The sequence below is a fragment of the Pieris napi genome, chromosome 7 (genome assembly GCF_905475465.1).
Source record: "Pieris napi chromosome 7, ilPieNapi1.2, whole genome shotgun sequence".
Taxonomy (NCBI): Eukaryota; Metazoa; Arthropoda; class Insecta; order Lepidoptera; family Pieridae; genus Pieris; species Pieris napi.
The window spans coordinates 3673524-3745612 of NC_062240.1; the positions used below are offsets into that span (position 1 = coordinate 3673524).

The 72089-nt window shown below is 33.2% G+C and overlaps 1 protein-coding gene across 1 annotated transcript; it reads left to right on the forward strand.

Moving 5' to 3' along the window:
* The first annotated feature begins 9252 nt into the window (after window positions 1-9252).
* Window positions 9253-36814, forward strand: LOC125051095. The gene is made up of 12 exons (XM_047651247.1): window positions 9253-9811; window positions 11014-11205; window positions 19149-19295; window positions 20841-21029; window positions 21890-22040; window positions 22355-22486; window positions 23293-23460; window positions 28313-28502; window positions 32437-32588; window positions 33019-33134; window positions 33901-34065; window positions 34315-36814. The coding sequence occupies exons 1-12, from the start codon at window positions 9538-9540 to the stop codon at window positions 36642-36644; spliced, it is 4206 nt and encodes a 1401-aa protein (XP_047507203.1). The 5' UTR covers window positions 9253-9537; the 3' UTR covers window positions 36645-36814.
* The last annotated feature ends 35275 nt before the right edge of the window (window positions 36815-72089 follow it).

Consider the following 72089-nt stretch of genomic DNA (forward strand, 5'->3'; position numbering starts at 1 on the left):
GCCGCACTGTTTACACGATCCTCAACAAACAACTTCGCTTAATGAAGATTCGACAATGTAATTTTATTTTTTCACTTTAAGACATAAGCTAAAACGATTGTTAGGCGATTCGATTGCGATTTTCCACCAAAATGATAATCATTTTGTTTTTTCCAATGTCTCGCTTGCCTTCCGCATCAGATTATAAGTAGGCAGGACTAGGAAATCTGAGTAATTCAAACAACTGATTAAGAACCAAGTATAATCAACCATAAGTCTTACGTTTATATATTCTTCTCTTCTTTTGGTGCTTCTCCATTATAGAGGTTGGCTGTCTGTCTCGTTTAGAGTCTTGTCCTGTGCCAGATGCAGCAACTCTTACGCAGTCGCAATACTCCGGACATTAGAGAGTGGACGGCATCTCTAATATGTCGCGAGTCCATGATTTTTTCCTTCTACCAACACGCCGTTTACTCTGGATTTTACGCAATATTACGTGGGGTGATCCAAAAGTAATGATAATCGGTTATTTGTAGAGCAAAAAACGGGATTCCAATTGCTCGAACACCCACCCCATTCGCCAGACCTGGCTCCCAGTGACTTTTACCTCTTTCCTCGGCTCCAGGAATACCTCCGAGGCAAAAAATTTGACGACGATAGCGAGGTGATGACTGCTGTAGAGGTGTTTTTCGAGGGTCAAGACAAATAATTTTTTTCAAAGGGAATTATGGGTTTAGAAAAAAGATGGACTAAATGTATTGACTTGCTAGGAGACTATGTAGATAAATAAATTTTTTTTTTACTTAAAATATCCTTATTTCATATTGATTATCATTACTTTTGGATCACCCCTCGTATTAATTGAAGGAGGTGATAGAGGTCATGGCGCAACATGTGGCAACACGCAACTTTCCATTGTTTAGAGTTAAAATAATGTCATTATTTAATAAAACTTGTGTAGACAAATAATTTGTTGCCAAGATGTAAAATCGCCAACCGGTTTTTACTTGGCGTTTCCACGTAGCTTTTAAGAGCGCGTACCTATTTAATTTTATACGCGAACTGTTTACTCATAATGGCTGTAAGGGCTATCTCGCGTACAGAATGCGTAAAAAATCTACAAAGCCCGACGTGTCCTGGGAGAAATCACTGATTTCAATCCACTTTTATGAATTTACTTAATCAAATTGAATGGGCTGCCTTTTGTGGGATTTTTCGTGAGGTCCAATGTAGGGTTCGAATTTGAAATGAGGATTCAAAGCTTTGGATTTGTAGGTGAAATTTTAGATTGGGATGTATCAATTTGATCATCAAACTCTGTTTTAATCTTATTGAAACTTTCTACGGGATTTTTTCTGTAACATCCGGGTTCAAGGTAGACGTTATGAAATACTAGCCACAATTTCTACATGGAGATTATTTTATAGAAACTTAATTAAGCTTTTATCATCGGTCGTCCATGGGCGGCATCAGGCGCGTTCGAGTCGTTATATAAAAAAATTTAAACAGTTATAAGACGCAAGTGTTGACTTTGCTATTTGATTCCATAATCAATATGGCCATCCATATACGAGCTATTCTCTATGATGAATGATATAAGTATGTTTATATCTTTCCTTAGCTATTTTGTATTCAAATGATATTCAGCGATAATGACGCGCAGCACCAAGATATTAACGTCTCTTTAATGGCAAAAAGAAATTTAAATGTTGTTTTGGGGCGGATATATTTTATCATTCAAATTAATTCGTTTTTTATGGGCTTTGGAGACGTTACGCGATTGTCGCTAATATATAACAACAGAGATTCTCTTTGATCTATTATTTCAATAGTAACTTATTTAAGTTATTTAAACCCCTATAAGTTACGATATTTGGAGTGGAGCATTATCTAAACAGTTAAACTTTATAGTAATATACATTTATCTATATCTACATACATGTATCGTAATAGATGTTTATGTTTATTTAGGCATGGACAGAAATAAGATAGAATTGGATAACCTAAAAACCTTTAATCTATATAAATAAAAGAAAGTCGTGTTTGTTACAACACTTATAACTCGAGAACGGCTGGACCGAATAAAATATCGGATAAGTTATCGAATAACAATAAATAAATAAATTAATTTTATGAATGCAAAAACCATATGGTGCCATCTGTTGACAAAACTACGCATCATTTTACGTCAAATTCGTGTCAGTTCAAGAAATTCCGATCTTGAGGTGAATGAGGAGATGCATAACTATGCTTTGATCCTGATCAAAAGATGTTGGATATCAGAAAGTGCTTAACATGCAGTATCGCCATATTGACGCTAGAGAGAAGATGCCTAATGTGTAAAACTGCCATTCTTCTTTCGCAATGGCAAGCAATAAAACATTTCTGTATTTGCAAAAAAGTTGTATTAATGTAATAATTAACATTAATGAAATCCTAAAATAAGTTAAATTAAAGTAACAACGATAATATAAGGTTGTAGGGCGGAACGAAGTTAGCCAGGTCAGCTAGTTTAAAATATTTGTATGTAAATTAATTATCGCTGTCAAATGGTGATGTCATGTGAAGGTTATCAACTTCACAAACTACACCTTAGTAAAAATATGTGGCTTGGCTTATAAAATCTGATATTTTATTTATCTGACAATCCAAAACCGATTATGAGCACTAAGCTCTTCGAGAAAAGGTAGGTTTGCTTTGCGCTTGTATAGTTATGGCGGAACAAAAAACATATTCATACAATCAAAACTAGCTGCGAACATAATAAATACTCTAAGAACATTAAGGTAATAAATAGAGGATTTCCGTGATAGTATGTAATATATGACTATACAATAAGAGCGTTAACAACCCAAATAAGAACTTTAGTGCGATGCATCAGTTGTGATCCGAGTGCCAATATTTATCGCAGAGCTTTATCACGGGCCACTAAATAAGCTGCAATTTGTCCGTACTAGACTATCCAAAGTTAGTAATTCTTTTTTGGGAAAAGGGATACTTTTCGTTAATAAAATCCCAGAGGCTCTTTTTCTCTGTCTTTTAATAAATTTAAGAAATGTATTAAAGAAAAGCTTAATATAAAGTTAACGATTATCTAGTTTCCCATAGTAATTTTGTATGACGATTTGATATTTTAAAAGAGTACCGAGAGATTTTTACGCCGGCTTTTTATCTCGACCTATATTCTCTGTCTTCTTTGCCGATGAGTAGGGATGTCTTCCGATACAAATTTAATGGCGTGGAATAAGTGATACCTGAAGGTATCTTATATTCCAAAATAAACATATCTTTTTTTTGTATTTATTTATGTTATCAATTAAACTTGGGTTACCAGTAAAAAAGCTTCAATTATGATGGATTTTTGTAATTGGTAAAAGGAAAAAATCATCAGATATTACGACTGCAGATGAGTTGCTGCATCTGTACAAGATACGTTTCACGAGACAACCTCCAGTCACGGAGACGCACCAAAAGACAAACTACTACTCTTTTACCTGCAATCAATTATTTCAATGTAGGCTTGGTTGAAAGTACACATTTAATAGAACAAACATTTTTCTTCTTTACATATTAAATTTAAATAATTGTCATATTTAAATACTTTTATTTTGTGTACTATTAAAGTTTAAATGTCCCACATTCAATCAAAACACTATTCACGATTTCACAATATTTATCTATGAGTTCAAACTCTGTGTTAATCCTTTGGACTTGAAATTATTGAATTTTTTCTTAGAAAAAATGAAAAGGCCAATGTAAAATTTCCGGTATTTGAAGTTGACTTCAAATACAGTTGACAGACTAATACTGATCTGAGGCCGATATTTCTAACTATGATTCCTCTATACTTCAGCATGTAAGACCTACATTTATACGTATTTAATAAAATTGCTAATTTATTAGCCACACCTAAGAACGTGGTTAGGGTATGTTTACACTGAATAGTTGTTTTAGTAAGTACATTCTGCTATTGAATTCTCTAAATTGCTTAAACAATGTTGTTGTATGCATAGACTAACGACGCAAATTTTAATAGTAATAGATTTGACGTAATGGTAAACATTGTATTTGCATAAAACACATTAATTTTTAAACTGCAAAATAAGTTTTCTTAGACAAATAATAAAAAAAATTGTTCAATGTAATTTTATACGACAAATCACTCGTTGAATATCTACTCTTAAGTGGCATCACCGTTCAGGTGCCTGCCTTTCAATCTTCAATAGATTGCACTCCTGAGAATGCTCCTTAAAAACTATCCAACCTGATTCCGGCATTCCCATTCAAACTACGCTCGTTTATAAGTACGCTGAAGTCGTTGTTTGTTGACATCCCAAGTGCCGCACTACACGATTTGGATCGTCATTTCTTGTGAAACAGCAAAGGAGTGGATACTGGATATCCTTGCCCTCTTCAATCTTTCTTAGAGTATAAAATATGTTCATTCAAGCGGTGGCTAAATAGGCATCCTCGAGAGACCTGCCGTCGGATAGGCCGGCTCACTTAGCAACATTAGGTAGGATTGTGACCATACGTCCAATTCTGTACAAAAAAAACGACGGTTTGCACTCCGGGAGTGCCGGCAGAAGTGAAAACTTGAATATTAACGTTATGCTTTTTTGATATCTTGGAATGGTTAGGGAATAATTTTGAACGAATTGCTTTAATTATCAGTATAAAAGTACTATCATTTATGTGGTAGAATACAATATTTATTTATTGCGCTATCGTACACAAACATGACAATTTATATTACATTAAACACGCCACGCCAGCTATCTACTCTCCATCCGTCTTACGAAACCTACACAAAATAATTAAAATTAGTATTAAATAATTCAATTAGGAAAATTCACCATTTTTTCGCGTCAGTCTGACCAAATCGTGAATAATAAAGCTTTAGACGTTTCACAAACTTAAAGAAGTGTTCACTTCAAAAATTAGTTAACACGAAAATAAGTAAGAAAGATAAAGAACAAGAGATTGGAATTGCCTCTCAATACTTCTTATAGATTAGTCAAGGGTTACATAAACTCCTTCCATCTTCGTTGGTGTGACGGATGAGCAACTCATAGAGATCCATGCGTCGGGTTGTCTCTCTCCCTAAAATATGTCAAAGGGGCCGATGCTGGCCATGCGTCACTCGTGGACGGGTGCTATTTGTGGTGACTGGTCGGACTTGAATTCGTGTATGCGGTGATGTTAGTTATTTCGACTATGTATTTGCGTGTTGTTCCCACGAGAATGTAAGTGCGTGCTCCAATTTCACCATGCCTCCCGCTGATAGAGGACAAATCTTTGTTTTTAATTTATTTTATTATTATTAACTAACTATTAATTACTTAAGATGTGGAACATGGTGTAAAATGGTTGCTGCTCCTAACTTGGTGATTAAAAAGAGTGGCGGAGAGTTTATTGCCAGTTCTTCCCTTCCGTTCTACGCCCTTGATTTGAGAACTGGCAATAAATGTAAATTTAGAAGCATTTAATGTATATTTCTTTTTTGACGTTTATAAGTGTACATTGGGTTACATATATGAATAATTGATTTTGATTGATTGATGGTAACTCAGCCATGTATTTAAGAGTAACTTACTAATTGCGCAATGCGCTAGCTTTAAATTTATTGAATTTATGATAATAAAACATAACTTATTTTTGTCTAAACTTGATGAAGACATGAGATCCACGTTGACATTAATCCAGATATTACATCGAGAGAGATCTATATCGAGATTAAATATCTACAAACATCTCGTAGTGCATCCCAGAATATGTTCGCCAATGTGTATTCACCGCAACAGTGAAGCGTGTCTGTTTGTCTTTTTGTCATCGATATCTCGGGAATTGAGCAGCTGCGTTTGATCGTCGTTTTGTGCGTGTATTTTAGTTCAGCTAAGTTCACTCACTCGAACTATGATAAACATTCCCAGAATTTAATAAAAATAATTATAACAAATGCGAAATTTATAAATAACAATTATTTATAAAGAACAATAAAGATTATTAAGTGAGTTTTCCCTTCCGTTGCTTAGTGGTGAATGTACAAGATAAACCCTGAATCGGACCAAGAGCAAGCAATAATAAATAAGAAAGTCTAAAAAAAATTAAAATTTAAGAGACGCAAACATTTGATCAGGCTGCATTTTAATTTTATCTAATTAACTGGTAAGTGGCATTGATACTTAGATATTTAAATTTTGTCAAATAAACTAGAATTTACTAACTTTAATTAGGTATTGAATTAATTCAATAAAGATATTCTTAAATGAACAGAAAAACTCTTTGGCTATTTAATTATTCTTATTGTTTAATGTTCACCGGGAAATTTACCTTTTATATTTTTCTCTTAGCTGTATAAAGAGGGTGCAATTATTAATTTTTATCCTTACACGAGACAAGAAAAATCACGGCTACGTTCATGCTTAGGTTCATTATTTTTAACTACGCTGTTGTTATTATGTCAGTGTATATTAATTATCCTCTAACCGGGTCGACACAGACATCTGACAGTGACAACGAGGAAATCTAATGTGAGACTGACCACAAATAAAACAAAAAAGTTTATATTCTTTTTTAGATTATGAATATTATTACCACAGTTTACATAAAATTATAATATTATATAGAACTAGCTGACCCGGCAAACGTTTGTTTTGTCATGTATATTATTTGTAGGAAACATTTTTATAGTTCAATAAAATAGCTATATACAATAATAAAAAATAGGGGTTGATCGTGGAGGGGTGCAAATTTAGGGTTGTATGTATTTTAAACTGGCACAATATAAAAAAAAATCGTCCAAAAAATATAAATAAAATGTTAGGGGTGGACAACCCTTATCACTTAGGGGTATGAAAAATAGATAGTAGCGGATTCTCAGACGTACTGAAATAAATAAAATAAAAAAATATAAAATTTGATAAAAATCGGTTGAGCCGTTTCAGAGGGGTTTAACCACAAACACCGCAACACGAGAATTGTATATATTAGATTATAATATGAAATTTTATGTTACCCTTATTGCCTTATTGTAGGATGATGTAAAATATCACTGTTTGTGTTATTATTTATCTCCATCCAAATTTCTTAATAAGTTAATACGTGATCAAAGAGCCAAAAATGGGTTTTATTAACGATTAGCAGAATATTTACAGAAAGTTTACATAACTCCGTGTTCTGTAAGGCCACAGATAAAACAGTTGTTGTGCTTCTTTTTTCAATATTATATAAAAAACCAAACGATTTTATTTTATCAAATCTGTGGGATCACACTGTATTGTTCTAGGATGGAAGTAAATGTGAAATGACACGTTTATTGCTATGTCATCTGTCTCTATCAAAATTTTCTGAGAACTATCTAGTTCATACATATTTATGTGAGTGAGCAGTGTTGGCCTAGTGGCTTCAGCGTGCGACACTCATACCTGACGTTGTAGGTTCGATCTCCGGCTGAACACCAATTTCTTTTTATGTGCGCATTTAACATTTGCTCGAACGGTGAAGGAAAAAGTCAGGAAACCGACATGTCTCAGACCCAAAAAGTCGACGGCGTTTGTCAGGCACTGGAGGCCGATCACCTACTTGCCTATGAGATTTAAAAATGATCATGAAACAGATTCAGAAATCTGAGGCCAAGACCTAAAGAGGTTGTAGCGCCACTGATTTTTTTAAATACGTGAGTAAAGTGCCAAATATAGTTTTCAACCACGAATAATGGAAGAATTCTCGACATTCGGTCTATTAGTTTTCAAAATTGCATTTATAGTGCTACGTACAAGCGTTGAAGGTAATGTGAACCAAATGCTCGGTGTAATTGTAAAAATACAGTTAATTAAATTTTTAAGTAGGTACAATTATTTTTAAGATATAAAACTTAATTACCTGACCTAATTACTCTTTGACGTTGAAAATACTTGCTCGATATAATTCTGAATTTAAAATATAAGAATATTACGAAAAGTATTGCGAATGCGGAAACTATGTTTTGCACGTCTTTATTGTGATATGTCGCATCTTGGGAAAAAAGCTACGTTGTGCCAATCTCGCAGTGAGCATTTTATATCACTGGGATAAGCAAATAAATCTCTGTTATCGCCACTTTTAAGTTTAATCGTAAGATAATGCCATTAAAAATTTAAGAGATCATTATTTCCTTTAACTCGCCGCTGTCCGGATGTTTACCGCGAGCACGTGGTTATTTTGGCCCGAAATACTTTACTCTATAATATGTGCGTGTTCCCGGTTCAACACGGTGGAACATTCTTACAACGTATCTGAAGATAATATAGTGAACTTGGTCAGTTATCTGATTTAATTTTAACAGAATTTAGTTTGTGCCTCCACACATTATTCAAAGGCCGGCAACGTAGTCACGAGCCCTCTTTTGAGTGTCCATGGGCGGCGGACACTTAACATCAGGTGAGGCTGCTGCCCATTTTTTGTTCTATTAAATATACAAGTTAATATGCCTTAAGCACTGGAACAATGCATATATTAAAAAAGTATTTTAATGTTCAAGAAACATTTAGAAACATGTATTTAACTTATTTTCTATGTATACTAATCATTTTGAACCTTTCTTAACCTAACCTTGACTAAAATATCTTTAGTTTCAGTAACTTGTACTTTAATATATATAAAGTTATTAAAGAACGCGACAGCGGTAACTACAACTTCCGTATGTGAACGAATTGAAATTTGACAAACGGAGTCATAGATCGCTTTCTATCTCTTTCCTGAATCTTTCCCAAGCTCCTCCGCTCCAAGGGAGCGTTCAAGGATTACGTCACGCAATTTTTGGAGATTATTGACCCCAAAATTTGTTTTTCTATACCCAATAAAACTGGGTGGTCACGGTGGTTACCTAAAATTTACCATTATGTGGTGTAAAGTACTGGAGAGTCGAAAATAATATTAAAAATATCACGTAATTCAATCCCTGACCCGCATCGTAACGTTTTACAAAAGGGCAAAACCAAATTTGTTACGTAATACTTAGTTCAAAATCGTTATTTCATGTCCACAAAGCTAATTTTGGAACGAGCTAAATCATTACCTTAAGAACTATTGTACAATAGTTGTTGTTTGTTTATTATAATTAATACACAAACTTGAACATTTCAGATTCTTGAAAGCTTATAAAAGCTTGTTGAGACAAGACGTAGGAGGAGAAGTTATAAGAAATTTTAAGGTAAAAATATTTCTTAGAAATATCACCGAATGAGTCGGCCATATGTTGTAGCACATTCCTATGTATTTCGGTATTAGAATCGCGCAGGGACAGTTTGGAATGAATCCAGTAACTGACGCGCGCGCGCACCGCACTCCCGAGATGCTGTCAAAACTATTATTTGTATTTAAAGTGTAGTGAAAAAGTTAGTGCACATAAGTGGCATTTTTATATGTATCAGTATTTACTTCATTTTCATTCCAAATTTTAATTAGATTCCGATTAAGCTTAGTTAAAGTGAATCGTGTTCTGTGATTGAAATCCGCAGCTGACTCACAATAAGCAATAAAATACATTTATTTTGAGAGCAATAAGAGCAACTTGAAATGGCGGAGCACACGCCGTTTATAAACCGGCATTTGTTTATTTGTATTGCCGTCTCGCTCTTGCTACCGATCGTTGACGAGGCAAAGGTGTACGAAGATGGCCGATTTCAGAACGAAGAAAAAAGATTAACCCGGGAGTACCATTTGAGACAAGGGGCGGTACGTGGGTTGATTGTAAAGCCGGGAAGACAATATGATTTGCAACCAGTTGAAATGTTTCTTGGTGTGCCGTATGCAGCACCACCTACGGGGAGCTTCCGATTTATGCCACCCGGTAAACTGTTTAACAAAGCTACTTATTTTAGAAACCCTGAACAAAACAGTACCTACTGAGCGTGTACTCTTTAATTCTCATAGTGATACTATGTTTTTCCAATCGTGATATAGTTTTTTTCAATATCTCTTATCTCTAACTTTCAATATCCGTAGCAACTAGCGTGGTTGTTACCTTAGATTCTGGGTATAAATTGCTATGATTATTGGGACAGAGATAGATTTTTTATTAAGATGCCCATTATCTAAAGCTAATTTAATGTGAAAAATAAATGTGTTTGCTCCCATAGAGGTGTGTGAATTTTCAGACCTAGTGATGAAAAAATAATACTAACATGTTGAATTGTAATCTTTGTTTGTGTTTTACGGGTCGATTACTAAGCAATAGTGCATTATGTAAAGTAAAGGTTATTGGTTAGGTAATAATTTACTTAGAAGTTTCATATTCCTTTTATAGTTTTGTAGCGTTGCTACAGAGTTTGACGTCTTGTTTGCATGTCTTTTTCTTGAACATAATTCTCGTATATATGTTTATAAAAGGATCTAAAAGGATTTACCGATTTTCATAGTTTTTTTTTGGATACTTGGTACGTGTAAATATGACACTACATTTTTAATCTTCTTCCACCAACCATCATTTTTTAATAGCGGCATTATTACTGTAATCTATAATCTTTAAATGACAAAACAACGTACCGGGTCTGCTAGTTTCGTATATATTTATTTATTTATTATAGCCTCTATTCGGACATGCCAGTATTTTTCTTTATTTTTCGTATATTGTACTTTTCTTCCACTTTTGCTTGTCCGTTTGCCAGATGGCAAAGGCCTCCTCCAACCTTCTCCATTCTGGCCTTTCTACGGCCACTCTACCCCATGTTGTTCCCGCGACTTGTATAATGTCGTCGTCCCACCTTTTTTGTGGTCTACCTCTCTTTCTCTTTCCATCTCTTGGGTACCATTGTGTGATTATTTTACTCCATTTGTCCTTTCCCCTGATCATGTGGCCTGCCCATTTCCACTTTTGTCTTCTTATTTTCAAAGTTATGTCCTGTACCTTAGTCTTTCCTCTGATGTTGCTACTCCTTACTTTGTCTTTTCTTTTGATCCCAGTCATGCTCCTTTCCATGGCATGTTGACGTATATATAAAAATGTTAATTGAATAAATTTTTAATCTAATATCTATAAACCTATATTTTCAGTCAGCGCACCACCATGGTCTGGTCTAAAGATGGCGACTCGATTTGCGCCGGTCTGCCCACAAATCCTACCGCAGATCAGAAAAGGAAATCCGCCATCTTTAGGAAGACAACACTATTTAAATAGACTGAAACCCTTCTTAAAAGAAGAATCCGAAGACTGTTTATATTTAAATATCTATGTGCCATATAGAGGTAAGTTCTTATATGAAGATTCTTAATATAAACGCACTCAACTACTAATAATTCGATCTTTTGTCCTTATCACTCTAGTGTGGTTCGCAAACTCTTTAAAATTTGCATTTGTATGTATATCTCTAAACACGCTTCGTTTTACGCGTCCCGCTGTTGTATAAGTTGAAAACTGCTTTTGTAGAAAATAAACTTGGTCAGGCTATATCAAAATATAATGTGAAACAAACACTTTGAATACTTAATATTGCACACGAAGGAGCTCACTATTTGACAGAATTTGCTTAGCAAGAAGGTGCCCAAACTATATTATCTGCACAAGTAATAAGTTAGTTAAGTTTATGTCAGAAATGTTCAGTTTGTCTAAGAAAAGTTGGTAAACTTCATTATTGAAATGAAACCTAAACAAATGCCGAGTATAAACAAAAGAGCATCGTCTAACAATTAAACGCTGACTTGTATTCAACATCTTCGTCCTAATTAAGTCCTAAGTTCTTTGAATAATTCTATGAAATGGGAATAATAAAATATTACAGTTACTATAGCTTCTGTGCATTATACTATTAAATAAATAAATAAAATCCTTGGCGCTACACGTTTATTTGATCATTTATTTTTTTATCGACAAGTTCTGAGTGAGAGAGTGATCGGCCTCCTCTCAGACATTCCGGTTTCTTCACGGTGTTTGCCTTCATCGTAGAATTATTGTGCATGCTTAAAGAAAAAATCCTTGATGATTTGCACGCTTAAGTGATTTTTCGACCATGATTTCGGGCGATTTATTTTGCTATCGGAGATACTCTTGTTGCCACCATTGATCCTTCCATATTGGACAATACAAACTTTATGACCATCCTTGAATATTTGAGATCATCAACAGAATAATCAGGGATAAGCAATTTCATACTAAGGCGAACGCGTTTTCAGCACTTCACGACTTTTCCATATTTTAAGATCGGTGTTTTGTGACCCGGACGTAATTTCGATATTCCACCCTCGATCGAAATTGCCAATCGAAAACTACGCAATCTGCATGTTACATTTTTCAATATCTCTATTGGATTTAATTAGTACCACAAATGTAGTGATAGCCGCGCCAAAATCCAGGGACTTGCGTCGCTTTTATTTTTTTTTACAATGGTAATTTTAATACTGATATGTACTGTAATGAAACATATTTTTGGATATATGTGTATTTTAGGTTAGGTTAGGTTGATTTCTTGAATTAAATATTTTGCCACGTTAGTTCGTTTTTACTGAAATAATTGGGTTGGTCGGGTCCAAACAATAGAGTCAAAGTAAAATAATAAATCTGCGTCTCCTTAAGAGACGTGTACCTACTGTCTTTTAAGACAGACTTTTCATAAAATTTATGTTATATCGACTTGTAGCATTTCTAGTCGTATTGTCTGTGATGTTCAAATTACAAGACTCAAAACTGAGTTATCACTTTTACATTTATTATTCAGTAACTTGTGTAAACACATTCTTATTTATACGTTAACTAGAATACGAACTGTACTCCGCTGCCGAAGTAACCCAAAATGAGTCTTGGCCTCCGAAACTAGTAAACACCACCTTTTGCCTATCGCGCTACGGCTTGCTAATCAAACACTTGGAGATCGCGTAGGTCCTTCTCAACGGCGTCTTTGAAGCGATATCTGGGCCTGCCGACTTGTAGGCGTTCCGAGATACTATTTTTTAAACCTCCGATCTTGTCCCATTCTCTCAAGATGACCAGTCAAACGTTAGTTAGGCTTCACCAGATATGTTAGATTCGCCTATCGATCTTGTTTTTCCTGACACTCCAGCTTTCATCCTCCCTCTTGTAGCGCTTTGAACCTTCCGCAGAAAATGGTATGGTATGGTATGTTCAACATCGAAGTCTTACGTACGACGTATGGGTCTTTAACTGTTTTGTAAATACGGAGTTTATTTATTTACACTTCGTCGCAATAAAAATAAAAGAAACACAAATAAACATACATAAAAATTATAAGGGATGCAACGGGCGGCCTTATCGCTAATAAGCGATCTCTTCCAGGCAACCCTAGTTAAAGAGAAAAACTAAAGAAACATGATTTTTTTATTTTTTTTATTTTTACATTTAAGGTACAGAAACAGACATCAGATTGGTTAAATACATACAGTTATGTGTAATAACTAAACATTATTTGTAAACCTGAAGTCCAATTAGATCTGTACACAGCATTTTCGTGGAATCTTTAGTGCTGGTTTACCAAATACTAACAATTACATACAGTATATAATATGTACATATTATATTAAGCTTTTTGACACAAAAAATAGAAAATAGAAAAATTAAATGCCAAAAAAAAAAATAAAAAAAAATTGTTGAGTACTTCTTCTGAGCAATTCGGACGTTAGGATCTTGTGAAGAACTAGAATAAGGCGACAGACTTTGAAAATGTTATTGCTTAATGCTTATAAATATTAAGTAAATAGACTAGAAGTAAACCGTTACCGAGCATATTTATGTTTTGTATTTAGGGCGCCAGTTTGGATCAAAGTCCATAATTACAAAGCTGTAAGCTCTTATTGGCATTAGCGGAGCAAATATTTATGAACACGGTTAAAAGCATTTTCGCATTTTAAACTGTTTCATAGCACTATTTAAAGAATTCACCCGAACTAAATAGAAGCGATTGATTGGCGGCTGTTTATTTGCGGAATGGGGTTAGTGGCGCCATTTTATTTTAATATAATTTTCGTATTCAATTCGATAAATAATTACTTTCTTCGTTGATGATCGTTCAGCGTTAATGAACTTTTATTAATTTAATTTTATAATACGACGTTTCAATAGTGATTTAAATAAAGTTAAATTTAATGTTCTTTTCAATCGTCGTTTGAAATGTTTCGATAACCTTGGCATTTACTCGGAATTTTATAAATTGTTAATTACGTTTTGCCTAATTGAAATTGGCTAAATCAAGTATGAAAGTTTAGTTGTATTTATTGATTACTAACCCGAAATAATAAATCTTAAGCTTTTAGTTAAATCAATTAATTGTTTAAATAAAACACTATTTTGACCGGATTGAAGTTATGTATTATTATAAATTTACAACTATTTAACATAATTTTAAATTTATCAGACAACCGAACACAATCCGCGAAAATAGAGGACACCGTGAGCCATTTTTGCCAAAACCAAAACATAAATACAGATAATGCAATCGATTAAAATATCCACGCGTTGAATTTTCAACCCCTTCATATAAAGGCCGATTTACATTATCTTAGTGTTTAGGAGAGTGCTTTAGGATAGTACTTTAGTTAAAACATGTAAACGCTACTTGCTTTAGTAAACGCTACGCTAAAGAACTTGCCTTTCAAGTTGTACTAAAGCACTCTCCTAAACACTAAGATAATGTAAATCGGCCTTTACGTATAGAAGCGCAACGGGCACAGCTAGTTATATGACTGTAAAGCGTAAATTACCAATTTGGCTCAAGGCTCAAAGCTACAAGGAGTACAAAGTTGGAGTAGGCAGGTAAAATGAATTTTTTATTAAACGTCAAAGTTCGGCTCCGTAATAGCCCAGTGGGTAACTTAAATTGCTCGTTCAAGTGAGATGGGATCTCTGCAACTTCACTAATCTGATTACCGACGGTCCGCCTGTTATATCGCTATTGTGTTTTGATTTAACGGTTTTAAGTTGAGTAACAACTACTTATTCTAAACCTTCTTCGAATATTGTAATATATATCATATTCAAAATTCAAAATCATTTATTCATTTTAGTAACACAATGTACACTTATGAACGTCAATATACAAATACATATTAAATTCTTATAATTTTACATTTACTGCCAGTTTTCAAATCAAGGGCGTTTAGCGGACGAGAAGAACTGGCAATAAACTCTCCACGACTCTTTTTAGTCACCAAGGTTTTTACTAAATGTTTGTAAGGATCTGCAGCCATTACACCATGTTCCACATGATCTTTAAGTAATTAACAATATTAATTAAAAATATATATAATAACGAAAAAAAATCAAAGATTTGTCATCTATCAGCAGTAGGCATGTTGAAAGAGGGGCACGCACTTACATTCTCATGGGAACAACACACAAACACGTCGAAATAACTAACATCACCGCATACACGAATTCATATTACATTATGATAAAGAATACGATATGATTTATGTTGACGCCTGGTAGATATATAGATAGTAATGGTGACCCCAGATCTAGTGTCACCGGTACAATCGTGACATCGCGATATATCCTCCTCCTATACATCGCTAAATGCTGCTAGCGTTAAAGGTACACGGCCCCAGGGACCAAACTCTTTTTAATTTGTTTTAATTTTCTTTTTATAAATTTTAAAGTTACGATTCTATAAGCAGCATTACTTATAGAAGTTCTTATACATATAGTATAAGAATTCTGTATTTTGATGAAAAAGAGTTTTAATATTTAAATTTTATTCTGTAGATTATAATATTATATAGGGGCTTATGAACTGTCACTCCAGTAAGTCACCTGAAGTGACTTTATTGTGAGGATAAGGTCATACCTGGAACCGACGAGCTCGGTAGAAAACAGTAGAGTTTCAAGCGTCATATCAATCTAATAAACCTAAACATGTAGTCTTTAGTTGTCGATTCTCAATGAATGCAGATGGTGACAGACAAAAGCTTTTAACAAATATATACTTGGGGTAGGTCTGGAACGCCTTTTTAAATAAATTACAGCTTAAAAATAAAATTACGATTCCAGAAAACCTGGATAAAATATTAAAAAGTAAAGAGATCATAAATACTTTACTGCGAAGGTTAGGTACGAATAATATAAGCAAAGTTTAAATACAGCCCGAATAATGAAGTGCTCTAGTAATTATTTAAATAAATAGACTTGTTAAATTTCACTTGGCAAATAATGATGTTAGTGAGAGAGTTCTTAGATTTTGTCGTTCCACAACTTTCCGTCATTTTTTGCCACGCTATGTGGAACCAGCAGCCCATTGAAGTATTTCCAAACCAATTCGAGTTACTTCAAGAAATTAGTGTACCAATTGTTAAAAAGCCAGCAACGCACTTGCAAGCCCTCTGGCAATGTGAGTGTCTATGGGCGGACGCTATCACTTAACATCAGGTGAACCTCCTGCCTGTTTGCCCCCAGCTACATATATATATAAAGATAAGATTTAAAGATCCTTTATTAGATAGAATGGCTTTGTTATTCCTCCTTTTTACTAAATATGTTGTAATGAACTATGAATCGTAGAATTTAGAATTTACATATATATATATATACATAGTATATTCTTTGTATTTGTATAGGTGTAACTGTGCTTTGTGTATGTTTAAATGTGCATTCCACTTTTGGCTCTTGTGTATAGTGTAATTTTTTGAATATTGTATAGTACTCGTAAGTAGCTGTAGGAATACCAATAAGCAAATAAATATAATAAAGTTTAAAGAAACTAACATAGAAATTGACACAATAACTAATTTAATTGCTTTTAATTATAATTAGATATTTTCATGCTAGTTTGATATGGCTGATAGTGCGGTTTTTTTAGTTCAACCATTATAATATGTATCACTATCAATGCAAATACATTATATATTTATTATTTAATATTTTTATACTTTTAATTACTAGACGAATAACTTAATTAACCTAAAGACGATATAGCTGTTTAATTTCGGTAGCATTGGCTGAACGCCAACGTTACCTGCTCTATTTAATTTAAACAAGCTTTTCACGTAAAAATTTAAACATATATACAGTAATTAGTGTAGTATATTTATAAACTACCGCAATTGCCATTCGCCAAAAAAGTAATTAAAAATATAGCGGCAATGTCCGCAATGACCGCATTCGCAGAGCGGTTACAATCGTTGACGACCGTCTTTTACGAGTGGCTTAGTTGTCTAACGTTGCGATGTAGTCTATTTGCATGTCCTACCGCATAATGAATAGAGGTGTCTAAGGAGAATATTCTGTAATATACACACAAACAATAAAAATCAATGGTCATTCTCATCCTAATATTGGCACATTATTTCTAGTTTGCTACGAGTTCTTTTAATATCGTTAGGTAAGTTAGAATGAAATTGAAATTGGTGCTCTGTAAAGTAGGTCCCTACCAATTCAAGCCAATTTTAATTCAATATTGGTTTTACGAAATAGCTCTGCCGAAATATTTCATAATAATTTCGCTAGAAGCTCTATATATATATAAAATTCTCGTGTCACAATGTTCGTTCCCATAGTCCTCCGAAACGGCTCGACCGATTATTATGATTTTTTTAATGCATATTCAGCAAGTCTGTGAATCGGCTACTATCTTTCAAACCCCTAAGTGATAAGGGGTAACCCCAAAAAAAAAGTTTTTATTTTTTTATGATACAGCATACAAAAATACATACAACCCTTCATTTTTATTTACCCTCAACGATCAACCCCTATTTATTATTTTTGTATATAGTTATTTTTATTGAGCTAAAAAATGTTTCCTAGAAATAATATACATGGCAAAATGACGTTTTCAGGGTCAGCTAGTAATTTTATATAAATCTAAATCAAAAGCAACATGAAATCATTATAAATGTATTTTAATTACATCCGTCTTGAACAGATTCCATAACAATACATTCGAGTTTCAAGAGAAATTTCAGCAAGACAATTAACCGCATTTACATCTGTTCGTCTATTTTAGTTCCACTTAACAATTTGGACACCCTCAAAACGGATATAAATAGTACGGCGCCAATCGGTTTCTCAATGAACAGTATATTTAGAAGGGCGTGAATGTATTGCAAATGCAAAAACTGCTTTAAGTGAAGAAAATTCAGGCCATTTGGGAAAACAATTTAAAAAAAGACGTTTTTAAATACGTACACTTAGTAATATTTAAACAATTAATAGTTAAACTATAAAAATTGTATTGCGTAAACTATAATTGGACAATCGTGCACCAATGGACTTTCTTTCTATGAGCGCATTTAACATTAGCTCGAACGGTGAAGGAAAACGTGAGGAAACCAACATGTCTTAAGACACAAAATCTCGACGACGTGTGTCAGGCACTGGAGGCTGATCACCTACTTGCCTATTAGATTTAAAAATGATCATGAAACAGATTCAGAAATCTGAGGCCCAGACCAAAAGAGGTTGTAGCGCCACTGATTTATTTATTGGTTATTATCACATTGGTTTTTAGTTCGACGAAGAATGAGAGTTTTTAGTAAGCCAGATACAGCTAAATATATATAGGTATTACATGAAATAAGAACAATTTTCATGATATAAGCTTAATGTAGGCCGCGCCAAAAGAGTAACGTAAAATAACCCGAAGTGACATATAATAAGACAACATTACAATTTTTCCTTTTTTTAGAAGTAATATTTTTACAATATTTTGAACAGAATATTCTGAGAATTTTAAAATTAAATAGTAATGGAAATGTAATATAGCTTTTCTCGTCTTAATTTGCATTTTGAACCAGAAGTAATGAATTAGTTTTCAGTAAAAGTATTTATTACTTATACAAATAAATCTAGACAAAAATAGTTTAAATTTACCTAAAATTCCCTTACTGCTTTTGTAAACCCTATTTACGTATAAAAAACAGATTTTATTTTTGGTATTGTATATTACGTGTTACTGGCATCTATACAGTTACATGTGAACTTTTAGGATGTTACTGCAGCTCAAACATGTTATGTCTCTTACACCACTTCACAATACACTCAACCATCGCATTTTCATGATATTACTTACTGAAACGAAGAGTTTTATGCAGTTCGTAATACCACAACAGTACGACAGATGGCGCGATTAACAAAATAAAAATTGTTTTAATTTGTATCTTTAACTTGATATTCTTAAAGACCTTAAATTTTAATTTCGATGTCACTAATGATTATGTATGAAAAAATAAGTTTTTATTTACTTTTTCAGAGCAAAAGGCGAAAAAGTTTCCCGTTTTAGTGTTTATACACGGAGACTCGTTTGAATGGAGTTCAGGCAATCCCTACGATGGCAGAATCTTGGCATCATATGGCAATATTATGGTGGTCACTGTAAATTTTCGACTTGGTATTTTGGGTGAGTTTTAGCAGACATTCGTATAAAGCGTTTGAGTACATTTGTGTCGCCAAGTTATGTTATAAAATTTAATATATTTATTCTTCCTAATTAGATATCGGATGGAAACATTTGTGCCTATGTTTCAATAATCTTGTTAAGGTTATCACAACAAGGCTACAATTATGTTTCGCCGGTAGTAGAATACAGAGGCATGACATTCTTATTGATTAACACCCAGTAATAAAAGTAAAACATTTATTTAAAATAATTTATTTCCTTTGTAAAAAACTAAATTAATTTACTACACAACTTAAAACTATTTGAACTGGTTTACATCCTAACACCCGCTGCCCCATTAGCGAACTGGTTTCCATATTCTTCCGCTCCATTTTGATAGTTCTGATATCCAGCCCCAGAGTTCGCTGAGTTATCAAAGCCTTCACCACCTCCTATGTTATGGCTTTCATCATTGTCCTCTTCCTTGATAGATTTTGAATGATGGTGATGTGAGCCAATGTTATGGTAATGCTTGCCAGCCGCATTATGAACTCCATGAGATTCCACCCCACTAGCACCTTTATTGAAATGTCTACCGGCGTATTCCTTTCCATTGGCAAACTGACCGAAATACCCTAAACCACGATTCATACCATTTGTGGGTCCCGTTTCAAAGTCATTTCCAAATCCAGGCCTCATGGCATTGTCGGCATTCATTCCATTTTCAAATCCCATTTCAATTCCGGGTAGCATTCCATTTTCAATATCCATTCCAGCTGGCAGCATTCCATTTTCAAATCCAGGTCTCATTCCATTTTCAAACCCAGGTCTCATTCCATTTTCAAATTCAGGTCTCATTCCATTTTCATAGTCGTACCGATGTCCAAACCCTCTATGGCCGAATGGATGAGCACTGATCACGGATAAGAAAGTTAAGAAGAAAAAAGCGAAGGTTTCCATTTTGTCAAATGTTGAGTAACGTAATCGTTGAAACATCAAACACTGAGTGACGATATTCACAAAAATATACAATTTATATACGTTTAACATAATTAACTAATTGTCCCTTAATCATAATTAATAAGTAAAATTAATTTAAAAAGCTTTGCTCGTTATGTCTTTACGGGCATTGCTAATGAGATTCATTTCTTAAACAGCAAATTACATAATTAGGTAGATAATTTATTATTGGGTTATTTAAAATGGTATCTATTATACTACGATAATTGCTTAGGATTATACTTTCTTGCTTATGCTTTTTCTAATATATACGTAATATGTAAAAAAATTATAAGTACAATCTCTATTATAAAAATTTGATTTATTGATATTAAAGTCGGCTTAGTTATTGAAACACATATTCTTAAAACATCAATTTTTATTTATGAAAATGAGTTAAACTGACTAATATGCGGGTCTTGCTTCAATAAGAGTATGGCGTCAGAAATAAGTCTGCATATCTACATCCCAAATTTAAAAAAAAATATTACCTAATTCAAACAACAAGCATATTATCGCTTACGCTATGCGTTACTGAAATTGTAAACCTTTTATTTTAATTCACAGGTTTCATGAAACCAAGCCTGACCGAGCACGCGTACGGAAACAATGGTTTGTTGGACCAGCTAGCTGCGCTGCAATGGATCAAGGATAATATAGAGGACCTGAACGGGGACCCGAAATCTGTGACACTAATGGGACACGGAACGGGGGCGGCATGCGTAAATTTTTTGATGCTTTCGCCTATATCAAATGGTATGTTTATATTTTTTTTTAAATAAATATTTATGATGATACCCATACAATAAACCAGTTATTTGATACTTGGCAAATCTTAGATGTATATAATATATATACATCTAAGATAGTCGGTGAAAATTAGCGTTATATGGAATTTCAAACACCAAGATTTGTGTAAAGTTAAAAAAAACTTCAATAAATAAATATATATATGTTGACAAGATTGACTTCTATCAATTTCCATTAAACACGAGGGTTTCAAAACATCGAAAGTACCTACTTATGATACTTATTATAAGTATTATTATGAGATATAAGTTTAAGGCTAAAATCAAAATTTCCCACTTTTACTAATACGAGTATATACCTAGTTTCAGACTAATACTTTCTGTTGAACAAGCAGTTGCATTGTAAAGAGCTGTCTGTACCTTATCTTAATATTTAGTAGTAAATTTTCAAAATATTACTTCATTAATAAAATAAATCAGTGGCGCCACAACCTCTTTAGGTCTTGGCCTCAGATTTCTGAATCTGTTTCATGATCAATTAAATCTAATAGGCAAGTAGGTGATCATCCTTCAGTGACACACGCCGTCGACTTTTTGGGTCTAAGACATGTCGGTTTCCTCACGATGTTTTCCTTCACCGTTTGAGCAAATGTTAAATGCGCACATAGAAAGAAGTCCATTGGTGCACAGCTGGGGATCGAACCTACGACTTCAGGTATGAGAGGCGCGTGCTGAAGCCGCTTGGCCAACACTGCTCCTGCTATAGTATATCATAAACTATTAAATTTTCAGAATCCCTTCGGTCTTACCTTGTTAAAGAATTCCTCTATAGTTAACAATTAATAATAATACTTTTGTGTCTTCCAGGTCTATTCCATCGTGCTATACTTATGTCCGGATCGGCGTTGTCAGACCGCGCAATGACGAAAGATCCAACCCAGTACACATTACAAGTCGCTCAGAGTCTCGGCTGCAAACCCAGCTCTAAGAACATGATGACTTGTTTGCAGAACAAACCGTACGTGGAAATTATTTAATAACAATCCTATTGTGAATATCAATTGTAAAAGTAATGATCTCCAGTCTGTTAATACTTACTCGATTTTCAGTACAATGAAAAGTGAGATTACTTAGGGTGAATAATTGTTTTATTTCAAATTGAAAGCGACCTAACGTAAGCCGAAGTATGACGGTGTTCTTTAAACAATTAACTATTCCATGTATAAAATGAATTTAATTAAACAAAACAATGGGCAAATGCGGCATTCTCTCTTTATTTGAAACGTATCGCATTGTTAGGCTGATATAGCATATTTTATCCACATTTTTCAGCTTATCAGAAATAAAGAAAGTGCAGATATTGTCCCGAGAATTCGAGACACCATTGGGGCCGGCGGTGGCTGGATCGTTGATACCTAGCGAACCTGCCCAAACCATGGAATCATTTCCAAATTTACTTAGCAAGTAAGTAAAACTATTTAGCGAAAGCCGTACATCAATATTTATAAATAAACTAGCTGACCAGGCAAACGTCGTTTTACCATGTATATCATTTATAATAAAAAATAGGGGTTGATCGTAGAGGGGTGAAAATTAGGGGTTGTATGTATTTTTTAATGTTGTATCATAAAAAAATAAAAATAAAAAATTTATCTAAAAATTAAAATAAAAAAATTAGGGGTAATGTAGGACTAGCCTTAACATTTAGGAGGATGAAAAATAGATGTTGTCCGAATCTCAGACATACCCGATAAGCACACAAAATTTCATGAGAATCGGTCAAGCCGTTTCGGAGAAGTTTAACTACAAACACCGCGACACGAGAATTTTATATATTAGATTAAAACTCTTTTGCTACATGTATGTCTCAGCCAATATCAGCTATTTAAGCAGATATATTTCTATCATATTCTAAGAACGATCTGCCTGCTGATGTTGAATATTGTAAAATAAATTCATCTAAACATAAAATAGTGAGGTAAACTTGTATGTAATAATAATTAGTGTGGGATGTATGTATCTCCAAGTCATAGTAAAAAACGAGCCCTTTGGATATTTTTAAAGGTTCATGTTTCGTAATATGTAAATAAGAAATTTGAGTAGAAGGAACATGGGATGCTCTCTTCTTCTAGCCATCAAGTCGATCTTACCCTAAGCTTGCAGGCATCTTGAATATATTTAGAGGAAAGGTTTAATTTAACTTAAGAACAGCATCGCCACTTGACTCGTGCTTAGCTACTCAAAATAATAATAAACACAAATATTTCCAGGTATCAACTCCTAAGCGGTGTGACGGAACTGGAGAGCTATCATGACTTTGGAGTGATTCAGTTGGACCACGGAATTCTGGAAAACCAGAGAGATGACTTCATCAGGAAGTATACAAAAATTGTTTATGAGGGAGCTGAAGATATCGCCTTAAAAGAAATATTGTTACAGTATGTCATATTATCATTAATCATGTCATTCAGTCACTCTCCGAAAATTCTGTGATGCCTTTAAGTAACTTTTAGTTGAAATAACCCGGAACAATGTTAATAGAGTTAACTAGAGTCTGGCTAATGAAAGAAGATCGTTATCTTCTGAATTTGCCGCGCTTTTTAACGAGAAAATTAAAAAAAAATAGTTTGGTATCCCTAAAAGTTTGATATATTAAACTTATTTGATACTTGATTTTATTTTATTATTTTTTACTTTGATAGTTACTGTATTTGTATGAAATTAAATACTATACGTATTTAGTATTTTACTATTGATACTTAAAATGAGCATTGCATGGAAAACTTAAACTATATTTATTATAAAACAAAACTTTATTCGGAATAATCAAATCTTGCGAAAGAAACGAAATATTCTATCAATTAAAACAAAGTTTAGGCTATTTTACCTGTTAACTATTCGGTTAATAATATATAATAGAAATAAAAATGAGTACATAATTGCATGAAGTATCAAGACAATAAATCATACTAACCTAGGAAATTCAATGACATTATGTGTTGCCATCCGAAAGTTTTCAAATAATTCAAGTATCTTCTTTTATTAGCCAGACCCTATTAATATTGTTCCTGGTTATTTAAATAACCAATCGGATAGCTAATTGTCATTTAATATAAGCATTTAATAACCATTATGCTTAAAACTAATTAACGACTAGTAGAAATAACGATTACTTTAAATATAGGTACCGGTCGTTTGTCACAAGTGTTGCCCTTGTTAAGTAATGATAGTTTTTATTAAGAACACAAAAATAAAAATACTTTAAACTGTAGGTACGCTATTAAAAAATTGAAAGATTCTAAATAATTATGCGCGTCTTCCTCACTTCTTTTCCATTCTCATTATTAAATTCTGTTTCAATAAAATAATTTCAATACAAATTGGATTATTGTGGAAACCCCAGACGTTCTTAGAATCAATTTTCGTTAATTAACTCATTGTTATACCCAGCTTTATAAAACAGAACTTGTAGTAAGAATAATTAGAAGTTCTAAGAAATTTTATGATAAAATTATTGGTTGTTTCTTATCATAACCCGTATTTCACAAGTATAAATTTTGTATTTATTTTTATTTTTACTTATATATATAAATTTATAAAAAAGGCTGGGCCTCAGATTTCTGGATCTGTCTTGTGATCATTTGTTTTTTCTAAAATAGTAGGTGATCAGTAAAAAGCTGACGGCGTGTGTCAGGCACTGTCTAGGTCTAAGGCAATGCGGATTCTTCACCGTACGAGCGAGTTTGAAAGCGCCTGGGATGAGAGTCACACGCTGTAGCTGTAGCTGTAGCCACACTTTTCTCACGAATTTATAAAACTTTATATTTACATTTTTTTTAGGATTTATTACGTTTTCTTCACTTTCTTCTGTTATTGCACTTCTCTGTGTTACTTTAGCCGTCATATTATTGTTTTATTTCAGTGCAAATAAGATAAATAAATAAGCTCATCAAAATTATTAAATTAAAATTTAACCGTTAATTAGACATAAAAGATAAGTGCAAGATAATTATAGCAATCGAGAACTTATGTACGTATGTATGTATGTAAGGAAATAATTCTCTCAAGCCCGTGTTACGTTCGACTGTTTCTACATTTTAATTCTGAAAGGCTTTTTGCAATGATACAGTATATCTATCTACTATATCTGTTTTATAATTAAACGCTATATTTTTATTCAATTACCCTTTTCTTTAATGAAAAAGAAATAGTATTCGATACATTAGATACATTATTTTAATTGTTTGATATCACAACTCGTTAAACTCGAGTTACTCATTAAATAAAGGTTCGATGTTGACAACGACACAGATATTTTCATTAAGCTTGCACAAATACCAATTTAGATAATTAATTGTATTGTTATTAATTAAGTAATATATACACTCGCGAGCAAACAAATCGACTCAAGCGCTACCTCCGCATTCAAAGATTGTTTTAAGTGAAAGTATACAACATTTTAATAAAAATGATATGTCATTTGAAAGCTTGAAACCTAAGCTTTACAAAAAAGGTCAACACGATTAAATAAAACCAATACCAACATGTTAATTTGCGCAATGAGCGCGTATGGGACAAATTACTCACTACGCTACCAGCCAGTTGCGCTACCCTCTACCCCTATAAAACCCCCGTTACCCTTCAACCTTTATCAATCACTTATCAACAGGGAGTGTGTAACAATAACAAATGGTTCACTTATCAACAGTTGACCGATACACATCTCCACAACATGCATTCATTGTTTTCAAGAAACCATGGATACCACACCTCAAGAAGCCGCTCAAGTTTTTGCCTTATTGCAATAAGGACTCAGACAGCGAGTAGTCGCTTACCAGCTTCACTTGAGTCAATCTGCTGTATCCCGAGTATGCAGACGATAGACAAGAGACTGGAGCATTCACTCGGAGACCAACAACCAGCCGCCTCCGTTGTACTTCTGAACGAGACGACCGTTTCATTGTCTCAACGCCCTGCGAAATCGGCACCTTACGTGTGTCGACGTGCAGGGCGAGCTGAGACGTGTTCGAGGTACAGCTGTCAGCGAGTGGATAGCAAGAAGACATCTGAAGGAAGCCAACCTGATTCCAAAAAGGCCTGCAACGGGCCCCAAATTGACTGCAGGCCACCGGCAAGCTCGGCTACAGTTTGCTCGAGAGCATCTTAACTGGAGCATTGGGCAATGGCGATCGATCCTGTTGACTGAAGAGTGCAGGATGTGTCTTCATGGTAGTGACAGGAGAGGCCGGGTCTACAGGCGTCCGGGTGAGCGATTTTCCTAATGCTGATTCGCAGAAATCGTTGCCTATGGTAGCGGTTCGTGTATGATGTGGGCTGGTATCTCGTTGGAGGGAAAAACCGAGGTCGTTTTCATGCCTGGAGTAGGCCGAAGAGCAAGACTGACAGCTGATGGGTACATCACAAATATTCTCCTGGAACATGTTGTGCCCTACGCAGGATTTTTTGACGAAGACTTCATCCTAATGCATGACAATGTTCGATGCCACACAGCGCGCGTTACTCAGCAGTTTCTTCGAGAAGTCGATTTGCGCACAATGGACTGGCCTGCGCTCAGTCTAGACATAAATCCCGTCGAGCATTTATGGGATGAGCTCAAACAAAGGGTACGAGCAAGAAATCCAGCCCATTCGAGCCTTTAAGAATTGAAAGCAGCTTTGTTAGAGGAGTGGGAAGGTATTCCTCAAGACACCGTCAAAAAATGAATAAGGTTGATGAAGAACCGAATATGGGCTGTAATTAGGGCTAGGGGGGCAATACCAATTAGTGAACCAATAAATATTATACTCTTTAAGATAAAAAAAACGTGTTTTATTAGTAAATTCTGAACACAACTCCTTTACCCAAAATCACAGTTTTACCCCATTTAACTTCAGACACCAATAATAAAAAAAAGGATACATGGATAATAAGAATGATGACATCTCATAAAAGCTGAAGTTAAGTTAAGCTTTCAAATGACATATCATTTTTATTAAAATGTTGTATACTTACACTTAAAACAATCTTTGAATGCAGAGGTAGCGCTTGAGTCGATTTGTTTGCTCGCGAGTGTAGTTTACTCTCATGATTTGGTATAGCAAATGCATATACATACATACCTAACCCTTAGTTTTCACCCCTCTACTACTAACCACCATTTCGTAATTTTGATAATAGTGCTGTCATAATTTTCAACTGCCAGTGTTCGATAACAGATCACTCACATCAGAGAAGCCCGAAAAAGATCGTTTGCCGGATGATTTCGTATAATTACTGCAGCTAAAAATATAAAATTTAAGTGCCTTAAGTCTAATAGCAAAATACTCGTAGAAGCTTCTAATAACATGAAACCTTTTTGCGTCTTAACTCTAATTAGAAACATTTGTAAATTCAATTCCGTAATACGATGCATCGAAGCATGTGATTGTAAGATGGAATTTTCAATTAGCTCTTAACTTCTGATACTGTAGACTAATTGCTGACGTGGTATTTATATATAAAACTATTTTTTGTGAAGTTCTCAATCAAAGTGGAACTCGGCCTATACTTCTACGGCATCTTGGTCGGCATAGTTTTTGCTATATGCTTATTGACGCCATTTGTATTTTGCATTAAAAATAAAAAGAAGCGTTGTTGATACCTATCTGGTATCACATCTGTATTGTTAAAGGAATAAGTATTTTTAAATAAAAATTACTAGGAAACACTAAAATTGAGAAGTGTTATAATTTTATTTATCGTTAAAATTTATGTTCACCGTAATTTTCATATATATACGTAATAGGTATTGTAATTTATACTTTAGAAAAGTCATTATAGATGATATGGTGTACTTTAATAAATTCTTTAATAGGTATAAACCCAAATTTATTCCATTATTTACATGGCTCAATATTATTTTAGCCGGTCGTAATTAAGGAAAGTTAAATAATAAGTATAAATGTCTATACTCGCGTTATCAAAAATATATTTGAGTGATAAATGAGTGATATGGGAAATTATAATACATATTCGATGGTGTTTGACCGATGATTGACAATTAAAACATTAATGCCATGTTCAGACCCAGGATCAAAAAGAAAAATAATAAAAAAATTCTCGGTTTTAATGGAATCGTTTTAGATCTTATGAACAAATGAAAATATAACACTAGATCTTAATTTTTTATGTTCAGTAATAACTTTTTTATTATATTACAAATAAAAAACAATAACTAACCTTAAAATATAAAATAATAAGTTAGTAAAGTTATTAGTTTTAGTAGTTCTTAATACTTTAATTACATTTCAGATACTCCACATCCAAGGTAGACCCGCAGCGCTGGTCAGTCCAAACAAATCGAGATGTGGTTTTGAACCTATTCAGTGATGCACGTACCTTGGGGCCTATTATCAGCTTGGCTAATTACCAGTCAAAGGCCAACAGACAGTCATACTTCTATGTGTTTGCACACAACTCCGTAAGCACGGAATATGCACCGGTATGTATTTTCATTGTTAGTAAAAATAATCTATGGTCTCTTTCTGTCAAATTGTGATTACGATGTGAAAAACAGAGACAGTACTTTAGTTAATTCGATGGAACTATTTATTATGAATGAGGGGACACAGTTTACTTCTAATATAGCACTGAAACTCAGCTAGTAATAAAATTATACGGAAATATATAAACAGCCAGTAATACTCAAAGATAAATTTACTTTTGATGTCAAACGTCAAAATTTCTGTAATTAGTATCACGAAAATATCTGACCTATGACATGTTGTCGTTTGTATTAATAAATAGATTTTAATTAATGCTTAAATAACGAACTAATTATATTATAATAAAAATAATGAAAACCTGTCAACTTAAATTTAAAAAATTACAATATATTTATTTATTTATATTATATGCCTTCTTCAGAAATACGTAGATACTGAGTTTGATGAAACTAATACTGTTCGCTAAGTTGGATTATTCCTGATTTAAATCCAAAAAGATCATCTCAGTATGACCGCGAATTCAAAGTTGGAGAAACAAACAAACATACTTACACTTACTATAAAGTCCATGAATCATGTTCTTGGAAGCCGAAATAGATGACACTCAAATATTAATAAATAAATATAAATATTAATAAATAAATATATAAGTTTAATTATAAGCTAAATTTGGAAATCGGTTAAAATATTTCAATTTTCCTCATAAATAAACACAACACCGTTTAATTAATTAAATAATTGCGCTACAGCGATATAATTTGAAAGATAATAATTTAATTCAATACTGCAACACATATAGCATCTGCCAACGAACCGCATTATTTTATTCCATCGTGAAATTATCAGGCCGTATTAAAACTCCACCGACCGAAAAGCGACGTTTTAAAAACTCCATTATCATTGTTAAATATTCAGAACGGAAAAACTTTTTCAACAACTTTAAGAGTTTATTCAACAGGTACTTAAAATCATCACGTTGCAATTAAAATACGATTTTTTGGCTAAATGTCTTGCTACGGTAAACTGATGCGACATTGTTATATCAGAGATTTTATATATTATTTATCTTAGTTATGTAATAATTAATATTAGATTTTCCAATTGGTATTTTAACTGTAAAGTCTACAAAACAGTATTTTATGTTAATTACAATCTAATTATTATGCCTAGTAAGTAATATTATGCTACAATTCTAACTCAAACTAAGATAATATTCGTTTACACTCAGTGTTTTATAATGTATTGGCACTAGATAGTTTGTTCGAGATACCGCACTTCACTACACCACACTAGTTTCACTTACTCAAAAGGTTTAGTTCTCTTAAGGGGTATTGTTCCCGTTGTATCAAGAAGTTGGATTGCCTCAGATTCATAATGTAGTATGTTTGACATATATGGGACTGTTTCCACATTAAGATCCTTGGATACTTTAATTTTTATATACCACGGTGCAAATCACTTTGTTCTGGAACCGTTGTATCGTTTTTAAATTGCTCCTTGCTGTACAAAATCAAATAGTCTCCAATTATCCTTAAATATGATTTAAACTTCAATCAAAAATAAGCTTTAAGAAACTTCTATCAGGAATCACAGTTGTTTAAATTGTAAGCGTCTGAAACTCTAGCACTCATCTTAAGACCTTTTACCTTTTATCTTTTAAGTTTGTGTAAAATATTTTATTTTTATTATAAACATAAAATAATATTACTGTTTCTTTTTATATGCTAAAAACTCTCGCTACATTCTCATGTATTATATGAAATATACATATATATTTTAGCAGTTTTAAAAAGTAATAGTAATAACCTCTAAATTTAGAAAAACATTTAAGTTGAATTCTTTTGATGTTTGTTCCTTTGAAGAGGAATAAAAATGTTTCCCTATACTAATATTTTAAATTGAGTACATAGCACTTCGCCAGTTTCATCGAATTACGTATAAACAAAATATTAAACAGCGAATCAGATATGAAACGCGAAAAGTAATATCGGCTGCAAGTTGCTACAAATATTTACATTCGATATTGGTACCGGGCAGGGACGTAGTCAAAGACATTTTGTTTTGCTCAGATATCTGTTTCCTTAATAATTTTCCTTCATATGGAATTGACTGATAAACGCCGATTTTCGGGTATTAGAGCCGATTTCTCTACATAGGATGTACGGTCTTAACGGGCAAGTGCTGTTGGCTGAAATGTATTCACGAAGTAAACATCGTGAATAACTATAACAGCGTACTTTGAAAAACCGTTAGTACTAGTTTACAATAGAATATTGCATTAGTAAACGATGCAAATGAATCATGGAAAAATAATTAACGTGGCTAATTAATTTATGTAAAATGTACTTCATTTAGTAAGTTAACACATTATATAAGTTCGATAAAATTACCCGCATGGAATTTCAAAATTATTATAATAAATTCTAAATATTCTTAAATACATAACCAGACGATTTTTATGGTTACTACTACGATTGAATAGGTGTTGTAACGTCTCCATGCGACCCTGGAATCGGGTGAAAACGACAAATATTTTGTAAATTAAAATAAACCCGTGGTAAATATCGGATATTGAAAGAAAACTCTTACGGTTTGGTGATGTGCCAATGCTTCGCCTTGTAGTAGTAAATATTGTTTTTCAGAATAACAATTTTAAGGTTAGTGTTGTTATAGTTTTTGGTTGATGCTCTTAACATTTGTAAATATAAAAAAATAAAATAATATCTCTTATACATCATAGTAAAATTATAGTAATCAAATTTTGTTTTATATGTTGGCATACTTTTGTAATTGTAATTTATTTAGGTAATTATTATATGGAATCTTGATTTAAAGCTTGAGTCATGACTTAGGGTCTGTTTCACAATGTACGGATAAGTTCTACTTAAGTTCCAAATTAGCTATTTATTACTTATTGGTAGGATAAACACTATTGTTGCGTTTCACGACTGTCAGATAGCGCTATTCGTCACATAAAGTGTATCGTTATGAGTCCGATGAATGTCAAATAGCACAATTTATCTTCCAAATAATTTATTTGTTGCATAGCTATTTGGTACTTTATCCATATATTATGAAACATACCCTTAGTAGACCAGTGCCGATAATTTTTGAAACCAAAAAAAATTACAGTAGGATGAAACCCATTAGAAAAGGCCCTCATTTTGATCATATTCCCCTGAATATGATCAAAATGAAAGGAAAAATAAATTACGGTCGATCTGAGGTCGGGAAGGGAAGGGGGGGGGGGGAGGTTTAAGGGTAAAAAACGGTTTATCTCGATTTCCGGCAAAACTAAAAGTCCTATCGAAGAAAGTTAAATGGCAAAGTTGTAGGTAATAAAAAGATCTAAAACTTTTGTATTCACACATTTTTCACATCACCTCAAAATTTATGTGAAAAATTAAAAAAACCAAGGTAAGTTTCAACTAACAATTTGGTGAAAACTTACCTTTCTATGTCCCAAATACACTGTAATTTATTTGATTAAAAATATTTATTTGTTCACCTTATTTTGTATTAATATCGAAAAAACACCCTAATTTTCAATCGAAAATTCTGACGTCAAAATTTAAGCTTTTTTCAAAAAGTTGGTGTGCTTTCAGTTCGTTGAAATCTCTACTTTCCTATGGTAAAAATATATATATATATATGACTATAGTAAATCTTCTCAGAAAATGCAAAAAATCGTATGCAGTAACGCCCAGACCCGTCATCCCCTTCCCTACTTCTACCTATTTTTTTTTTTTGCGTTAATATAATAAATAACGTGGCTTCTTATTTTCAAATCGGCTAAGTAACTTTACCTCTTTATATATTTAAAATGCTTAGAAACATTATACGTACATAATTTTGTAATAATTAATTAATAAACTATCATGCACAAGTGCATTAGAAATGTTTGATAACGTGTAATATTACTTATTTCAGTTAAATAAAAGCGTGCACGGTGAAGAACTGCCGTATGTTTTGGGTGTCCCGTTAGGTGGCGCTAATACGCATTTCCACTCCGAATACACCCTGAGGGAAAAACTACTTAGCGAAGTTGTTATGAGACTGTGGACCAACTTTGTCAAAAATGGGTAATGCTATTTGAAGTATAAAGTGTGCTTAGTACTCACGTGTAACCGTTTTATTTCTTAAGTTTATACGGTACAGCAACCTGGTATCCAGGGTTTGATACCCACAAAACAACCTTTTTCAGTTTAGGAAGCCTCTACCTTATTTTGACATAACCATTGATATAGGTTTAAGTGGTCTTAAAACAATTAAACGAGCGATTTTGCATCCCTCTGAAATTATGAATAAGATAATATTGAATAATGACTGAACTTCAAAAATGCCTTTTTTTGGAGTGTCACAGAATTAAGGATCACAGGGAGTTAATCTAAAAAGTTAGGCCATCAAAAACAAATGACGATTTTATTTTAAGGTTTGAAGCAATACAGGCTAAAGCCTAGAATAATATCACACATTTCTGAATAGTATGATACGAACGGCGCTTATTTTCAGTTCTCCAAATACACAAAGTGTGAATGAATACCAGACGTTAGACAGAAAAGTATGGAACCAATACAATGTTGAGTGGCCTGAGTACAATCTTGATCATCAGCCGTATTTAAAACTGGGTAAGATTTTAAACTAAAAGAGATAACTTAATAAAGAGAAAAGCAGTAAAATTTGAGGAAATGTATTTTCTTATAATTAAGGCAATAAATATATAATTTATGATTTTTCTAAGAGTAACATAAAATCTTTTTCATAAAAATATGCTTCTTAATTATCTTACTTGAAGTATCGAGTTACGTAAAACTCCGATGTTTCAAGTGCCTTACAGCGGTGGTCAACGAAGCAGTGTAAAATCTAATTAATTATTTTTATATCCGTTAAGGAATTAAATTTGTTGTACTCGGGTAAAACAAAGACACAATTATATGCTTCTATAGTTAATTCATTGCATCTAGCAGTTGTAAAATAGCCTATAATAAATTTATAAGTACATATATTTTTTTTTAATATATAAGTAATGAAATATAAGAACAAAAGCATAGCAAATACCCTTTAATAAATAATTTTGTAACGATATTAAATTTTTGTTGTGCAGATTTCTCTTAATATACTTGGTATCCTTGAGGTGCACACACACATTGCACACTTGAAGCGAACCGAATGGCAAAAGGGAATTTTAAATTTTTATTTTTATTGTTTTTGATATGTCCTATTTTACTTTTTATTTGAGTATTGTTATTTTGTGTGTTTATGTGTGTGTGTTTTCATATGTAATAAATGTTATGTATAGGTCTATTTCTATGTCTACATAGATATGGTAGCTCTTCAAAGTTTCAGAGATATATTTGTTTTATATCCAAAAGGATGAATTCATCAATATTCCAGATATCCCGCCCTCAGTAAATAGCCTGTACCGGTCGAACTACACGAGGTTTTGGATTGAAAGTCTGCCAAAAAAACTAAGCAGATATGTGATAGACCCGCTCTACGCGTTCACACCGAGCACTACGGTTCGACCAAAGCCGCCGCCGATTCATAAAAGTCCTTTAGGTAAAAAGAATACTGGAAACACTTTCGATACAGATTAGTTCTTTATGTATGGTTTTTTTTCAATAAGAAGAAAACCTTGTTTATTGGGCTTACTTACAGGCAACTTAAAACCAAATCATAACAATGCTAATGACGATACATTCACATGAATGTTGTAAAATATTTTCTTAATAGTATTATGTACATACATTTATTATATTATGTATTGTGTCTCTAAATTTAAACCAATAAAAAATAATTTCATTACAGATACTGTCAGAAAAATATGGTCTCCACAACCAGTGATTAACACGAACCACTATAGCATGGGATCGTACGGCAAATTGCGGCCATACTCGCAACCCGAGCACAAACCGGACACAGATGCAATATATAGAGAGATACAGTCCATCAAAACTCCATCAAGACCCGTCCCGCCGCATTTAATGGAAAAGCACACCGAAAAACCCATATTAAATACAGCTAAAACGTCGAGTACAACCGTTACCCTCATTATTGCCCTGGCTGTTCTATTCTTGGCGGTAAATGTAAGTATATGCGCCCTATTGTATTTTAAAAAGCGGAGATTACGACTTCAAGCTCTTGAGCGTCCTTCGGAAATAGGTGAAGTAGATATAATCGGACAGAAAAGTTCCGACAAAAGTGCCCTCCAGAAGCTTAAAAATGGCTGCAGCGTTATTAAGTCGATAAAAATACCGAAGAAGAAAATTAATAAGGAGTGTAAAACCCCCAAATCGGATGATTCGGGTGGTTTCAGGGAACGATTTCAGTTAAGAAGGCATTTATCTACAAGTACATTGGACGCACATACTAAAGTTAGGGATTGGATAACGAATGAAGTCATGCATAGGTGTTCTCCTAATATTTTAAGAAAATCAAATTCCGATGTCAACAATACAGCTAAGCAGTTCACTAGATCTGAAGAACTTCTGACAGACAAAAAGATAAAAACAGATAAAATAGCGGTTACACCAACAAATCTTCTGTCAAAAAACTATAAAAAGAGAACATCAGAAAAAACCACATCAACTTCCGCTCTCGATTCTCATTCTTCCATTGTTAGTAATAACAAATCACACAGTAAAACAAGTAAGTCAAATGATTCTATCAAAAGTCAGACTGATAGTATGCGATCAAAGAAGGTATCAGTTGCCATCGATGCTACACCATCAGCACGAACTAATTCTATTTTAAATCAAGAGCCTATTGAAATATCTAGGTCTTTTGATTGTATAGACAAAGGAGTCCAAGGTGCTGAACATAAATTACAAAGGTCTCAGACTGTCGCTGATGATACTTACTCGAGAGTCGTTAAGCCGCTTAAAACTTCGACTGATGTACAAAAAGACGAAAAAACGTACAAAAATGAAATCAAACTTTCACTACAAAATCCAAACTTAAAAATATCTCATAAACATTCCACGTCGGATCCGGTCACAGATGTTAACTATGAGCAACTAATGAAACAATTACAAGGGGAAGCAATGAACATACTTCCCCCAGTTACATTTAGAAACGAAATCAATGTAACATCGCGGGATGATATGCAAGCTCAACCTTTATCACCAGAGGAAGCATTGCTAACAATAAAACGTCGGAATTTTCCTAAAGTATTGCCAGACTTGCCAAAATCACAGAAAAGACTTTCACTTCAACCAACTTTACAAAGTTTCAGAGGCATTAATAGTCAAATTGAAAAGCTAAGAGTTCCTCCTCAACCCCCACCTAGAACTACAACTTTAGACAGACGCCTCGCTTATAAGAATACGAAAGTGTTATCGTCGTTTGATTCGCCAAGAAAAAATATTTATGGTCCCAACTATGAAAACATAGATAATTTATCACCTTGTTCAGAAATATCAAAATCGAAGTCGTTTGAAAATAGAACTGATTTAAAACCACTCAACAAGGAAAAGGATTTAAACACGTTTTTAACCCATCGAGACTACCCAAAAGTTATAATAGCCTCGAGTGATATTTCTCCCGAACCAAAGATTATTATAAAACCATCGTTAAGTCAAATAGAAATTCCTTCAAATGTTCCAAGAGTAAGATTACCTGATGACTTCCATTCGGGTTCAATAACATCTTTTTCATCATACTGCTCAGATGACGACGAAGAGGTTGATGACATAGAGGAAGATGAATTTGAAGACAAGTTAATACAAGAACTTGTAGGACGCGTAGAATCACCGTCGGAGGATGTTTTGGACTCAAAAGGACCCGCAACAGTTTTGAAAAGAATGGAGATTGTTCCTGTAAAATTAAACACAGTTCAGACACAAAACAGCAGTGATTACGTCTGTGTATCCGACTTGCATTTACCAGATATAAGTCATTTAGAACAAACGGCACAAATCAAACCGAATTTTAGACTAAATAAATTGAAAAATCGAAGTGAGAGTATAAGTAGGCCACCGGAGAAAGCAATAAAAGTTAAACAGAAGAAGCCTGGAGTTATTTTGCATAGAGTAAAGAGCCGTTCGAAATGTGATAGTAAGTTAGAACATTCTACGTCTGGTTCATCTAATGATACAGAAACAAGTACAGGCACCGTTAAAAAAGCGGATCCGAAATGACTAAGTATCTAAGTAATTAAGTATGAAAAGTGATATAATAGAATAATGTTTATTTTCGGTATTATTATTATTATCGGTTATCCCTTATTTTAAGCCTGACAGACAGTTTGTATCAGTGCCTTATACACATATATTATATTGAGTAATAAAGGTTCTTGAATCATAAAGTTTTAACTGGTTTGTTTTAAGACCTGTGTAAAAAATCTGTTTGTAGCCAAATTCCTTCGAAACGGTCAGTTGACCGATTTTTGTACAAACATCATGTGGCCCGTAAGTTTTAATATTATATTTTTGGGCATATTTTTTCTGAGTTGGCATTAAAAATGTATTTAATTTTCACCCTACCTCCACCAACCCAACCCTTTATAAAAGCGATATTCGTACTATATAAAGATTATATGGTATGAATATAATCGAATATGGCAAAAAAAAACAAATATATATGAATATTTGAGTATTAATATTCTTTCCTTTTCGATAATTTAAATTGTGTCTTTAAGGCATTCGAATAAATTTATTTTAATAAAAAAAATAAGTTTTTTAAAATTGTTTGCATTGAAAATGCATAAGTTTGAGTAACAATTTTACTCATTGACTTATACTGAATGTGTTCGAACGTTTAATTACGTACGTGATATAGCGAAATCAGTATTAATAATTTCATTGTAAGTTGTAAGGTTTCTCGAAGGGACCAAAGGGATTACAAATTCAACCGCTTATCAATTAGACCGCCCGGGGCTGTCAAACTCTCTTATCAAGGGTTACTAACTCGCGACAGCTCATGCCAATTACTGCGGGCCCTCACTGTACAATAATTAACTGAAACTTTGAGCAATTACATTCTATGGCTGAATAAGTGTGGTATAAAGACTTCTTGTAAAGTTTTTTAAGGCAACTTATACACAAAACGTTTATCCAATATCATGTTGTTTTATTTTCTTTTCCAGTTGTCGTGGTGATTGATGTTTTATTTCGCTAAAACATAAATATTTAAATCAAAATGCTTGTAACTTAAATGAATTGATTTATTTAACAATGTGTAGGAAGTTTTGGAATACACATTTCAGTGTTTAGTTTTTAGGCATCTGAGCCTCTGACCTCTGAGCTCTGTGCTTACGCTATAGATAAATATAAAGTAACGTAAACGTAACGTAACGTAAGTAAGTATAGTCGCTTCATACACTATGTATTGCCAAGTCTTGGTTTACGTAAAATACAGGAGCTAAATAGCATTAAAATTCAAATAAGAAATTTGAATTTTTTGAATTGAATTGCAGTAGTTGTCCCTGCAACTAAATATTTACCTTATTAAAGGGATTTATTTTTTGTTAGTTAAGTTTACACTAAGCAACAAGAGACCTTTTTTGTGTTAAAATGTTTATGACATTTCCGCTTTAAAAGTAGCAAGTAGTTATATAGCGGTTAGACGAAGAAAAAAGATGGGCGATTAACGGTTAGAACAGAAAATAACAGCGTATTAGCTCCTGGAAACGGAAGTTTATAGGAAGCCTTAATAAATATAAGGAGGGTTCAAGTTTTGAAGCCAAACCGCAATTGTATTTCATGAGTTTGTAGGTCTTAAGATGTTGAGATTAGATGTAATGTCGACGTTGTCTTTGTCTTTTTTACTGGTAATTTAAATCTAATCTACTTATAATTTCCAGCACTAAAAACGGTTAAGGTGTTAATTACTAGTAATCACAATCTTATTTACTAGAAAGAAATCTTTGTAATAAATAACGCGAGGGACCTTTAAGACCAAAAATTGCCGAAGTGTTAAGGCACAGAAAAATTATCTTGACTAAAATATTATAAAGGATTTTCATCAGTGAGTTTCATATAGAAGTTGGTTTAGAAAACGTATTAAACATTTCATTAGCTTATTAGTTACAGTATTTCTGCCAAAAAGTTTAAGTTATTCACAGTAAGTTTATTATTTATACACCAAGAAAACTCAAATGTATATTTCAATACCAAATATAAATAATTTTGGAATAGAATTTACTTCGTCTCATAAAACGTAGGTTAAAGTAAGGAGTGGGTTTGTTGGCATGATTTCGTTGTTATTTTCAAAAAAATATGAAAAAGACTAACGTGGTTATGTGTAAAAATCATAAAAGTTACAATATTAATTTTATGTAGGAAAGTTAATTATAAAATCTATGAATTCACCAATTTAGGCTTGACAGCATGAATTGAATACATTCGGTTCATAATTGCTATCAAAATTCAAATCAGCTTCATTGTCAATCACAGATAATCTGATATCATGTAATTTGTATGATGTGTTCAAATTAATCATAACGAGACCACAGAATATGTGCATTGATTATAATAAGTATTGATAATGGTTTATTTAATTTTATCCATCCTCCAGTAAGTGTCCCATATATCACATATATTACGTTTTTATTCCTAGATTATTATTGGTATTTAACCTTGACTTAATATCCTATGACCCCTGGATGGGCATGCGGCGTCCACCAGTGAGTCTCCATCGCTTTTGGTCTTGCACTTTGGATTTTCCATCACAAGTCTTTCCAGCTGTCTTAGCCGCTTAAAGGATAGGGTAGCGTAAAATAGGAAATATCCTCAGGATTTATTAATACTCCAGACAATAGAGGACAACTCTTTGTTTTTAATTTATGTTATTATTATCAATTACTTAAGATGTCATGTGGAACATGGTTTAATGGTTGCAGCTCCTTACAAACGTTGTGTAGAAAAAAAAACATGGCGATTGAAAAGAGTGGCGGAGAGTTTATTGCCAGTTCTTCTCTTCCGTTCTACGCCCTTGATTTGAGAACTGGCACTAAATGTAAAATTAGAAGCATTTATATGTATTTCTTTACAGACAAGTCATAAGTGTACAAAGTGTTACCAATATGATTAAATGATTTTTGAATTTTTTGAATAGACATATGCATATTTAACCCAGTTCTTGGAACCCTTTAAAACAGTTTATGTTTACGATGGAAGAAACACTTAAGACAATTAACAATTCAATAAAAAAAATTAACGTCAAATATATCTTAACCCTAACGTTAAAACGTACCTCATACAGCGAGACTGGTTGTTACTGACAAGAAAGAAGATAACTTTTTGTGTTAGTCCAACAATTTTAGAACCAGTGGCACTACAACACCATCTCATGTTCACGGAATTCTGGTTGTGCTTGGAGATCATTGGTTTTCTATTAATTACGTAGGTAATTAGTCGTCACACGCCAACGATTTTTTAGATCTAAATAAGCCGGTTTTTTTCACGATATTTTCATTCACAGTACGTGTTCATTGTCAACATAAAAAGAGAAATATATTCCACATCGAACGTTCCATCGATGCCGCGCGCTCAAACTTCTGTCTCAACACTGCTTTCCATCAATTTAAATAACTACGTTTAGGTGTTTTCTTAATTTTCAAAATTAAATGTCTCGCCTCGAAGACAGAAAAATATACTATAATATTTATATTAGATAATTACTTAAATCCTTTATTCATCAAAATATATTTATCTTTTTTTAAATCAATTAATTAATAACAAAAAAAACAAGAACTAACATTAAAGTATATTAATAAAAGGAGTCCCTTTAGGCAAGATTCCGAAAATACTGGCAGCGTTCCCCCTGAATAGCTAGACTAAATCTTTGTCCGAGGTCTCCTGTGATGTCGACTAACCCTTTTGCTGTTTTCCTTAAAAAATAATTAATATAATATAATTATATAATTTTTATATTTTATTACTTAAAACAAAATAATGTAAAATGATTAAAAGGAAATATTATAACACCAGCAATAAAAACGTAAAAATTAATTGAGATAAAATAGGAGTATTAAAACAGTATTTGCCATTCAAGTCTTGTAATTTTTAAAAATGTATCAAGTGCTTTGTTCTAGGTAAATTCAATTATACCCCAGTCTCGAGTAACGCGAATATTATTTCAATGGAGTCCTTTGTTTTATAACAAATCAATCTGCCTCGACTCTTTTGTGATCTTAAATTAATTTTAATTCTAAATTATTTTTTAAATATATAATTTTTAGGTCAGAAATATATTTTAGCTTCCAATTAGTTTTGTCACTTAAGTGGCTTTACACCTGCAGTATAAACAATAAAAACATTCAAGAAGTGTGTGCAGTGTGACCTTGTAGCTTAGTGGCTTAAGCGTATGCCTCTCAGTCATGTCCTCGAATCGACCGTTCGAATCACGACTATTCTCCACTGTTGTTTTTGTTATTTGCTGATGGTTGGTTAGCTTAGGTTAGTTTGTTTATTACCAATTCTACAGTACAAAGTTCCTTCGAAACCAATACCTCTAGATAACATTTGACGATACCAGTTTTATTACTTTACTTGTATTGACCGTCCACATCGGTTTGGACTCCATACGGTAGGTTTTAAGCAATACAGATAACTTCTTTGATATATTGAGCTAATTACCATTATGCTACTTCTGTATAGTCGCCGGTAAGTTATATCTTAATAGTTTTGTTATACACGGAATATCATCTGCATTTTAAAAGCCCAATTCGTCAGTTAAATCAAATAAATTGCAGAATGTATCTAGCTCTCTTTTATCCGGGTTTAATTGTCGCCCGGAGTTCCGGTTCTCGGTGCAGTTTGCAGATAAATTGCCGGATATATACGGAAGAGATTACTAACGGTCATATTAGTGAGGCAAATGTTTTTTATTATACAGATTCGTTAAACAATGTTGGATAATTACGGAGGTTTTAGAGTTTAAGCGAAAATTAATAGTTTTAATCAAATTTAGTACAAACTACTTGCAATTACAATATTAACTATACTATTGATCAGGTTTTGTTACAAACACTATGTTTTAAAACAAAAGATACAGTTTAATTATTATTTCACTGAAAAACCCTGTCCAAATCGTAGTAGATAGTTCTACTCAAATTATAAAAATCAAATTTTAAAAACTAATCGGTTACAGTTATGTAAGTTGTGTTTAGTAAGGCAGTTAGTATATATGACGAATTAAAACTTTAAATTGAGATTCATTTTTAATAGGTCTTATCTTATAAATGGTAATTATCGTCTCTAGTTAAGATAACATAATCCCTAAAGGCGAGAATTGCTTGATACTTTAGAAGCAATTATTTTGTAAGGCGATCTTACAGAATTGTTTTATGGATTTAACGAAAATGTCAATTCAAATTAAGAATTGACTACGGTTGAAGTAATTTTGCAGTTTCAAATTGTATTTTTATTATTTAAGGTTATCATTATTACTACAGCTGGTCATGAAATAAGGAAATACGCATATGTACGTCAATTGCATTCATTTGTTTAACCCCTCGCACCTAAACATGGTGCGGTGCATACACAGTTGATTTAGTTCTCTAAAAAAATGTATTACATAAGATTTTTTATTAGATAAACAAAGCGTGCGCAAAAATAAATAGTATGGCCCTCAGATACCAGAAATTAAAACATGTGTTGCAATTGTGAATGCGCTACATATCTATTACATTGTAATCTTATTACTATTTACGAGTATGAATATGTGACCATAGCATACAACGCTAGAAGTGTTGGCCTAGTGGCTACAGTGTGTGACCCTGCGTTCGTATCACGGCTCGAAGAGTGAGCAATGAATTATGAGCCTATGTGCGCAAATAAAACTTGCTGGTACTATCAAGAAAAATATCTTGTGGACACCGGCAGCATACCTTATACTCAAAAGTCTACGGCGTGTCACGGGCTATTCCAACTTGCTCATTATAAAATGATCACAAAATCACAAATCTGAGGCCGGGACCAAAGATTTAGGCGCCACTGGTTTTTTGTTATACAACATAATGTTGTCAGATCAGGTATTATAATATTTGTAAGGGTTCGTAATGGTATATCAAGCAGTGGAGCTGACATTTGTTAACTTAAGAGCATTCCTTTGTAGTATTATAAAATTCTATTTCACTAGAATTTCATAGCGGCATGATAGAAATCCTGATGTTACTATCGGGAGCATGACTCAGAACTATTCCTTAGGATAAGCTATCTCCTAGACATTGACGTATGGCATGTAAGGAATTGCTTACTCCCCGTTGTTTCAAAGAATAGCTTGAAAGACTTTTAAAAGCTCCCTTTAAAATATGCAGTTATGTCTTTGTTCGTACTAGAATGAAATGCTTTCTACCATAACCAAAATGTATAAATTCATAATAAAGTTTGAATTGACTACTTTTCAGTAAATAGAAAGTTAGGCAAACGAAAATTATATAATTAATATTGAAATACGCAAAGAGGAAAAACAATACGACATTCTATTGTTTTTCAGTCTATTATAATCAGCGTATTTTTTCCAAGAATCTCTCAATTTTCGTAACAGCATTTTTGTTTTTCGTCAATTAATTGTCTTATACCTTACTCAAAATAATGTTGGATACTGTTTTGTTTTAAACAAAAGAAAAACGGTACTGTTTTTTTGCGATATCAACGTTACGTTTTCTTTAATAAATTTCATTTTACCGAAAGATTGGATAGTTTTATGAAATTATGAGAACACAAGAACGATGGGACATTTCAAGTTTCTCTAAGGGTCTTGAGCAAAATTGCTCGAGCGGTAATTGCTTTTTTAGATTCGAGTGTGCCCGGTCTATTGTCTTTGACACTTAAATAAAGGGTAATGGTGCCGGCGTAAAAGTATCTTGATAGAAAATAAACAGAAATTTAATGACGAACGGAACTCTTATAATCCATTGTTTTGTTGACATTCAATAATTATTCCATATTATTTTCGCTTACTGTTCTTGGTTTATTATTAAACCGTTGGCAAAAATCGTTCTTAATTATGAGTTCTCAATTATATAATAATGTCAAAAGTGAGTATGTAAGACGAAATATAAATGTCGAAAGTGAGAATTAAGAAAGAAATTACTAACGTTTAGATAGTTTTTCTTATCTTGAAATATATCTATCTCTATCTATAAATATCTATCTATAATAATCCAACACAATGATAATTTTTCAGTTCTAATTAATTGGCGCATTCAAAGAAGATCTTTTACAGATTTTTTCGAATAACTATTATAGATTTGGTTGATAATATCTCTTACTTATATATCTATCATTATAGTACAAGTCACTCCGCTTGCTCTATCTTGCGTGTGTCTTGGCCTCCGCAACGAGAAACTTCCAGCGCTTCCTGGTCCTGTGCCACCTTCCCCCAATTGCTGGCTTTCATTTACAGCAGGTACTCTCCACTCTGACGATACAGCAGTACTTAGGCCTACCTACTGGTCTCTGACCACTAAGCTCAGGAAAGGTTCTTCGTCCTTCTAGACTTCAACGTACGTACGACGTATCAACAGATACAAAAAGAGAAACATATCAATCACCTTATTTACAGAATATTTAACTGTATTGGAGAAAATTGGAAAAATATTCATCAAAACTGAAAATAAACGTTGGAAACGTTGAGATTTTTCGAGCAAAATTAACAAAGTTTTCCCGATACAGTTCAGTAACTTTCAACAAATTTAGTTGCAAACATTTCTCGTTTTGATTAATTAAATTAAAAAAAATACTTGAACGGTGAAGAAATGCCGGCATATATAATACACTGTTCAAAAGGTAAACTAATGCCGGAACCCAATAACCTATCTCAATCCATTTTTGAATTTGAATCGACGGATTGTACCTAATAGCCAGCTGTCGATACAAGCTATCCATGGGAGGTCGGATCGGTGTGTAGACCTTTGTATGAAAATGACAGTTGACGAAAGCTAGATTCCAAAAGTTAATTATTTTAACAGATTTTAACTTATAGTTTTTGAAATAATTAAAAAAGCTGTTTGTTATGTTTTAAACATAGACATGTATATTTTAATGTTATTTGTACGGTTTTATTTACTTTATCATACATTGATTATCAAATATGAGGTATATCAGTAAAATGGAAAGGCAAAGAGGGAAGAGATTACATTCTATCCGTTGCCAAAAATGGATTGTCTTCGTAGGGATTGGTTATTGGGATGCAGATAGAAGATCGATCGACTGTCACGGTCTGATGAAAACAATCTGAGATTGTGGATTAATTATTGGGTTCGGGCGTAAGTCTGTCCAAAGGGTGAACAATACCGTAGGCGTGAAGTAGCTTAAATAACTTAGAGGCAAGACTTGACAGGGTCTAAAATTGACAGCGGTCACCACTCTCCAATTTAACCTTTACTTATAAAAGAAAAGGTTAAAGGAAGGTTATCTTTGAGTGCTGCGTCTGAATCTATTAATATAAAATCAACTTCGTCGCTATACATATTCTACTATACCCACAATCTTAAAATAAAAATAAAAACTATATGCGTTCGATATATGCATAAGCAACGCCCAAATAGAAGAAGTACAACGAGTTTTTATAAAATAATTTAAAGCCTGGCAACGCACTCGCGAGCCCTCTCGCATTGAGAGTGTCTATGCGCGGCTTGACTTAACATAAGATGAGGCTCCTGCCAGTTTGTCACCTTTTATTTAAAAAAACCGTGACTAAAAACGGGGTAAACCCTAGTGCTAATATGACAGGTAAGTGTAACATCCAATATGAACTTACTACTGAACAATGTCTTCCTTAAAACTTGATACTAATTAGTAAATTCTCTTTCAGAACTTAAATTAAACTTCACTGTTGCAGCTGTGCTCCAGAAGTTGCAGGTTACTGAAATTTAGTTAAATTTGGTCTCGCCAATAGTTAATCTTTCATTCGGAGATAAATATAAAATAAAGGTGCTTTATACGTTATTTAACAGCTTAACCGCAAAAGTTATAAAGGGGTTTCTATGAATACAAAATATGCTGTTTCGTTTCATTACAGAGTAAGTAACATTTGTCAGAAAGAGACAAATGATGGTGATTGAGTAATTTAGTTTTATAAATAAGGGTATTCATAAATAGTGTAGCATTAGGTTAATTGAACTAAGGATTATTATTGTTCTATACGACACTGGCAGTAATAATTTTCTGAATTTCCTTTATATAAAGTCGCATTTAGAGCACGGGGCAAACAAATTCGTGTGTAGTAATTGTGCATATATTTTGTTTTTTTATTAAAACTAACGCACTTTTGGTTTATTTGTATAATAAAATAAATTAATGGCTTTCGGCAGGATAATACACACTGTAACACTATCCTGCTTCCGAGAATACAAATCAACAACTTGAAACAAGCCACTCGGATAGCGAAACGCGTGGGCGACATTAATCACAGTAAATGTCAATTAACTAGAAGTTTGGAGAATACTAACAAAATTGCGGATATGCAATAAAATTACAAGAATTATCTGTTCACAGATGCTTCCACTGTCAAATCTCAATTGGTTTTTGGGTTAATTAGTTGTGTATTTTAATTTAAAAAGCAGGCTTTAGTCACTAGGCAGAGGATTAAGTGTGCGCCCCTTTTCCCGCGCACTTATCACTTGCTCCTTCAGTGAAGACAAACATCGTGAGAAGACCAGCTTGTCTCAAACTCAAAAGTTGATGATCTGTGCCAGATTCAGGACGCTGATCACCTACTTGTTTACGAAGTATAAATAATTTAAGAAATGTATCCAATCCGTGGGCCAAGACTCAAGTAAGGTTATAGTGCCACAGGATTACTCTTATTTATAATTTTATTGCCAGTTCTTCTCTTCCGTTCTACGCCCTTGCTTTGAGAGCTGGCAGTAAATGTAAAATTAGAAGTATTTAATGTATATTTATTTTTTGACGTTCATAAGTGTACATTGTGTTACTTACCTATATGAATAAATGATTTTTGACTTTATATTATAGTTACATTCTCGACTGAAGTTTCTCGGTTTTAATTCCGAGTGAAAAATAATTATTTCCATAGGTAAAAATGCCAATTTGCCTATAATTTGTACACTGACTTAGAAATATAGCTTTAAGGCTGAGGGATTGACTATGATTAGGGTGCACATCTAGGTGATACATTAAATGTTACCGTCTTTATAAAGTTCCTGATTGAAAAAATATTTTTATTTAACATATAAATATTATTAACATATATATATTAATTCTCTTATATAAGCATTATTATTCCTTAGCCCGCGAGTTTAAAAATGCACTGCAAAACTAAAAACTAATATGAAATACTCGAAGAGAGGAAAATAAATGTTGAACAGAAACACTATAATGAGCGTTTAAAAGCGTTTAACTCGACTTCTAAACTCATACGCTTAAAAACCTTGTCACGTAATTGGAAATTTTTTAACGGAATGTGTCCTTTGAACTACCGGGAACAATTTTCCAACGAATTTCCCACCTTATTCGCGCGATGAAATTAAAAATGCTGGCCTTGAGTATAGGTAAGTTAGAGCGCGATGGGTGGGTATGAACAGCGATATTCACTAAAACTTAGATAAAGTTTAAAAAAAGGTTAAAAAAGAGAACTGAAATCTGTTTAATTAAGTAATATGCTGAAATTTAAGACTTGTAATTTTAAAATGTTCTTGGTTTAAAATCTAAGTAATAAGTTAACTAATATTGTTCGTCGAAGCGACATTGAAGTTGCTGTTGCTGAAGTCCAGCCCTGCGATTCTGTAACTCACTTTTCGAACTCACACAGCGGTTTCCGCATGAAAAGTTTTATAGTGTTTATCAGAATACCAAATCATAAAATGACTGCTTCACGAACACACAACACATTTGAGAGCGACCGACGCTGCGAAAACCGCTGTGTGAGTTCGAAAAGTGAGTTACGGAATCGCAGGGAAGAGAGAAGTAGTAAGCGCTCTTTTGGTGAGATGTACATAGCAGGGATCAGCATCCGTAAAACATCGCAACAATGTTAAAACAACTTCAATTAATGAAGTTGTATATACTATTTGATTAAATATGTGTGATTGAAATCCTTTGTTTCCATGCTTGAAACATTGTTATACACATAGGTATTAATATCGAGGTGTATGCAACTTCTTTGCGTAAATAATGCGACCAGAAAATTTAAATATAGTTTATGTTATAGTTTGAATTTATACCCTTAGCTCAAAAAAATATAGAAATGTGTAATTAGTTTATTATAACGTTAGCTATGAGAAATATTCGCTTTCTATAGCATTATATGCTCTAAAAGCTGAGAGCTTTAAGCGATTCATTTTTCATTTTATCAAATGATTAACACGGAGAGCCTTGTACGTGATTTTATTTTTGATTGCCGTGTTACAGTGTTTATGGGAATAATTGAATATTAATTATTTTTTAGCTTTTTATTTAATTAATTATCAACCATGATGAGCTTAAGGTTTAAATATAATCGAGTTGCAAGCCTGGCCATAGTTTAAAAAAAGGGTATACAGTAAAAATCATGGGCACGCTTTAGTTCTAATTCCATCGTTCGGAAATAGATGGAATTCTTGATGCATCGTGTTGATTAGACATTAGGCATAACACCAATTGTATTCTAAATATGTTGATCACAAAGAACATGCATATCTTAAAACGGTATGCTGTCCTAAAAAAACTACTATACGGGAGTATAGTAGTTTTTTTTGTAAGCACCAATGGTAGCATAGCAACTATTGCGAATTATTACTAACTCTAACTAAAACAACATAATATGGATGTCATTATAAATAAGTAAGTTGTTATTAATTCTAAATACCTGGGATTATAAATCATAAAGTTTTGCGAGCGAAGCGCTGCCGAAAATGGGTTCTATTCCCACACCTAGTACAAGGGCGTCTTCTATGAGACTCGGACCTCGGCTTGGGACGGATGTCAAGGACGGGATGGAAGCTGACTGGAGTGAATGAAGAACGAAGTAAGTATTATATGGACCCCCACGAGTAAAAGCTTTAAAGTGAGGATGAAAGAAAGGATAAAATTTGTCTATTTTAGAACATAAAATAACATTGGTCGAGTACAATGCTTTTATTACAAAACATTAAAATTTCCTTGTACAATTTGACCAGTTATAATTGTGTGTAGGTATATATTTTTGTTGAAGAGCGAAATATCTGCTTCCTTATATTATATTTCCACGGTGTATTATCTGCACACCCCACGAGATTTGCGATTTGAACTAATGTCGTCGGGAAATTCACATTGTGATAACATTTATATTATACGACATTTACGATTATTTTAATAAATGTCGGGACGACTCGAATTAAATTAATTAAATTTTCGCAATTTAATCTAGGAAATCAATCGCATTTTCCCGTAAAGTATAGATCTATTCTGGCGTCATTAAATTATGTACAATATGAGTTTTTAACCTTTTGGGTATGAGAACGATAAAATTATAAGTAATTTTATGAATACTGAAATTAAAATTTCTAAAATGTTATTTTTTCGTGTCTATAAACCAGTATTTTCAATTTTTATATCTAAATATATTGTAAGACTACTCTACAAAGATGAATAATATCCGAACAGCTACATAATAATATAAATATTTTGATATTAATTAGCAAAGTAGGTTTTATTTTTAGTTAACGAATTACATAATATATTAACGTACCTTTTTTACTGTCGTTGAGTGAACTGAAAAAAATTATATTATTTGTTAGTCCCTATAGGTAGATACTTATTTTTTTATTTTTTATTTTATGTAATCAATTTAGGGAAACCTGTTTATCCACCACCACCAGGATTGTTTTTATAAATAAATAAATAAAATAAAAATCTTTAGCATATTTCAGTGTTTACTTTTATAAGCCTTCTACCAACCAATCCAAAATTATGTTTCTTCGGGAATCGATATTCGATCCACGATATTGCATGGGCGTACTAACCTTATAAAAAAAACGACGGGTTGCACTCCGGGATGCGGCAGAAGTGAAAACTTGAATATTAACTTTGTGCATTTTGGATATTTTGGAATGGTTAGGGAATAATTTTGCACGAATTTCTTTAATTATCAGTATAAAAGTATTATCATTTATATGGTAGACTACAATATTTATTTATTGCGCTATCCTACACAAACATGACAATTGAAATTACATTAAATACGCCGCAGAAGCTGTCTCCTCTCCATCCGTCTTACGAATTTACGAACAGGTCACGTGTCCTGACGCGAGTTTAACATTTTTTACGAATTTCAAAAAAAGTGTACAACGCCGCTAAAGAAGTTTTCACTTCAAAAATAATCTTAACGTCGTAGGATGTAAGAATATTCTTTATCTACGCGACGAATGCGTTCAAGGCACACCTAGTCAATTCCAACGTTTGGTGAGGGGAATTTATGTGTCGCCATTTTGTGTCGTGTTGTGTGCCACCGCATTACACTGTTATATGGCCGCTTATATACTAGCACTAACTCAAAGCAAACGTAATATGTGCTTTCATATAACATATTGCGTAAGACCTTCTTTTTTCCTGTCCATTACACTATGATACCTCCGTATAGAAATGAATATAGAAGATTTTGTTTTGTAATTAAAAAAATATAATCATATTTTAAGTAATTATAAATATAAAAGTGTTTTATTGTACCCGCTATTATGTTAACTAAATCAAATAAAAGTTTAACAATATTATACAACGTAGATATTTTATAGAATAACTAATTCTTAATTATTCTAAACCAATAATTTTCCAAGGTGCTCTCAAAAATATATCAATTTATATACTAACTAGCTGACCCGGCAAGCGTTGTTATATATTAAACGTTGTTGTATATTATTTCTAGTAAAAAAATCTTTAGTTCAATAAAAGCAACTGTATATTTTAATAAACAATAGGGGTTGATCGTAAAGGAGTAAAAATTAAGGGATACAACCCTTAATTTTGTATCATAAAAAAATAAAAACAAAAAATTTTGTCTAAAAAATAAAATAAAATTTAGGGGTAGACCACCCTTAACAATTAGAGGGACGAAAAATAAATGTTGTCCGATCCGCAGACCTAACCGATATGCACACAAAGTGTCAGGAAAATCGGTCGAGCCATTACGGAGGAGTATAATTACAAACACCCTGACACGAGAATTTTATGTATTACTAGCTGATCCGGCAAACGTCGTTTTGCCATGTATATCATTTTTAATGAAATGTTGATGTTGTCCGATTCTCAGACATACCCAATATGCACACAAAATTTCATGAGAATCGATCAAGCCGTTTCGGAGGACTTTAACTACAAACACCGGGACACGAGAATTTTATATATTAGATTGCACTTAAACATTTCACCGTCTTTTACGCGAAACTCTTTTTCCTGCAACTCCAACCCAGAACCTCTCTGCTTATATCACCCAAATCCTTGCTTGAGCCACTTTAACTGCTGCCTAAACAAAATCTATAAAACGAAATTAAGAAATAATAACTTAACTACATTAATAATATACAATCATTAACAATATGTGAAGATCGTAACAGCGAAACATATTTCAATAATTGCCCATAAAAGTTGGTAACAAAAGTCGTTTACGACCAAATTGAGCTGTAAGATATCTTATAAGCGATTAATGTTATAAGTTAAGCTTAATTTACGCTGACAAAGTTTGTAATTTTTATATTAAAGCCTCGTTCGAAACTTTCACTTTTGTGTAATCATTGTTGTGATCACAGTTTTTAGAAAAATAACTTGTTGAGATTCGTAATCTAATTTTTGAAATCTAAATTTTGATTCCTAATTCGCATAATTAATATAAGCTGATTAGTTGGCGTGGGACTACATTCGAAACCCGATAAGTCTTTCAGTTTAAAATGATTAATCAAGCTTGATTATAGAGACTGAAATTATTGACGATTTACCAAGCTATTAATTTTTTTTGTTCCCAAAAAATAAACTATTATAGATTGACTAACGTAGTACCTAGTACCATTTACAAAATATGCTTGCAAACTTAATATTAAATCAAAACAGTTTGTTGAACACGATTCTCTGAAATATCTGATTTGAACCGAAATTCACTATAAATTCAATCGGAAGCTAAAACAGGCATTCCGTTCCTGAGTTGCATCGTTCTGAGATAATTTAACAAAAAGTATGACTGTGAATCAATAATAATAAAAATGACTTAATTTAAAGTCGAGAGCACTAAGTGTTACAGCGGAATGTCAGAAAATTCCTATCAATCAAATTACTAATAGTCGAGGTGAAAGTCAAGCCCAACAAAGACAAATTAATTTAGATATATAGTTGACCACTTTGGAATTCGACAGATGATATGATCATTGTTATGTCTTCGCCAGAAGCTTCATTATCGGATTAGGCCTTGCATTTCATCGACATGCCTTGCCCATTTGCCCATCTTGTAAGCTTCGAGCAATGTAATAAACGATATTGGATTTCTGAACATATATACTCGTATATCATATCCACTTAATAGTTCGAATCTGTATCTTATTTTGAAAAGTGATGCAATATCTGGATAGAGCATCGCAATTTTTTATTTTATATTAAAACAATTTCGTAATAATACGTATCTATATTTTTTGTAGCTATATTTGTAGTTTCATTATTTACACGGATAGGCTCCAAGTTCATTTTTTTTTTGCTAGATCACAGATAACATTAATGATACAAGTTTCAGAATGTTCAAAGTGTAATCATTTTGAATACCTATCATCTATCTAAAAATAAAAAAATATATGCTCCGCCAATTTCTAATATTGATATATCAGAAATTGGCGGTGCATAGAGATTAGATATATTATAGAGTTCTTTTTGTAGAATTTTTTTTGTAAAAACTATTAACCTACAGAAATAAGGTGTGCAATTCCTAAATAGTATGACTTTATAATTGTCTGTGGGTTAATTTTTCGCCGAAAATGTACCAAAAGACTGCTAAAAATTTTCATTTTTCCGCGCTCGTTTAAAATCATAAAATGGATAAAGATAATCACAATCTCACGTCTGGTGAACATTATACGTACAAAGGCTTCATAACCCAGCGTCGGTTTCAATTTTTCAAGCGAGCCTCGCGGGAAATCAGGACAGGATCCCGTCGCTTAGTGCTCTTTCTTCATTAAGATGATTATGAAATATTTTTAATAGTAAATTGTCCAGCGAAAGATTTTCTTTGTGTACGGCATTTTGTTGCATTTGTCAGCCATGCAGGTCATCTTATCCAATCAAACTCTTGATATATCCAATAATATTTCGTTTTTTATTTTTGTTTCTTGTAAAGTAAGAGGTACTTTTCATGAGAAAATGATTTTTATCAGCACTTCGGTGGATTCTAAGTCAGCCCTCTACTCGGAAAGGTAGTTACCACGATGACGTTGTAACTACCTTTCTTTCCATCTACCAGCCAATGTCTTGGCGAATGTTACCCATAAAAATGAGCTTCAATAAGAACCTCATAAATACATAAGCGACATGATACATGTCCAAAACATACGCTACATTAACTTTGACAATGTGGGAAGACATTTGTTATTTAAAAACTAAAAATAAGTCAATGGCGCTACAAACTTTTTAGGTATGGTCCTCAGATAACTGTATCTGTTTCATGATAATTTGCCAATCAAATAGGCAAGTAGGTGATCAGCCTCCTGTGCCTGACACACGCCGTCAATTTGGTCTAAGGCCAGCCGGTTTCCTCACGTTGTTTGCCTTCACCGTTTGAGAGAATGTTCATTGGTGCATAGCCGGGGATCGAACCTACAATCTCAGGGATAAAAGTCGCACGCTGAAGCAACTAGTCAAACACTGTTCCCAATTGTTATTTTTACTGACTTTAAAAACTTCCAACCTTTCTTTGAAAACTATACCTACCTATTAATCTTGATTCCATTGATATCAACAAGAAGCTACTTTAGACGACATTTTGTCCCAGTTCAAATAATTGTTTAATATAAGCCTATTGGGTCATCTGTTAAGGGATCTCATATATAGCTTGGACTCAGTCAACAACCGCCTGAAGCGGTGTAGTAATAAATCATTTGTTGCAGTGATTTGTAATGTATAGGGAATTGGTACACAAAACATTGTTTTGCATTACTTGAGAGCTTGTAGTATGAACAACGAAAATATAATTTTGTTGTAAACCAATAAGTAGCATCATAAAATACATTCCTTTAATAAAGTTTGGGACAATTAGGTACGACTTTTTTTTTATGTAATAGGAGGCAAACGGGCAGGAGGCTCACCTGATGTTAAGTGATATCGCCGCCCATGGACACTCACAAGGCCAGAAGGCTCGCAAGTGCGTTGCCGGCCTTTCAAGAATTGGTACGCTCTTTTCTTGAAGGACTCTAAGTCGTATTGGTTTGGAAATACTTCAGTGGGCAGCTGGTTCCACATAGTGGTGGTGCGCGGCAAAAACTGCCTTAGAAAACGCTCAGTTGTGGAACGACAGACGTCGAGGTGATACGACTAAAATAGATTTCCAGTTAAAATTCCCCTAACCTAAAGAAAGAATAATCTCTTATTTATTTAACATCCCCGTGGAAATTATTTGGCGCTAACAACACTTTGGTGTTATTTCAATACGTTTAGCACCTTGATTAACTCAACTGAAGAAATAATTATAGTATATAGTAAACTATAGTTCAGTTCCCTTAACCTTTTGCATTAAACCTTAAACTTTACAACTAACCTTTATTTTGTTAAGAAAAAACGACCGTTCAAAGACCATTTTTATACGAAGCCTGAATGTGAATGACGTATCATTGGATTATAGCATTTGTTACGCTTGAATCGTTAAATATACCTTTGTAACTTGAAACTTTTTGGTAAAAGGGAAATTTCCACAATTGGCAAACATCGTATTATGTTATCGTGTTCCATCCTCTCCGTTAAGGTAGGCATATTTTATTCCTTATTTTAACGGGTACGGGGATTTTCGGATGCTGAGGATGGTCCTTCTACTTTCTAGGTGACCTAACCTACTAAACACTACATACATAGGTAACCTAATCGCACGTTTATCATACTCCAAAATATAGTCTATTGTTTGGTATTTGTTTCCCAAGTATATAAATTTACGTCATAAATTTAAAAGCTTACAACAGGGATCATATTATACATTCAGGGATATTTGTGTTTACTGTAAAAATCTTATATTGAGACCAATATTATTAGAATCTATAATATTTATGTCGTACATAACTATTTGTGAAAAACCACTTGAATGATTGTATTATACTTATGTTTTATTATAGTGTAGAATAAATTTATAATATAAACCTATTTTGAAGTTTAAGACAAATCGTACTATAAAAATTGTATCTCTCGAACTATATTGAATAATGAAATCAAATCCTATATTAAAAAAGGATTTTTCTATGTTAGCCTACAAACTTTTCACCCCACCTGTTATACTTATATTAAAGATTGAACAATTATGAGATAAGTTTATTAAATCAATTTTGGAATCCTAAAAAGATATATTCAATTTAGTTCAAGTTATTTTTGAATTACTACAATATCACCTTCATATAAGGTCAATGTGATCTTATATTTTGAATTCGGTTATAAAAAAATTGAACCTATTACGTCACATACATTTCTAAAACATAATTTTCTTTGGGACGTGTCGATTTTCACGTCGTAACTGGTATATAAGTAAAAATATTTTCCCAATAAATCTGCGAAGCTTTCAGCATGAAAACGTTCAACTTTTCGATTCTCGGTAAAATATTTCAACGAGTATTTTAAAAGGCCCATTGTAGTTCTAAGTGCACCTGTAGACTTTTTTTGTTGCTTTTCAGTTTCAACCGGATTATTGTTACCCGTAGAAAAGTTCAACTTATGTGTCATTGTGTTGTTATTTAAAGCTCTTCAGAGATTCCATTAGCTTTATATTTCTGTACACATCTTGTTACAGATGTGTACAGAAATATACACATAGCTGTGACTATGTTCGTGGAAATAATTTAACCCGCGGAAATAGGAATTTGTAATACAATACTTTAAGGTATTTTTGTATGAAATTTCATATTAAATTTCATATTAGTATACATTTTCCCGGCTTAGAAATATTAAATCATTTAAAGATTTTATTGAGTATTGGCATATATATTGCGATACAAAGCCTATGTTAAGGACATAGTTATAAATTAGCACAATTTTTATCATCTTTTTGAAAAAATCAAAATTAAAAATTTGTCTATTTAAATGTTTCGGTGACTGACGGCTTACTAAGAAATGCGATGCCTTTTTCTATTAGCTGTCTCAATTTCATTATAAGTTGAAATGAATACAAGTAAAGGTTAAAGGTTTAAATTATTTAATTTATCATGAACAGCAAGTGAGGCCACAATCAATAGCTTTTCATTGCATGATGTGGTTGAAGTAATTCCAAGTCTAGTTGCGAGTAAGCCTTACTTGAAAGAACGTTAAGTCTATGGTACTTAAAGATTCTTAACTTTTCCAATGCACACACTTCTTTATAGAAAAATGAATTCTCACTCAACGAACGCAATCGGGTGAAACTTTCTCTCTGATGGGATCTTATTATTAAGTAATCAATAGTATGTGTATGGAAAATCTCTCGAAGAAATTTACATAAAAGTATAGATCGGTCTACTTGAATAGATACTTATTATTTTATCCGTGATCGTTTTATGTATTGTTAGGTTTTTATGACACACAAATAAAAATCGGTTGTATATTAATTGTAATACATTTTGCAATAACTGTGTATAGACGTAGCAACTATTTTGATTCTATGTGCCAATGTAAAAATAGATTCATGTTTCTTTTTGTAACTTTAAAAATTAAACAATATAATATTCAAAGAACTTTATTTCTCATTACAAAAAATTTATTTTTATTTACATGAGAATCTTAATATAATATAAATATACGATCGAGAAACGCGTCGCCATCAGCTATCCCTATTTTAGTCTATTAGGCTCATTCTAATATGTATATTTAATGCCGTTTTGAATTGCTTAAACACGCTAATATTACGAATTTTAGAGGGTAATTGATTAAATAATTGCACCCCCTCATACACAATAGATTTCTTGCTTCGGCAAGATAAGCAAACTCAATATGTTATATACCTACATATTTATGTTTGTACCTTTGTGTTAATTTATATATGCTAGCTAAAGGTCGTAATGTCCGTATTTTTCTCGTGTGAGATATCTTTCAAGGAGCCATAAACATCTTAATCCGTAAGTTGAGTTTAAGAAGTACTCCAGACGACGTGCTAGACTCGTGACTCTAAATACTAGGATTTAGGAAAGTTAGGAAGTTAATGTAGGTGGTTCCGAGATTTAAGTAAGTTTTAAGTTTACGTGTCGTTTTCTGACTTCGTAGCCCAATTGCAAAAGGCACATTCTGGAAAACTGCTTGGTATAAACTAAAATATCGCCTACAAAATATAAACTCAATAATAACTAATCAAAAATTTTAGCATCATCTTGATGGTTGCAGGTCTTCCACAGTCCGTTTCACAAGGCATTTTCTTTTGCAAACTAGCGAACTGTGGAATCGACTCCCGGTGGGGGTCTTTCCTCAGAGATACGACCTCCAAATGTTTAAAAATCGAGTGTACTCCTCCCTCAAAGGCCGGCAACGCACCCACTAAAATGGGTGTCTATGGGCTGCGTAGACTGCCCTTTTTGGTCGTCCCGCAAGCTCGTTTGCTATTATTATATAAAAAAAAATATAAAAAAAAGTATTGTAGTTAACCGCATATATTTATTACGTTATTTATATAACTCGACAGTCTGCCGCGTCGAGAGCTCCTTTTAGAGACAAAATTATTAAGTAAAACTCTATAACACGACTGTTAATTAAATCCGATAAAAACTGATTTCAATTTGAACCTATTTTAAATTCATTGCAGCACGCTCCTATAATTTTCCCAACATCTCTACACCTATACAAAGTTCTTTCTTGTAACAAAGGAACAAATAAACCGCGTGATTTACTTGCATTTCGTGCGTTTCTGTTAGCATTAGCAATTCCTTCGTAAGAAAAATATGCTCAATGGATATTTAATCTTAGAGAACAAGACATTCGGATCATTATTGCATGATAAATAACGTATTTTTCACTTTATTGTGCTTTTGTTTACGAAAGTGCGGACATGATAACTTGTTGTTATTCTTTAAACCGACCACAGTTTATCTAGAGACCTGCTCAAGCTTTATATTGATGTAGCCATTAGACATGTTGAAATATCGGACTTCTAGAAGGCAGTACTTAAATCCAGTGTTAAGTGTTCAAAACAGCCTTGCGATTCTGTAACTTACTTTTCGAACTCACACAGCGGTTTTCACAGCGGCGGTCGGTTGGCATTCTGATAAACAATAAACTACAAACTCCCTCCTTAGCAGAATGCCAAATCGTAAAATGACTGCTTTACGACTGATTTGAGCGCGACCGCCACTGTGAAAACCGCTGTGTGAGTTCGAAAAGTGAGTTACAGAATCGCAAGGCTGATAAATAAGAGTGGGTTATTATGAAATAAATTGGATGCTAAAACTGAAAGCGTTTTTACTAAGTTCCTAAATATAAATTGCGGAAATAAAGATATTCGATGCTTTAAATACAATCTATATCATTAAACAGAAAAGCAAAAATTATACAAATTACGCGGTCTTAATGGTAATTAATATGTACATAAGGGTATTTACATAAATCCTTTAGGTTTACCACAATCCTTCTGGGTTCAGTTCAATGTGTGATCTTGTGGGCGTAGTATTTACACAATACATTAATTTATTCATTCCGACAGGTTTATTCCGACAGGGTTCCAACGCAATATCTATGATATATGATCGTTTAATTATTATAACGCTAGCGATGCTTACATTGCTCTTCCATTTCTATTCCGTTGCTGCCTCGATGTACTAAATTTAGCAATAAAATCTACTATGGTGTACCAATAAAAGTAAAATAGTATGTATCGCAAGCAAAATAATTAACAAACGCAAACTGTCTTCACTAAAACAAAGAAAAAGTGCGTGCGTTCTTCGATAATAAAAACACGTAGCATTTTAATTTACAATTCGTCATCTGAGATTTCAATAAATTATTTTGCCTAAAATCTCTATACGAAATAATTTTAAAAATATAATTTTTGTAAGGTAACTCGCCCTTCTCACTCTCTTTCAATCGGTCTCAATCGCTCTCTCCCTTTTCTTCGACAAAAACGTTGCATTCATTGTTGTACTCAGCAACCAATACATATATTTCAATTACTGACTCAATCATTAATAAATAGTAGGTAGGAAACACATCTAAACAATTCGTCAATATTCGTAGCATTGTTGCTGCTGTTCTTTCAATCTTAGAAATACTAACGAAACGAAAATGGTAAAAAAAGTTTACCACGCAGTAAGCGTCAATCAGTATTAAGCCGCCACCGTTACTTTATAGACTATTTTACAAATACTTATAAAGAAAATTACACCCACAAAGTACGATTCATAAAATCCTTGTTCATTTTAAAGAAAGACCGGAAAGGCGAAACCGCTTCTGAATTATTAATGTACATCTAATTTACCGAGAATTTGGATCGTGTCGCCTTATACACAGGCGTAGGTGGTTGACAGTTGGAATGTTAGTTAGCAACGAAACTTCACAGTTTCTATCAAAGTTTGCAGAGATATGGAAATAGAAGAATTAGACATATATAACGGCATTATACAGCGAGTAAACTTTATTTTTATAAGCGGTGTTGGCCTAGTGGCTTCAGCGTGCGACTCATCACTCATAGGTTCGAACCACGGCTGTGCACCAATGGACTCTCTTTTTATGTGCGCATTTAATATTCACTTGAATGGTGAAGGAAAGTATCGCGAGGAAATCGTCTTGCCTCAGATCCAAAAAGTCGACGGCGTGTGACAGGCACAGGAGGCTAATCACCTAATTGCCTTGATTGATAAATGATCATGAAACAGGTACATAAATCTGAGGCCCAGGCCTCAAAAGGTTGTAGCATCACTGATTATTTATTTTTATACTATATTTATATTTCGTTCTTAAAATAAATAACTCACTTCACCAATATCCAAAGAATATTTAATATATATTATTTAATAATTTGGTTATGTTAAGTATTTTTACTGTAAGACAACTATTAAATAGTTTCTTATGCACGTGATGCAATTTGTTTTATCTGGGAAATTATTATACCCTTATTAAAACACATAAGCGATCACGGTACAGCATACATCTTATTATATATACAACAACCCTTAGCTTGGTAAATCTCTTGCAAAACAAAAAATACATACATTAATCTTTAAATAAGTTTTCTTACTGCTTAATATTTTCTGTGATTTGATTTACCCTATTCTTTCCCACACGGGATCATAATCAAATTCAGTCAGTCCTGAAAATCCCTTGAGTGAGGAAACTTTTTGTCCCAAATTATGATTGTTGTATGAAATATTAATGAAGGGTTACATAGCTAAATGAGCAAACTTACAATTTAGAAACATAAAGGTAAATTTTATTTTACTCATATTATTATTAACAGATATATCTTGCAACTACAATATGACTACCAAAAGCAATCCCGATACTAATATTGAGGATAAATTTATACAGACTTGGGCAAAACCTATACAAATAAAAATTTTATGTTGGTTTGTATACGCTTCAAAAACTCAACAAATTCTGCACCGATCGAGCTGAAATGTTAGCATGATAATATTCTTGGAAAACAATCTCCACAGAGCAAGTCGGACCGAGTGAGGGGTAACAGAGAGGAGTGGAACTGGGAACACCGGGGGTAGTCTGCGATTGGCTCTCGGACGTGACGGACGCTTTAGTGTTTTGTTTTTTTTATTGCGTTGTGTAAAATATGATTTTCTGGTTGAATATAATTTTCATTGTGGTAATTAGTTAATTAAAAATTGTTTTGTAAGGAATAAAACTTCCTAGGTTGAGTGTTTTGTTACTTTTAATATTTATCGTTTGTGATTTCTAAGAATATATAATCCACATCAAGGATTGTGTTTATCAATTTTTGTCTTTATTTTCGTTTTTATTATTATTTTTTTCTTTTTTTTCACAAGTATTGTGCAAAATTAAACTTATATGAATGTTAACTTTGTTTTGTTTCTCATTTCTCAATCATTCAATCACAATGTGCCGGAGCGAAGCGTGGCAGGGAACAGCTAGTATTTTTAACTATCTGACCCGACAGATGTCTTGTGTAATCAACATCAAACAGAAAAAAATATCAACTAATGTAAATGTTCCGCTCAACTTCTTATTATTTATTTTGATAAGAACGTTATCCTGAGAAGAATAAACCCAACAAAAGGAATTAGCGAAATATTGTTCGATCTGTTCACGCGTGATTCGATGACCGCAAATGGAGATAAATTTATATATATACTAGTAGACTCGGCCAAGCGTTGCTGTGGCTAAGATTTTTGTTATATTTCAAAGTAGTAAACTATTCAAGAGAAACGGCAGGAGAACACCAATCCACCATGCTTTTTTGGTGGTTATGCCATTAAATTGTAGCTTATTGCGACATTTTTTATAGATAGTGATGTATCCTGAAAAATTTTATTACATCATTTTGTTCTATCATTAATAGTTTTCGCAGCGCACGCGATTGTAGGAAGTTTTTTATTTATTTTTTTTACACCTTGGGTTAGATTATTCAAGTTTTAGTAAGCATCCCTAATTTTTTTGAAAATGAAACATAGCCTATGTCACTCGGGAATAGTGTAGCTTGCCAACGGTGAAAGAGTTTTTGAAATCGGTCCAGTAGTTTCGGAGCCTATTCATTTCAAACAAACAAAAAATCAAATCTTTCCTTTTTATAATATTAGTATAGATATATATAGATTTGCTTCGCAAAATTAACTTTATATTATTCAAAAGGCAAAACAAATGCTTCCTAGAAAATAATGTATTAAGTAAATAGTCACGTACCCACAGACACACCAATATTTATAAGTATTATATTTTAGTAGCGTAGACAGTTCATGGTAGCTATTTGTGAAATATTATTAGCATTTTTTTAACTGTCGGCTACCTAAATAAAAATAAACAAGAAAGCTTGCCAACGCCCGGCACAGTCATACCCATACATATATAACATACACTCTTTTGTTTCTTCGGAAGCGCTTGGACGTGTCCACTGTGTTGAGTTTTGTGAGAAATTTAAATTTAAAATCTTAAATTAAAATACTAAATTGAACTATTTGGATTTTTGTGGTTTTGAACCCGTGCCTCTTCTTGGATAAGCTGTGAGGTGAGCGCTGTTGTTTGCCATTACACCAAACGGTTGAGTGCCGGCGAGTCGAAATTCTACATCACATTCGGCTAATGACGTAAGTTAGACTACGACGCATGTGATTTGCTACGTTACTACAAAGCTGTTATACCTGCTACGATCAACTGGTGCGATTGTCTATTGTTGCTTTGCGATATTGAACTCTGGGTTCATTGAAGATATGCCCAATATCCAACACTCACCCCCTCGTAACACTTCTGTGATGTCTTGTTCCCGATCGGAGTCTGATCTTTCGAAGTCTCCGATGACGAGTGCGGGCTGTATTGCCAAGGGTGACACCAATATAACAACGCGCTCCAAGCGACAACGAATGGAGACCTCTTCCCCGAATGCTCATTCTAGTTCCGAAAGTAGCGACTTAAGAGCGGATGTCCTGAAAATGCTTTCTGAATGGAGAGAGGATCAAGAACGAAACCTACGTGAATGGAAGTCCACTCTAAATGACACCTTAAACAAATTATTTTCTGAATTATCCAATATAAAAACTGAATTCCAGGAAATAAAGAAGTCTAACTCAGAAATAGAAAAAGGAATAGAATTTATTAACAAGTTTCAGGAGGAGACCAATGACAGAGTAAAGGAAATTGAAACTAACCAAAAAAATAATAAAAATGCCATAAAAAACTTAGAATCGCATATCCAGGATATACAGTTTCGTACAAGAGATGCAACTCTGGAGATTCGCAATATCCCGATTTCTGAAAACGAAAAGTTTGACAACTTACTCTCGACCCTTTCTGTCATCGGCAAAGCTGTGGATGTCGATATAAATAGGAGTGATGTACGTGACTTGTATCGGCTGCCGGGTAGACCAGGAGTATCAAGACCTGTTGTTGTTGAATTTACGAGTGTTAATGCTAAAAATGATTTATTGACTAAGCTGCGAAACTTTAACAAAGGAAGGCCGGTTTCTGAGAAGCTCAATACTCATACTATCGGTTTGCCAGGAATAAAGACTCCACTTTACATTGACGAACATCTAGGTCCATCTCAAAGAAAACTTATGTTTGAAACCCGTCAATTTGCCAAGAAACATAACTACTCGTGCTGGCATTCAAATGGAAGAATACTTTTGCGTAAGGATTCGACTGGTAGACCGATTTTAATCCAATCAGAAAAATGCTTATCTCAGCTGGCAAAGGAATCATGACTCATTACATGTAACTGCTTTCTCATTAACCTATATTGCCAATTAACTGTATATTGTTATTTATTTCTATTGATTTACTTTAGTCTTGCTAGTAATAAAATTACCTTAGTCAATTTTTTCATGTTAAGTTCTCGTTTAGTCTATAATGTATTTTCGTTTGAATTTGTATTTGCTCTTACACTTATTTTAACCTATATTCACACACTCACTGAAATTATACATCACTTGCACTCAATATATACAAAGTGTACTCATAGAAAGAATGTAACTGTTAACAACAATCTCAGTCTGTCTTCGTGCCGTGTGTATGTGTATTGTGTTGGTCTCATTTGTGTGGCGTTGTCCCCGGGATTGTGGAATCCTCGTAGGGTTGTGCTGTACCGCGTGCCTTTTTGTCTTACCATAGTTGCGGACTCAATAAATAAAATTCGATAAAACTAATGCAATTATAAATGATATCGATAAACTTGATGTTGCACAATCTTCTCTTTGTGACATAGAGGACTGCCAGAGACTTATGAACTGCCCGAATAAGTGTCTAAAAATTATCCATCAAAACATTCGTAGTATAAATCGTAACTTTTCTGATTTTCAAACCTTATTGTTTAGATCCAGGACTGATTGGGACTTAATAATCTTAACGGAATGTTGGCTGCATAATAATCGTAACTTACCATCTCTTGAGGGATACAACTCTGCTCTAACCGAGAAAAACTTCACACAGAATGAAGGAGTTGTAGTATTTTACAAAAAACATTTGAAATTAGTTATATCCGAGCCTGACCTTTGTGATGCCAACTGTTTACTGATTAACCTTGAGGATAATGTAACACTAATTGCAGTATATAGACCACCTGGTTACAAAGATGTTCAACGGTTCTTGGTATCTCTTGACAAACTTCTTTCTGAGATTAGTAGTACTCATAAAGTTCTGATAGGTGATATCAATATTGATATATTGGATAACAATAAGGATGTTAATTCTTCAACGTATTTGAATATGTTGGCTTCTCATGGTTTATTGCCAGCCCACATATTTCCAACTCATGGCAGGACTTGTCTTGACCATGTAATACTAAAATGTTCTTATCGCGTCTTTTGTTATGTCGCTGAAACCTCAGTCACGGATCACGACACTTTAATTCTGAAACTTGAACGTAGCACTATGACTGACAAATACTCTTCTCTGAAAAAGATTGATTACCCGTCTTTGGACGATGCTATGAAGAACTTAAACCTAAGCCTTGTATATAAAATGACTGATCCCAATGAGGCAACAGCATTTCTTCTGACTGCGCTTGACACTGTAATTAAAGCAAATACGAAAACTTTAACCATCCCAAATCGTAAAAGGATCAAGAGGCCTTGGATGACTGCAGGTCTACTAAGATGTGTAAAGCATCGTGACAAACTACATCAAAAATCAAGAAAAAATCCTAGTAACGAAATATTAACGTTAACTTACAAGAGGTATAGAAATTTTTGCAACTCACTTTTAAAAAATATTAAAAATACTTATGAGAGAAACCGCCTACTTAAAGCTGCTAAGACTAATACAAAAGTTCTCTGGGACACTATCAAACAACTAACCTACTCTAACAATACAACTAGCACTGCACTTGAATTGGTCTCTCCACTGGACCCGATGGTCTCAGTCAACAACATTAATAAATATTTCGTTTCTATCGGGAAAGATATTGCCGAAAAAGCATATTCTAATAGCTCTTATAAAAAACCATCAATCAATCCTACACTGTCCTCATTCGTCATGCTACCTACTGATGAAGTTGAAGTTCAATCTCTTATCTTGCAACTGAAGAAGGACGGTGCTGCGGGCAGAGATAATATTTCTGGAGCCTTTCTCAAACGTTATCATGAAATCTTAGTCCCTCCACTTACATATATATTTAATTTGATTCTTTCTACAGGGATCTTTCCGAACCTATTCAAGCTAGCTGAAGTAATTCCGGTTTATAAAGGTGGTAATAGAGATTGTGTCGGTAACTACCGACCTATTTCTAAACTATCTACGCTATCTAAAATCATTGAGAAATTGATAAACAAACGCCTCATCGATTATTTAGAAAGTAATAACCTACTCTCCAGCTCACAGTTTGGATTCAGACCGGGTTCATCAACAAGCGACGCAGTTCATCAATTAACTGATCATATTGTTACAAAACTAGATAAGAAAAATAAAATTTTAGCTGTATTTTTGGACATTGCAAAAGCTTTTGACGCGGTCGCTGGTCCTATTCTGCTGGATAAATTGGAGGCTTTGGGTATTCGTGGTTTGCAGCTTAAACTATTTGAAAGCTACTTGAGTGATAGACAGCAAAGAGTAAGGGTGGGCAACATTGTTAGTGACGATTTGCCGATACGCTATGGTGTGCCACAGGGTAGTGTTTTAGGTCCGACACTGTTTCTGGCATTTATCAATGATCTTTGTGACCTCCAGTTACAAAATGGTAAAATAATAACATTTGCAGATGATACTGCACTTGTGTTTCATGGTGATAGCTGGAAAGATACTGTCGACATTGCTCAAAGAGGATTCGACGTTGTTAACAAATGGCTCAGAATGAATGCCCTAACTATCAATGTCAATAAAACTAAATGTATACCGTTCTATATAAAAACTCCTGGTTCCAGTACTAACCTTGGTTTAACTGCTCATGTATGTTCTGATACTGATTCTTGTGACTGTCAAAAGATCTTTGTTGCCAACAATACTAAGTATCTAGGTGTCGTTGTTGATAGCACGCTAAAGTTTAACTACCACATTGACCTGCTACTATCGCGAACTCGGAAACTTATCTTCACCTTTAAGAATCTCCGTAATATTGCTGAAAAATCGATAATTAAAATGGTTTATCAATCCCTCTGCCAATCCGTTTTAAGCTATTGTGTTACTGTCTGGGGAGGGGCTTGTAAAACTAATCTTATAAAACTGGAGAGGGCTCAGCGTGCGTTATTGAAAGTAAGTTATTCTAAACCATTTTTTTACCCTACCAAAGATCTATATCTTTTATCTGACGTGTTGAGTGTTCGTCAACTATTTATACTGAACACTGTGCTCAAACAACACTCCATAACTCGCTATGATCCTTCTTTGAATGACAACAAACGATGCAAATATAAAGTCTGCACCTCAGATACCCGTTGGTCCACAGCTTTCTCAAGAAGGTTTTTTGGTTTTATGGGCTGTCACCTATATAACAAGATAAACAGGTTGATCAACATATATCCGCTTACTAAATATGAGTGTAAAAAAGCTACAGTCAAATGGCTTAAAAATCTAGACTACGAGGGGACTGAGAAGTTGTTAGTAGTCCTCAGCTAATACCTAACACTAACACGTTATGTATACGAGTACATAGGTACACTATCACCCATGCTCATATATGCTTCACTAAGACATATATACACTAAGTCATAAATTCACTAACACATACATACATTAACACTTACATACACTAAACCATACATGCACCATCACATACACCCACTTAAATGTGAGTATATTTGTAATATTTGTAATAGTTTCTCGATCAAATTGATGTACCTACTTAAATTCCATTCGGTCCGGATGCGGAGGGACTGGCAATCTGTAATACAGGTATCCTAGTACAGTCGCCAGTCTCTCACACAGATTTTGCCTGTTAATGCTGAAATTTGTATTTTGTGTCTGTATTTTTTGTGTGAGAGAAAACAAAATAAAAATACATAAAGACAAATAAAAGTTTTAAAGTGACAAGCACAATAGGCAAACATAACATTCATTATATGACTTTTTTACGGTTGCGGGTTGAGTATGTTTAATTCTGATATATTTAGTCAATTATTGTTATTAACATAATTATAGCAACACTAGAACATGTTTAATTATAGTAATTATTTTAATTTTTAACAAGACGACTTGACATTTGACTTCTTTGCAGTAAGATTTGCCACCGGTCGAATAAGGCGAGAATTTTTAAATATAAAATCAATGAAAGTATTTTAGTCTCACGCCTTCATACTTGTTGATACACTTAAGTTAACTAACATGTTGTTTAGAGTATAATAGTTTCTATGAAACAGTGAACTGTTTAGAATTGTTTCAACTTGTCTGTAACCGGTCATCAAACTTTAGATTGGCTATTAAATCAATCTATAAATTGTATTATGTACATTAATATATGATATTGTATCTATGCCTGATTTATTTGTCACCAACCACAAACGACAGTCAAAAACGCTGACAATAATTGTCAATCTGATTATGACAGGAGGCTGACGGTTAACTTGACGTACCAGTTGAAAATAAGTCGTTATTGTGAACTTAAGCACACGCGCTACATAACTTTCTAATTGTTTTTTTAATTACTCAGTGAATTTGAGGATACAGTTTCCCAAAATCAAGGTCCTGACATGGTTGTTTGGGTCTAATACGATTTCCTCACAGTGCTGTCCTTGTACCCTTCCTGGTACACACAGTCGAGGTCAGAACATTTTTTGGGTTTGAGAATTCATCGCTTATATTGTTATAATCACGAATACAATTGATTTACCATTGCTCGTCGGTAGCTTTAATATACTTCCGTATATTAAACGCATTATACCATAAATTAAAGAACATAACATCCACATGTCATTGCTCTCATTTGTAAGATAAATTGTTGTTTCTTGTGATAAATGAAGGCTGAGGTGGATTAAGAAAAGTAATTAATGACTCGCACTGTCTTCGCCTAAGTCTGGGAATCTTAAGATTACGGCAAATAGATGATGTTTATAATTAAAAATATTTTTGTTCTACATATTAACGTATAGCGAATAATATGAGAGAAAAAGTGAAAATAAAATTATTGTAATAATAATAATCAATGGCGCTACAACCTTTTTAGGTCTGGGCTTTAGATTTCTGTATCTGTTTCATGATCATTTGGTAATCTGATAGGCAAGTAGGTGATCTGTGCCTGACGCACGCCGTTGACTTTTTGGGTTTCCTCACGATGTTTTCCTTCACCGTTCGAGCGAATGTTAAATGCGCACATAGAAAGAAAGTCCATTGGTGCACAGCCGGAGATCGAACCAACGACCTCAGGGATGAGAGTCGCACGCTGAAGCCACTAGCACACTGAAAACACTGCTCAGAGTTATTGTCATACTATGACAATAAATGTCAAAAGTTCACTTGCCAAAACCTTTGATTTGGTATTTATAAATATACTGTATATAGTAAGCAAATTTAAGTGTATAGCAATTTTGGTGCAATTTTACAATTCAAAGATCGCGCATTTTAATACCAGCCAAAATCGTTTATTCATATAGGTAACACAATGTACACTTACGTCAAAAAAAGAAATACATATTATTAGTTTACCACATACATAATGCTTAACAATTTCTTCATCTCAAAACTATGTACCTACATCGAACTTAATTCTATGAATATTATACTGCTAACATAAATTAATATAACAAAGACAATAACTAACCTTAAAATATAATATTAAATACTTATAATAATAAAATAATATACATTGAAATAAATAACTAAACTTAACATAAACTAAAATATATCATTAAAAGGAGTCCCTTTAGGCAAGGTTCCCAAGATACTGGCAAAATATCCTAGAAGAAAAATATCGGTGATGTGTGGTCGACTCGAAAACCTGAAAACTTACTTTAAAATCAACATCAATAAAAGAAATACAATCCTTTGCGCCATTCGCCAATTGGACTTTCTAAAAGGTTAAATTAGTCATGTCATGATAAAAAAGTATAATCTGACAATACAATTTATTATTATATACTAGGGTCTGTTATAAGTTTCTTTAGACACGCTACACTGATAATCATGAACTTCTGAAACAAATAACTCTTTGACAAAGGAAAGTTTGTCAAATGAAAGATCTAAGGAGAACTCCAACTTGAGAATATTGTTCGTTTGACCGGATGAATGGGTGACGTACTTTATGATTGTTTGCGAGAAATCTACGACTTTTATTAAAATATAAATATTATAAGTTTATAAATCAGATTAGTTAAAAATTATGAATAGGTGTGTTAATTTATTATTAAGAAGTGTGATTACACCTAGGTTTTTTATTCATCATTACTGCTATCGCCAATTGGACAGCATAAATTGCTTTGAACAAATGTAGCCGAATCCAAAATATCTTTAATAACAGATATTTTGGATTATTTATGAGATTAAATTATAACATATCTTCTTTGTTGTTTGGCTTGGGTTGAGTATGAATATCGCATGAGCCAAATTGTTTGATATCTATACCTAAGATCAATGTTTAGGTATGTCATTGCAATCGTAATTCTCTTTATCTTACTAAAATTATAGATAACACCTAATTAAGTAATAAGTATTTTACTTAAATTGATCTTTGAAGAACATAGGCTAATATGGTTAGGTTAGAGATCTAAATAAAACGTCTATAATACAATCCAAGGTGGGAAAAAATACCAATAAAACTCCCAATATCATGTAGTAGAAGCTGTTCATAAAAGAGCATACAACTCTCTTATAGAAGACATTATATCAACTGAAAGTTCGCGATACCATATGTCTAACGTTACATATTCAATTAATAAAATACCGTGAGTTATGTTACCTAACATTAGTTAACGTTATTGTAAATAATTAGAAGCGTAAACCAATTGTTAGCAATCATCGCATACTTGACGCCATAATGAGCCAAAATGAGAATGATATGATTGTAATATAATATAACATTCTAATTTCCGATAATGCCCAAAAAGGTCGACTACACTCTTATATTGAAGTGTCACTTAGATTTAAGAACCCTTAAATAAGCCTAGCTAGTTTTTTTCTTAATCCAGCGTCGCAACCCCACTACTCGTAATTTTATGTTAGTTATAAGGTCATGTATTAAACGATTAAAGCCAGTTCACACACCCAGCTTCAAAAAAAGAGTTTCATTTAATATATTCAACATCCCTACACCGCCACCGAACATATCTCATGCGAAGCGGAGACTGAACTCTTGGAATTAAATACCAATTCTATCTTTTTTATAAATTTAAGAAATGCTCTCTTCGTGTCTAAAAATTTAAAAAGCTTAAAATTTGCGATAGGAAATAAAATATGACCGAATTAATAAATTTAAAATTGAACATTGCCATTCAATTTAGCATTCTACAAACGGAATTAATCACAATACCATCGCGATTACCTCCAGCCTTAATTTCCTCTTGTCGCTAAAATAATCTCAATGATTTACGATTCGTATCGGTCGAAAATCGATAAGGGGCGAGTGATGGATCGACGATTATGTGTTAACGCTTCTTACATTTGTCAAATTGTGATGAATTTGGGTTATTTTAATACACTTAGCAACCCTTTGGCCTGAATGATGAATGTGTATCGATTACCCTTTGAACTTGTAATGTTGTATACAAAGAATACCCACATTGATAAACTCAGCCTACACATTTTTATAATAAATATTAATGTAGAATTAATGAGTATTGAGCCACAATTAAGGATAATAAAAAATCTCTTCCTATCGTTGTACACTACAAAGGGTGTGCCTATATAACAACCACAATTATAAGTATAATAAAAACGAAAAAATTGATTCTAGAACGAAGACTTTTATTATAAGTAGAAGAAATGATTTATAATCAATTTAACCGTAAAACTATAATAACTGTTACATCTCTTGATATTGTATACAAGGTTTTTGGTAGATTTAAAAAGAATATACAACAAATTAACAAATAAGTATTTAAAAAATATCTTACTTTTGTAATGTATAAATTATTATCTAACTTTTTATTAACACATGGAAGTCAGCCACTAGAGAATATGTTGTGAATGTATTAAACCTGTAATAAAACACACAGAGAATGAAGTGTACACGACAAGATGGCAGCAAGCAACACTCGAGTAATTTAATTTCGTTGAGAGAGGCGATATAAAAGTAAAAATTGCCCGTAAAAAGAACAGACAAAGTTGAAAGGTACAAGCGATGGACGATTAAAAAGTTTGCACCTTTGCAAAGTTGCGCTGAGCGCCTAGTTACCGAATATTGAGTTTGACGTTTGGCCTTCAAAATTTCATTCATATATTTTGTAAATGACTGAAGATATTATCATATTTATATTGTACTAGCAGACCGGCCAAGCGTTGCTGTGGCTAAGGTTTCTATTATATTACATACGTAGTAGTAAACTATTCATGGGAAACGGTAGAAGAACACTAGTCATGGCGACCACCATGCTTTTCTGGTGATTATGCCATTAAATTGTAGCTTATGTGAAACGATCGTACTTTCAACACAGCGCCATCTTTTAGCTGTGACTATCAAACAATAAACAAATATTGTAATGTTAGCTACCCTATCTAGCTAGCCCTATCTTTTAAGTTAGATTAAATTTCACACGGTGTGCAAATTTGCTTGAAATCGGTTCAGTAGTTTAGGAGTCCATAGCGGATCAACAACGTGACGCGTTATTTATATATATTAAGAAGATGTACTTTGAATAAGTGTGATTGATAGAGTATTAGATCTCTTAAAATATTTAAAAACACTATTCCGCTAGGCTGCTAGGTCGTATCGGTTTAGAAATACCTCTACTGGCAGCTGGTTCCACAAAGAGGTGGCACGCAGAAAGTGCCTAAAAAAGCGCTGTGTTGTGAAACGACAGGCGTTGAGATGGAAAGAATGTAATTTCGCATTCCGACTTAGATGGAGTTTAGCCGCAGATATTAGTCCAAACAATTATTTAGAGCACTCCCCTTCCTTTGTATAGTGTACGTACCAACCCATTGGTTATAACATTACCCAATAACTTAGTAACCCGCTTCTTGTTTAGCTCCTGACCCAGACATTACCATTATAACGCTCACCAAAAAATTGTATGCTTGTAGTTTCTTGTTCATTGTGGTTCTTTTATTTATATTTCTTGACTTGACATGATTATACACTAAGGGTCTGTTTCATAATGTATGGATAAAGACCAAATAGCTATGCAATACATAAATTATTTGGAAGATAAATTGTGCTATTTGACACTTCATCGGACTCGTAACTCTATATGGACTTTATGTGACGGATAGCGCTATCTGACAGTCGTGAAACGCAATAATAGTGTTTATCCTACCAGTATCAATAGCTAATTTGGAACTTATGTA

Coding starts and splice junctions, on each gene's coding strand:
- LOC125051095 (XM_047651247.1), top strand. CDS start 9,538: ATGGCGGAGCACACGCCGTTTATAAACCGGCATTTGTTTATTTGTATT. Junction 11,206..19,148: donor TATCTATGTGCCATATAGAG/GTAAGTTCTTAT, acceptor TTACTTTTTCAG/AGCAAAAGGCGAAAAAGTTT. Junction 32,589..33,018: donor ACCAACTTTGTCAAAAATGG/GTAATGCTATTT, acceptor GCTTATTTTCAG/TTCTCCAAATACACAAAGTG.